We start from the raw sequence: 72,089 nt of genomic DNA, 5'->3' as shown, positions 1-72,089 counted from the left end.
GATGATGTAACCAGCGATAAAATACAGTGAGCGGCATGTTATCTAGAGCTCTGCCAGAAATCAGACAGCAGTTTTAAGACTTAAAAGACATAAAGGAAAGCTGGCAGTTGATAGTTGAGAAGAGAGAGTGAGAGAATGAAAGTGAGAGAATGAGAGAGAGAGAGAGAGAGAGAGAGAGAGAGAGAGAGAGAGAGAGAGAGAGAGATAATGGGAGGGGGGGGGGGGGCTTCGGTTCTAGTCCATTCACCCATGTTATTCACTTTGCATACAGAATGTTTCACACGTCGTGCTACACACTTATCGCGTCTGTAGAGGGGACCTACCAGATGAAGTTTTACATAGGAATCGATGTCTGGAAACGTCATCCAGCGACGCTACAGGGTATCGAAGTTACAGGCGCTGGAGTCTGTAAAATATGTGTACACAGAAAGATTCAATGAAGATGTTACCAATTTTCTATGATGATGGAGATGGATAAATCTATAAATTTGAGGTTATGTCCCTATAACGGAAAATTGGAAGAGAAGACATTCCTGTTACTTGTGACAGGATCTACCGGTAGTGTTGTAGCTGAGATGTAGGGCAGGAAACTTTCAGAGGTGGTAGTATGGACCGAATGTCCAGTACACATGGGCTGTAAAATGCATACCTTAAGAGCTGTGAGGACTTGTTCATCTTCGCTAGCATAAAACATATCTCCACTGCGGAACAAGTGCTCATAGCTCCTCAGGTATGCATTTTGTAGCCCATGTTTACCGGACATTTTTTCTTACTTTGATCCATACTACCAGCTTTGAAAGTTAGCAACAACAGTACCAGTACTTGTATTCCGCCGTCAGAGGTATGTAACTTTCGACTCATTCGTTTCTGGATCATGATACATGATCAAATTGATACATGATCACGGCATCACACTCTACTTACATACATTTGCCGGAGCTGGCGCTTGTATTTTGATGCTCTGTAGCCTCGTTAAATGACGTTTGCATGCATGAGTTACTAGGAAAAATTGCAAGCTCTAGAAATGTGAAACACCTTGTATAATGAAAGCAACATACGAAACGAACGAGATATTTGGGAAATTAATCGAAGATAAGAAAGAAGAAATAGAAACTGTTTCCAAATCGACCTTTCATTTCGCTGCTGCTGATTTGAAATTTCGTGGCATTTATTCGCTCTGAAGAGGATCGTTCAAACGATGGTCGGAATGTAGTTATTTTAGTTGTTTCACTGTTTTATAATGACATGGCTTAGAACCCAAAATGATTTTCTCCAAGTTGTTTGTAGGAATTCTATCGCTTCTCACCGATATTTTCAGTATGGTACTGGTATTTTTTTCCTACACCTACCAACTTTAATAGTGCTTGAAATGATGAAAATTGTCTCCATATCAAAAAGTATTAGGTACTGAGACGGTGCTTGGTTTTAATGATAACAATATACAGGAAAATTCAGCCATGTTTCTGCGAAGTTGCATTACGCCGAAATTCTGAAATACATCCGTATATTTCGAATGTCGTACAACAGCTGTAGGTAGGAGACGGGGTACTGCAGAAGTAAAGCTGTTTAGACGGGGCGTGAGTCGTGTTTGGGTAGCTCAGATGGTAGAGCACTCGCCCACGAAAGGCAAAGGTCCCGAGTTCGAGTCTCGGTCCCGCACAGAGTTTTAATCTGCCGGGAAGTTTCATATCGGCGCACACTCCACTGCAGAGGGATCTAATTCTGGAAAGAACTGTATAGTTAGTGGAGAGATACAGGATGTTGCAAAATTCCCGTTAAAAACTTCTAGGGAACTGAGTGACGATATTTTGAAGAGGAGCCCATGTATGGAAAGGTATATCCGTGGTACAGCCGTATAAATACACCTTCGCTAATGTGGTATGCAACAGGGTTATAATCACTGGAGGGGGGGGGGGGGGTTACTTACGTCTGATCCTATGATGTCATTTGACGGCTGTCTCCTCTCTGACCTGGATCGAGTCTCGTTCATGTGTCTGTGAGTGTTAGAGCAACATTTCTGAGCAAACTTTTGCCGAATACACCGACACAAGTATTCTGTGTGGCCAAAGCGCTCAGTACTGGAAGAGCTGCTGGTCGCCTTTATCAAGATCGTTGTCCACAACGTCTGACTCCTCCCCACACGCTTTTCGTTACCATTGCACAACGTCTTCGAGTAAGGGTGCCTTCACCGTCAGCAGGTGCGTCTGTGGTGCTCCGTGGAGACGCAGCGCATGCGAATTGGAAAATATATTTATATGGATATTGTGTCTGTTCTTCCGGACATGTGCGAAAGGACGCTACGAATGTAGTGTGTGGACATACAAAGGTGAGAATGTGGGTCTTGCGGGAGGCGTGCGAGAGACAGTCCCTGTAGTCTCACTATCCTCTGTGCCGTCGGTGGCTCAGATGGATAGAGCGACTGCCATGTAATCAGGAGATCCCTGGTTCAAGTTCCGGTCGGGGCACACATTTTCACCTGTCTTCGTTGATATCTATCAACGCCTCTCAGCAGCTGAAGGAAATAATATCATTGTAATTTCAAATTGGAAAACGCCCTCCTGTAAAACCAGTGTCTCTGAAGACCGATTTTTTTGATTCTTTGGTTATTAAAGAGTGAAACTGTAGAACAATAGATGTACTCGGCCACATCTACACTGAAATGCCAAAGAAATTATTATAATAATGCGTATTCAAACAGAGAGATATGTAAACAGGCTTAATATGGTGCTGCCGCCGGCAACGCCTATGTAAGACGTGAGTCTACCGTAGTTGTTAGATCGGTTACTGCTGCTACAATGGCAGGTTATCAAGATTTAAATGACTTTGAACGTGGTTTTATACTGGGCGCAAGGCCAATGGGACACAGCATCTACGAGGTAGCGATGAAGTGGGGATTTTCCTGTACGACCATTCCACGAGGGCACCGTGAATATTAGCAATCCAGTAAAACAACAAATCTCCGACATCTCTGCGGCCGGAAAAATATCCTGCAAGAATGGAATCTGAAGAGAACCGTTCAGCGTGGCGAAAGTGCAACCCTTCCGAAAATAACTGAAAATTTCAATGCTTGACCATCAACAAGTATCAGCATGCGAACCATTCATGGAAACATCATCTACATGGGCTTTCAGAGCCGAAGGCCCACTCGTGTACCCTTGCTGACTGCACAGCACAAAGCTTTACGCCTCATTTGGGCCCATCGGTACGAACATTGGACTGTTGATGACTCGAAACATAATCCCTGGTTGGACGTGTCTCATTTCAAAATGTATATACAGTATGGACGTGTATGGGTATGAAGACAACATCATGACTCCATGGACCCCGCATGTCAACTGCGGACTGTTCAATCTGGTGAAGGCTCTGTGACGTTGTAGAGCGTGCGCATTCGGAGTGATGTGGGATCCCTGATACGTCTAGATACATCCTGTCTGATCACCTGCATCCATTCGTGTCCATTGTGGATTCCGACGGAAGTGGGTAATTCCAGCAGGACAAAGGAGCGGCCCACACAACCACAATTGCTACATGGTCGCTGCAGAAACACTCTTCCGAGCCTAAACACTTTCGCTGGCCACCAAACTCCCCAAACATACTGTACGTTTCTAGTAAATTTTATAGCATTAACTAGCATATCTGGAATGCCTTGCAACGTGTTGATCAGAAGAGATCTCTGCTCCCTCTTACTGTTACGGATTTATGGGCAGCTCTGCAGGTTTCATGGTGTCAGTTCCCTGCAGCGCGACTTCAGCCATCAGCAGAGTCCATGCCACGGCGTGTTGAGGCACTTCTGCGTGCTCGCGGGGACCATAAACGATATTTCTTTGGCTCCTCAATGTAACAAATTACTTGTCAAAGTGACATCGTTACCAACATGTTTTCAAGTGGTTCTAGTATACGGTACGTCTCGGGAGACAGGTTACAATTTAAAATATGAGTATTATGTACTCAGTCCCCTCTACAAGTTGTAGCAGGTAGTGATGGGAATTTCAGAACATCCTGTACGTTTCCTGCAAACTGTATAGCCGTTGTCGTATTACAATTGGTATCTGCGAATACATTCCATAATTCGTGACAGATCGCGAGGCGCGACTGCAGAAGTCCGTAGCGTTTACCCAGGGGGCGTCTCGGCTACGGCAGCTCTGACGGCTAGTTTGAAGGCCACTTTCAACTAGTGTTGCCAGAGGTGTCTCTTTATAGAGATTCTACGACTCTCCCCACTTAAGCTTTAAGAGGAAGACCAAATGCTCCAACTTCTGGCCTCTGCTAACATTTCGAAATACACTATCCTATCAGTGAGTGTACAGACACCTGTTAGTGGACATTAATATGCAGTGCGTCCACCCTTTGTCTTAATGGCGGCTTGAACTCTGCTCGGGACACTAAGTGAGGTGCCTACCGACAATTTACGCACCACACACGGATATCGTATCTACGTGTTTGTACACGCAAGGCAATACATTGCACAGCAAGATCGCCATATCTCTCACCAATTTTAAACATCTGGAGCACAATGGGCAGGTTCTTTAAAGCAGGTCGCGATTTTGAGGATGTAACGAACCAACTGAACTGAATTTGGTACGATATCCGTCAGAAGGGTATCCACTAACTTTATCAGTGAATGCCAAGCCTAGTAACTGCCCGCGGAAAGACCAGAGGTGGCCCAACACGTTATCGACTTATCAATTTGTGAAGCTCTTTGTCTTGAATTAATCATCCAGTTTTTCTTCAACTCTAATCATTCATTTGCCCCTACACGTACAGTCATGCTCAAAACTATCCTAACGCCCGAATTGAATTTCGCCTGATTCACATGCAACCCACATAACGCAACTGTCTAGCAGGTCCCCTTATCGCTCCTTGGTACAGTCGTTTGACTATTGAAAATGGTTCCAACAAATCACCACAAGAAAACACTGTTCTGTATCGCAATAACTCAAGATGTAAAGTAATACCACGATACTACAAATATCACGGAACACCTTATCACAGATAAGACTGCCCTTAAGGCTTGTAGCTCACATTTATTACAATAAATGACATACCTGACATTTTACCACTCTCATTATTACGTCAGATAGGTAATACACGTAGTAAATTCGTCGTATTCATGATTTCCTCTTCAATGTAACATACCGTACTTATCATTGAACACAAAATGAGATTAAAAATTAAAGTTATTCACGGGCAACCAGTTGAGAATATGTATGAACTTCAAATGACACGACGAACCGTCTCGTTTTGCATATGGATTCAAACCCAGGTCATGCAGACTAAGCAAAGATTTCGTGCCTGACGGAAACTAACAGTCACTCCTGATTAGGCATACAGAGAGTGATATACCTCGATTTTAGAGAGAGCCAGTTTGCAAATACCAACTTTAAATTACATAGCGCAAGCATTTTTGCCGGACGCGAATTCCTACCAAGCACCTATTGCTCCTGTTAACGAACGACGAGAGATGTTGAATCTTGGTTCTTGACAAGTAACTTACTTGAATTGCCGTGAGGTAAGGCTTTGTACTGGGCAGGGATTCGAACTCAGAACTTAATCGGATAGATATCGACGCACAATCGACTGTGACATTTCGGATTTTCTCGGCAGTAGCTAGATGTTTTAACTGAAATGACGAGACGAAACATAATTTTTTTTCCTTCGAAAGACTCCAACCCGGCATCTATCGCTGTTATATTCTGCAGAAAACGAACGTTAAATATGGGTTGGTTGCACCAGCAGCGACATGTGAGCGTGTTTGAACTAGAAATAATATGACGAAGAGTTCAGTGCTCACTGGGAATACAGCTCCACACATCATATCGCTTTTGACTACACACAAAAATACGTCAGCTTCCGAATTTTTGTCCAGCTCGGACTAACATCTTGAACTTACAGTGATCTCGCAAATAGTCCTGTGTCTCACTGGGTGTCAAAAACGTCACATATCGTTAGTGTTGACAACGAATGAAAATACATTAAACATTAAAATAATTATCCACCAGCAGATAGGTGTTCTCATGCTAGAGCTTGATAATACATAATGAAATCTATAGTGCCGGGCCAGGATTCGAACCCATTCACGCGCAGTATGTGGAGATGTTGAGGAATCTGCAGTTCTGAACAAACAACAAATTGTAGCCGTGCTGTATTCTCACGAAGGGATCAAATTGAGCGTTAAGTACGGTCTAAGTTGCATTCCCAGATCAGAACCGATTTTATCGACATACAGAAGCTCAGATAAAATATGGACTAAATGTCCTTTGAGCGTTATTTAAGCATCACAAGACTGCACATACATGCAATCGATTTCGAGGTGCAAAGTGTTTATCTTACTTTGGTGACAGGTGGGCATAAGAGATTTCCAAAAACTTTTTATCGTACTGAAATAATCTTTTGTCGGAAAGAAACAAGGTAAGTGTTTTATTTGTATATATTTTGTAGGAAACTGTAATCGTGAGGGAAGATTATACACCTTAATGTTTGACACAACTGCTAGGAGAAAACGCTGCATCCTAACCAAACCCTGCAGTTCCTCTCCATATCCCCGTAAGACACGAGCAGGGGATTCTCCACGCATACCGCTACACAGCTGTTCCTAGCACACCTGAGATTTGGCAACATCGTCACAAACATTAGGCAACACTGTGACAGTGCAATCACTTCCGCCTATGGTACTGAATTGGCTCACTAAATTTACTTGATATTACCTTTCCATTTGAATGGCTCATGCTGTATAATCCTTACGTAAACTAAGATACTGAGGCAGAAAATTCAATTTTTTGGCTAAAGAAATGCTATTCTTCACATAAGTGGCAACTTTTATTATCTTTCACGATGCGTTATGAGGCTGAGCGACCAATACCATGATGAGAGTGGTGCAAAGGTAGCAGTGTGTCTGTAACCCGGTGGTACCGCCCATGTCTCGTGTCAGAACGGCTCAATCAGTCGTCAGTTCCAACTGAGGTAGGGACCATCGTGTGCGAGCTTTTTTTTTAAGGAGCTGCGAATTTCCAGAAAAAATTCTGTATCGAAATCGGAAGAAAACCTTTACACATCAAATCTTCTTGGTAGCTCGACTCAGTAAGTTGTGTTAATCGTCATAGATCATGGCGTTCTGACTTCCAAGCTGCTTCGCAATACCAGCGTCTCTGAAGAAATTCGAATCGACCATCAACGATACGAATTTCAATATTGTTCTTCACTTAAGACTCACATGCCAGGGTGATAAGTATGAAGGAAATGAGCCTCTTGATTACTCTATGCTAAACTTCCCTGCAGACATGTGCTGACAGTGTCTCTAGCAACTTACTTTTTCTCTGGGTAGCTTCAAATATGGGCAATTTTTTCGCCTTAAATCCAATTGAATATTCTAAATATCATTTGTGAACAGCGTTCACTTCTCCATTAATTAATTTATGGACCTCAAAACAAGCAGTTTGCCTTAGTAGCTATAGAGCAGGTTCTCATAGGTATTGACGCAATCTTTTGCATCCATTTACCATAGAAAATCTAAGAAAGAAACCAAACACATTACATTGCATTTACTCCCTGTGCCTTGAGTAACACATATGAATCCATGACAATAATAAATTATTTGAAGAATCTCCTGTGCAAGGAAAGGAACAGAATGTGACGCTTTAATTATAGCGCACTGGATCAGAAACAATGAAATTAATTCTGCGTCACATTGATGTACTGCATTCTAATGTAATAAAGTAATCATCAAATAAAAACGGTTTTGTGCCTCCTTTGCTATGAAGAGTGAAACACAAATCGTAGGCAGATTTTATGGGTCACTACTCAACAACATTAAAGCATTTTACATGGTTGAGAGTGTGGTGTGGAGCAGATGTTGTCGGCAGAAGGCAGCGCAGTGCCTCAGCCCCCGCCGGTAGGCAGCAAACGGGTCCCAGAGAACTCAGACGCATGCGGTGTTCAGAGGCAGATGCTCGGTAAAGAAATCTTTCGCTAAGACATTGTTGAACCAAACTATTATTACCAGTGTGACACAAAGCGAAATATATTGTAGATTCGCTTGAATTACAAGCATAGCTTCAGCACCGAGAGCAAAGGGGCGATAAAAATTTTGTCGTTGTCTGCTTCCGGTCGCCAGACGTCATATTAGCTAGTCTCGCGTTTTACCTCAAGACTACGGCCTTAGTCAAGAATAATGTACTAAGACTGAACTCAAGACTTCCTCTGGGAAGTGCCGCAGTCTACAATGTTGCTGATCGAGCATACTGCCGGACACAGGATCCTGAGAGGAGCACGACTGTGTTGTCCACCTTATGTGGACGGCTCGGCGGTCAATGTTTTGCTCTAAGGCTGTATCTACAACACATATTGCACCCTGAACACCTAGAAGAATTAAGAAAACAAAAGTAGTTTATGAGAGCAACGTTAACTATGGCGTTCGAAGTATTCATAGTGTTGTGTTCGTGTGTGCAAACGCCTTCCAATGCCCACTCAAGGAGGACAAGGATGCAAAGTCTAGCTTCAGTATTATAAATTCGCTACAGTCTGCGGATGAACTCAGACTTAGGTTGATAATTAATTTGAATATTTAGCAATACTATACCCACTGGTGTTAAACTCGTTATTAACCAATGATTCCCAAAGCTACAGGGACACTACTTGTGATACTTAGGCTGAGCTATCAGACGAAAAGATCAACCTGACACAAACTGTGGTAAGTTTGTTTTACAAACTTCGTACCAGGATAATGAGCTTTTACGTATTTGGGATGTCTGTGAACGTTGCTGCTTGAGGCGATTTAAGACGAAAGTAAATTCCTTTAGCAACGACAATGTTTGAAGAAATCGTCTTAACGGGACTAAATCGTGATTTGTAAATCGTTTACCGGCCGTACTCTACCGCATTTCGCTGATTGGAAGGCAAATAGATTACGGAAAAATGTCACAGAAGGAAAAGGGAGAACGAAATGTCTCCCACTGGAAGGTCATGTTGTCTTATTTAAATGATTACAAAATCAGGTAAAACGACCAGTCAGATTGTCAGTATAAGAACATTACTGTTGTCAGTATGATGTAGCACTGCTCAGGGCCTGTAACGATAAAGGGCCCGTTTAGGTCAGTCATATTGTATACAGAAGTGGGAGAGAGAGCACCGCTAAATTCTACAATCCGAATGCATTGCCGACACACAGAAATTACTGTTACAGTGTACTAATGGAGCCCAATTAGTGAGTGAACTGCGTATTTTCTGGTGAGAGAGAGCACTGGCAAATAATCTTCGCTATATTAGGTTACTTAATCTGGTGTCACTCTGAGACAGAATTTATGGCCGGCGGCTGAGTGTAAGGTCAATGGGCCGGATCCGAGTTTTGCAAGTGCGAAATACTTTCCTACATTATAGAAGCGAATATTAAACTGGAACTAATATTCCAAAAATTTTGAACTTGGATAGCTTAGAATGAAAATCTTTTTCTTTATTGCAAAGGAAAACAATTGATTTTCTAAAACATTCTCTGTCATACACAACTTGAAACAGGTCACGTCAACCAAATCATATGGAAAAATTGACAGCGACGTATATCGGCAGGCAGTAAGATCTCTTGGCTTTTGGTTTGGCAGTACTCGACAGCCATTTCTAGGCGCAAGTAATAGAAGAAAGGCAGAGCGTTTTTGTTATCAAGTAACGTCTTCATCGATTACTTTAGTTTTAATGAAATCTATGAGTAATTGCTGATGTTTGATATTAACATGAAAAGAATTCTGTAGACAGAGAAAGAACCTCTTCTTGTGAAACTACTTGTATAGTGACCAAAAGGCACGAACTGATATTCAAGTACAGTGTTCCAGCAGCGGCATGAAGAAAATGATAGTAATAATGACGGTAATAATCCAATTATCCGGTAACTTCACACTTCCCAGTGGATCTTCACGAAATAAGAAAATATCTGAATTTGTGAACATTTCAAAATGGCTTCACATCGAGCCTATGATGCCTACAAGGGTCTTTACATCCTGCTGACATGAGAATAGCATAATCTCCGCGTCAGAAGCTTGTTTCTACTTAAACATTTAATAGACTCGCGTTTTATCCACCGTGACTACTTTTGTAAGCTCAGCACATCATCCGTTGCAGCTCACTCCTGGGGCTGGGAAATGTGGGCACAATGGCCTGGTGGAACTATCACAGGAGCAATGCGTGGGTTCAGACATTTACTTTTAAGAAGCACAAACAGATTTACTTTGCGTCTGGTAACCTCAAAAGAAAGACGTTATAATCCAGAATTCGCAATACAAATCACGTTCCATCATTACCAACTGGGCAGAGCCAGGTTACGTTGGGAAATGACATAGCGGAAGTCATCGTAAACAGAAATACAGTCGCCAGTAAACTTACTTACATTAGAAAATTTTATTTTATTTTATGAACCGATAGCCATTTAAAGGATGGGGCTCTTATTTTACTTGTAATTGATTGAACTAGAGACGTTGTAAAATTTGGTGCTGGACTGTGATTCGAATTCGTTTCTCCTCTTTCGAGGATCTGAATCTCTCGGAACATTATAGTTCAACCATTTCGTTCCTTTTCGCAAGACTGCAACCTTCTCTAGGTCTCCTCCAAAGGTAAGTATGTGGGTCCGAATCCTGATCCAATACAAAAATATTCATAGTTTCAGTTCAAGCCCTATAACGTGCACACCGTCCCGCTAGTGAAAACCAACGTGCGCTTTTAATGTCTATTCATGTGTTGCCAACAATCGCAATAGGTGTCATTATTTCTTGTCAAACACGCACACACCTTACCGTTGGTGAGTAAGCAACTGATATTTAAGCTATATTTGTGGATGCACGGTAGGCGTGCAGTTAGATTGTCGCTTAGGTACTAAAGTTTGTATCTTTAGTTTAGATCCAAACACCTAGCAGCTGGTAAGAAAAACCGATACGTAACATTTGATTTTACTTAACTAACAATACGATTACGTGTTGGGTTCGTATCTCCGTCATATAACTTCACATCATGCACTTAATCTTTAAATGCATGCGCACTTTGTTACTTGAGCATGGAGGTATATCAGACATCTTTCGTGGTTAGTTAAGAGGGACGAAAGGGTCTTGTTAGGAGTCCCGGTTTATTACAAAAATTGTCGTCTTTTATTTTCAAGTTTAGATTTCATTACTGGTATTGGCAAAAATTTCGGTAATTTATGACTCTTCATGGATAGCCATCAATATGATATGATTAGATTACATTAGATCAATTCTTGTTTCATAGATCATGAATACGATATTTCGTAATGATGTGTAACATGTCATTTTAATGAAAGGTTTCTTTACATACCATGATTCAATTTCTTTACAACAATTTCTTACTCTCTCTCATTCTTTTTGATCTCTCTCTCTCTCTCTCTCTCTCTCTCTCTCTCTCTCTCTCTCTCTCTCTCTCTCTCTCTCTCTCTATCATACACACACACACATTCTTTTTTTATTTGTTTGTTTTGCTCGACTATCGGCGAGGCATCAAAACGTCTCTGAATGAGCTTCTTAGTTTTTAGTACACTTACGAAATAAATATAAAAGCAACTGTGAGAGTTACTGATATATGATGCTTAGTTTTCAGTCAGTTCGGAGTATTATTAGTAACCACGCTCCAGTCCCTAAACCTAGTTACAGAAATGCGAATCAGACGCATTACGTATTCCAGGCCGTAGCAACCGCGACTTGGAGACACCAGCTATGGTCACTTCCCAGCCCGCTGTACGATCACATCGGTTCGTCTTCTTTCTGCTGGTACTGTAACTGAGATTTTACAACAAGGCAACGTATGTTTGGCAACTATGTGATCGACGAGTTCCTTCCTGGTGCGCACGGAATTTATCCTCAAAGTTCACTTGATTTTACCTGTCATTTCCATTGAATAATCTGATTTATTATCACGTTAGGTGTAACAAAAGTTTGTAAATTTACGGTTTTCAGCCCAGGAAAGTCGTTGCACGTGGAAATCGCAACTAATCTCGTCCTTTAAATAGCGGTTTACGAGTGCTAGACATTATCGAACTCGTAAGAGTAAGCTAAGACACGTACTTCTACGCCAGCTCTATGGTAATGCGCTGACCTGAGAAATAGCATCTGTTATGGTTCGCACTTCCAGTCTCACTGACTGTAACGTTTTTATCCCTTCTGTGAAAGAGCTACAAGCAGTCAGATAAAACATCGATAAGGAAATCGCAAAAAAAATACTTTCGGCTCATAGTGCAATGGTGAAAACTTACAATGCTGCACAACAGGTAACTCCTCTTCCCGCCGCTCACAAGCAAATTTTGGGTTTCTAGGAATACAAAACTTTACTTATGAAATGCGACATTTGCACTGCACGACGTTTTCAACAAAGAGATGGCGCAATACAGTAGCTCAAGTGGAAAGAAACACTTCCTTTTCAAATTTGTGCATCCTACACTGTTGGCTGTTCTGTGTAGGTGGCAGGTACGTGATTTTATTTCGGTGATTACAAAATAAAGTCGAATGTATGCACTGGGTAGTCGAGGCAGCTAGTTCATTGTGATTCGGTCAACCAAGTACATGAATTTACTGAACCTGCTGCAAATTACTACAGGAAGCCTGTGTGTCAATTCTCATCCGGAGAGGTGCAACGGCGTTACGATAGAAAAATGAGCCACATACTTATAATATGCTTATATATCTATGGACTGGGTTCGATTCCAACTTCTGTCAATGATTTTAGATAGGGAGAGACAGATTCCATTCTCTTCTGGCTACACCAAGTGAAGAAGATATAATGACATTGTGGTCTGAAATTAACATGAAAAATGATATTCCTTTTCTACAAAGTAGACGTTAGGATGAATCACAATAAAGACTGGAGCGGCGACACGTAGAAACCTTTCTTATACTTGTTATTTATTTCTAGTGACGAAACAAACGCTATGTAGGCTCACAGGACATTTAGTCCATATTTTATCTGAGCTTCTGTATGTCGATAAAATCGGTTCTGAACTGGGAATGCAACTTAGACCGTACTTAAGGCTGAATTTGATCCCTTCGTGAGAATACAGCACGGCTACAATTTGTTGTTTGTTCAGAACTGCAGATTCCTCAACATCTCCACATACTGCGCGTGAATGGGTTCGAATCCTGGCCCGGCACTATAGATTTCATTATGTATTATCAAGCTCTAGCATGAGAACACCTATCTGCTGGTGGATAATTATTTTAATGTTTAATGTATTTTCATTCGTTGTCAACACTAACGATATGTGACGTTTTTGACACCCAGTGAGACACAGGACTATTTGCGAGATCACTGTAAGTTCAAGATGTTAGTCCGAGCTGGACAAAAATTCGGAAGCTGACGTATCTTTGTGTGTAGTCAAAAGCGATATGATGTGTGGAGCTGTATTCCCAGTGAGCACTGAACTCTTCGTCATATTATATCTAGTTCAAACACGCTCACATGTCGCTGCTGGTGCAACCAACCCATATTTAACGTTCGTTTTCTGCAGAATATAACAGCGATAGATGCCGGGTTGGAGTCTTTCGAAGGAAAAAAAATTATGTTTCGTCTCGTCATTTCAGTTAAAACATCTAGCTACTGCCGAGAAAATCCGAAATGTCACAGTTGATTGTGCGTCGATATCTATCCGATTAAGTTCAGAGTTCGAATCCCTGCCCAGTACAAAGCCTTACCTCACGGCAATTCAAGTAAATTACTTGTTAAGAACCAAGATTCAACATCTCTCGTCGTTCGTTAACAGGGACAATAGGTGCTGGGTAGGAATTCGCGTCCGGCAAAAATACTTGCGATATGTAATTTAAAGTTGGAATTTGCAAACTGGCTCTCTCTAAAATCGAGGTATATCACTCTCTGTATGCCTAATCAGGAGTGACTGTTAGTTTCCGTCAGGCACGAAATCTTTGCTTAGTCTGCATGACCTGGGTTTGAATCCATATGCAAAACGAGACGGTTCGTCGTGTCATTTGAAGTTCATACGTATTCTCAACTGGTTGCCCGTGAATAACTTCAATTTTTAATCTCATTTTGTGTTCAATGATAAGTACGGTATGTTACTTTGAAGAGGAAATCATGAATACGACGAATTTACTACGTGTATTACCTATCTGACGTAATAATGAGAGTGGTAAAATGTCAGGTATGTCATTTATTGTAATAAATGTGAGCTACAAGCCTTAAGGGCAGTCTTATCTGTGAGAAGGTGTTCCGTGATATTTCTAGTATCGTGGTATTACTTTGCATCTTGAGTTATTGCGATACAGAACAGTTTTTTCTCGTGGTGACTTGTTGGAACCACTTTCAATAGTCAAACGACTGTACCAAGGAGCGATAAGGAGGCCTGCTAGACAGTTGCGCTATGTGGGTTGCATGTGAATCAGGTGAAATTCAATTCAGGTCGTTCGGATACTATTGGGCATGAATGAACATCACGTGTATCGATTTCCATCGCGCTGGGGTAAGTCCTCATGGATACGTTTATTCTCCTTAGAGTGTAAATATATTTGGAGCATGTCATTCAAAAACGTTTGAAACGACATAGACGGGAGCGGGTTGTTGTTAGGAGAGCAGAATGTATTAGACTCGCGGATCATGTGGTGTTATTGGCAGAGAGCGAAAGAAGTATGACTGAAATGTTAAAAGAATTGAACAAGAGGCGTGAGTAAATTGGAATGAGAAATAATAAGAAAATCGCAAAATGTCCGGTGATATGTGCAAGAACAACTATAACGTTAGGCAGGAAGATACACAACAATTTAGTGTTTTTAGATAACTGCGACGTGCTATTATGGACGACATTGGAAGTAATAAGGAAGTGAAAATACGTATAGCAATTGCCAACGAGACGTTTCATAACAGGAGGCTTTTATGTGGGTGCATTGATAGGGGATAAAATAGGCAGGCACAGTGAGAAATGAGGTGGTGTTGAGTGGGAGAACAGAGAGAAATTTTAAAGGTAGCAAGATGAGCAAACACAATTGGCATGGACACTGAATGAGAAGAGATTGTTTATTGATGGTATGAAGGAAATGGTGAATGCAAGAAGAAGAAGAAGAAGAAGAAGAAGAAGACGCAGAACACACCAGGTGGTGGACAGCGTAAGAACAGAAAATAGTTGTGAGAAAACAAGAGGGTAACAAATGATGGGACTGCATGGAGAGCTACATGTGAAGACCTGCCCTAGGGCAGAACACTCATGGTGGTGGTGTTGATGAAGAGGAGACTTATGTAGGACATTTTGCAAAACGCCCATTTTCTTGTAATCCAAATTTAAACAAAACATAGGCAGCTTATAATTTGTAGTCTATAAACGACCGTGAATTGCGTGACAGATGGAACTTGCCAGTATACCAGTTATTAGGACTTATTCCCACTCCACTGACGTATGGAGCGTGCGAACTGTGGCTGCTTAAAAGCCTCTGTGCGTGCTGTGCTTAGTCTCTTCTGGTCTTCACGCTTCCTACAGTTACAATACGTAGGTGGTTTCAGTATATTCCATTCCTACTTTCATCATGTAACGTCAGTTCTATAAACTTTCTAATTAGGTCTCCTCGAGATACTTTACTCTTCCACGGGATAGTCTGTGTCTACCATGAACTGTCCGTTAGTCAGTAAGTAGAATAACTGGTTTTCCGACACATGTCGCCATGTAACTGTCGCTCTGTCTCCACGTCAGAGAGACGGAAATTCTGTGTGCCACATTTGAAGATGAGTCTGTAAAGGTTACAAAACTAGTTAATGGAATTACAAATAGTTCAAAAAGTGAGTTTTTGCGGTTTTCCGTATTTACATTCAATGCACTAGTCACAGGCTCTAGGCGATCCTTAGGGGATATGCTTAGTCGGTTGAGAGCGTGATGTGTCCCTCCGAGATTAATTTCACCTGGGCTTTAAGCGACTCACCGGTCAGCATTTACAGAGCTGCCAACTACATCTCACACCGGGAATATTATCAGGATTGGTTTGCATCGCAGCCTACGGAAGAGAACGAAAATCGAACGAGCATTCGCAGTCATTCCCTCCATTGACTACCATTCGCCTATATTCAACAGTTAAGGATTCCTCCGAAAATATTCCAAGTAGACTTTCTCTGGATATTTTACGTTTCTTTCCAAGCGCCTGCCTGTTCAATTTGATCAGAAACTGTGTGACATTCTCCAACGGGTCAAAAAACCTGTGACCATTCGTGCCGCCCTTCTCTGTATACATTCAGTATCGCCTGGCAGTTGTATCTGATTAGGATCCAAGAATCTCGAGCAATATTGGGGGATGGGTCGCAAGCGTGATTTGTAAGCAATTTCTTTTGTACACTGATTGTATTTTCCTAGAATTCTACCAACGAATTGCAGCCAGCCACCGTATTTCCCTAAGACTGCGACTATGTGACGGTTCCATTTCAAATCTCTAGAAATTTTTACACCCAGGTATTCATGTGGGTTGAGCGATTGCGAATTTGACTCGCTGCACTATACTCGTAGGATAAGGTTATATCGTTTTGTGAACCGAACAATTTTACATTTCGGGAACATTTAAACTAAGTTGTCATGCTTTGCACTATGAGGGCGTGACTTCTTTCAAACAGAACTTTATTACAGGCAACAGCATCATTTGCGAAAACACTGAAGTTCCAAATAGACCGCGTAACCACCGCCCCCTTCTCCCCTCCAAATTGCTGTCTGAAAACTGGAAGTCCCATTTGTAAAACACCTTCAGAAGTTCGTTCACATTCCGTATCAGTTAATGTGTTAAAAACTTGACCTGAAGAAACATAACCCTTTGCAGTTGAAGACGCTCTGTTGTAAGAGAAGCTAGTTTTTCGAAAACGTCTCAATATTTATTTACTGAACTAGGTGTTGTACAATTCTATAATTTTCAGGTACATTCGGCGACGTATGTGGATACTGTGACAAATGTGTTGCGAATAAAGTGAGTAGTAAAGAAGTAATAAAGTGAAACATCAAGCCTGACGCTGACACCTTACTACACGAACAGCGAAAATGTAGAAGTGATCAAAGTCTTTTTCCTTTCATCATTATGTCAGGGATGTCAGAGGGGAAAAAAAGTTTCGCCAAGTTTCGAAATTATGTGTGAAGTTTGTTGGAAGTCGCCACGTGCTGCCTTTCACAAATGCTCGGTGAATATAGTCTCGATAATTTGCGCGCCATGAAATTGTGCTGCCTTAGACGAGTACGCAGTTTTTAACTTTTAACGCCCGACTTATTGCGTAAACCTATGCCTTTAAATGAAGGACGGAAGGAGGATTGCATTTAATGTGCCATCGATGTTGAGGTCATTAGAAACGGAGCAGGAGTTGGCACTGCGTCAGGGAAGGGTAAAAGAAGTCCGCCGTTCCCTTTCAAAGGAACCATCCCAGCATTTGCTTGGAGCGATTCAGGAAAGTTACGGAAAACGTATCAGGATGGCCGGATGCGGATTTAAACGTCATCCTCCCGAATGCGAGTCTAGTGTACTAGTTGACAGCTCGTCGTGTAGAAGCTAGCGTTGCTGGTGGTGGGATTCCGGGTTCGATTCACGGCTGGGTTGCTTTCTCCGCCCGGGAAGTAGGTGTCTGTGGTGTCATCATTTCATCATCATCCGTGAAGGTGGCGAAACTGGACTGTGTAAAGGTTGGGGCTTTGTACAGGCGCTGATAACCGTGCAGTTAAGCGCCCCAAAAACCAAACATCATCATCATCATACCATGGAATAACCACTGCGGCAGCTCGTTCGGAATACATTTAAATGAGCAGATTAAGTCAGCATTTTTAGTATTTACATTGACTTCGTTCTTCATAAATGAAAGCAGGAACTACGACAAGACAAAGGAATTGGGATAACGAATGAGAAATACCTGATTGTGCTTCTGTTAGTAGATGACATGATTCAAGTTCACGAAATGACCTCCAAAGATCTATATACCACCTGAACGAAATATGCAATGAATACAACTTTAAAATTTCTAGTAATAAAACGAAAATAAGTGCACTCCGAGGAAAATAGTCAGTCAGTTTAAAACTAGTTTTGGATAATCCTGCTTTAGAACTGGTCTCTTAATCTTTCATTTAGGCTACGCTGTAAGATCTGATTTTTACTCTGATACTTAAAATAAATTACACAAATTCTAAGCTGTCTGTGACACTATTATCTGAATATTGGGCAATAAAGTACAAAAAGGTTGTCCCGAAATTCTATAACGTGGTCGCGGTTCCTGTATTATGCTATGAAAGCGAAAACATGGTTAAAAAAAAAGCAAAAAAAATCACACGGCAGAGATGAGGTTCCTACGAAATTCGAAGAGCTGCACAACAAGAAATGATTAGGAATGAAGTTACTAGAGAAAAATTAAGTATTTTCAAAAGAAACTAAAAAATTCAAAAATATCGTGAAGACTGGTGAGAATGCTACGTCCCAGACTTCCCCAAAATATTCTGAACTACAAGCGGAATGGAAGACGTGATATTCAAAGGCCTCGGACGTGGGAGCAATTTCGTTTGAGAGACTATCCCGCGCGGCGACTACTGAAGTACTTATACATTATAGAATTCTTAAGTTATACAACCAAAATAAGTAAGTTTTAATGTAGTTTACGTTCACTGATGCAAAAAAAATTTCTTGCTTTTTAAAGTGGGCTATGTTCTTTCTAAGGGTTCAAACTGTCTCCATGACAGATTTGAACAATATCTGTTAAGCGGTTTGGACTCTAAAACGAAACAGACTGTGTTACAAAGTAGAAAAGCAACTGAGAGAAAGAAGCGGCGTCGGTTTCTGCAGGAGGCGGCCATCATTTTGTAGGACAATGTTCGGGCACGCTCGGTTCAAGTCGTGACTGATTTGATCGGTATATAGGGATGGGGAGCGCCGCTACACGCACCACACTCATCTACATCTATATTTATACTCCGCAAGCCACCCAAAGGTGTGTGGCGGAAGGCACTTTACGTGCCACTGTCATTACCTCCCTTTCCTGTTCCAGTCGCGTATGGTTCGCGGGAGGAAAGACTGTCTGAAAGCCTCCGTGCGCTCTCTAATCTCTCTAATTTTACATTCGTGAACTCCTCGGGAGGTATAAGTAGGGGGAAGCAATATATTCGATACCTCATCCAGAAACGCACCCTCTCGAAATCTGGCGAGCAAGCTACACCGCGATGAAGAGCGGCTCTCTTGCAGAGTCTGGCACTTGAGTTTGTCAAACATCTCCGTAACGCTATCACGGTTACCAAATAACCCTGTGACGAAACGCGCCGCTCTTCTTTGAATCTTCTCTATCTCCTCCGCAAACCCGATATGGTACGGATCCCACACTGATGAGCAATACTCAAGTATAGGTCGAACGAGTGTTTTTTAAGCCACCTCCTTTGTTGATGAACTACAGTTTCTAAGGACTCTCCTAATGGATCTCAACCTGGTACGCGCCTTACCAACAGTTAATTTTATATGATCATTCCACTTCAAATCGTTCCGCACGCATACTCCGAGATATTTTACAGAAGTAACTGCTACCAGTGTTTGATCCGCTATCATATAATCATACAATAAAGGATCCTTCTTTCTATGTATTCGCAATACATTACATTTGTATATGTTAAGGGTCAGTTTCCACTCCCTGCACCAATGGCCTATCCGCTGCAGATCTTCCGGCATTTCGCTACAATTTTCTAATGCTGCAACTTCTGTGTATGCTACAGAATCATCCGCGAAAAACCGCATGGAACTTCCGACACTATCTACTACCTCATTTATATATATTGTGAAAAGTAATGGTCCCATAACACTCCCCTGTGGCACGCCAGAGATTATTTTAACGTCTGTAGACGTCTCTCCAGTGATAACAACATGCTGTGTTCTGTTTGTTAAAACTCTTCAATCCAACCAGAGAGCTGATCTGATATTCCGTGGGCTCTTACTTTATTTATCAGGCGACAGTGCGGAACTGTATCGAACGCCTTCCGGAAGTCGAGAAAAATAGCATCTACCTGGGAGCCTGTATCTAATATTTTCTGGGTCTCATGAACAAATAAAGTGAGTTGGGTCTCACACGATGGATGTTTCCGGAATCCATGTTGATTCCTACAGAGTAGATTCTGGGTTTCCAAAAACTACATGATACTCGAGCAAAAAACATGTTCTAAAATTCTACAACAGATCGACGTCAGAGATATAGGTCTATAGTTTTGCGCATCTGCTCTACGACCCTTCTTGAAGACTCGGACTACCTGTGCTCTTTTCCAATCATTTGGAGCCTTCCGTTCCCCTAGAGACTTGCGGTACACGGCTGTTAAAAGGGAGGGCAAGTTCTTTCGCGTACTGTGTAGAATCGAATTGGTACCCCGTCAGGTTCAGTGGACTTTCCTCTGTTGAGTGATTCCAGTTGCTTTTCTACTCCTTGGACACTTATTTCGATGTCAGCCATTTTCTCGTTTGTGTTAGGATTTAGAGAAGGAACTACAGTGCGGTCTTCCTCTATGAAACATCTTTGGAAAAATGTGTTTAGTATTTCAGCTTTACGCCTGTCATCCTCTGTTTCAATGCCATCATCACCCCGGAGTGTCTGGACATGCTGTTTCCAACCACTTACTGATTTAACGTGAGACCAGAACTTTCTAGGATATTCTGTCAAGTCGGTACATAGAATTTTACTTTCGAATTCACTGAACGCTTCACGCATAGCCCTCCTTACGCTAAGTTTGACATCGTTTAGCTTCTGTTTGTCTGAGAGGTTTTGGCTGCGTTTATACTTGGAGTGAAGCTGTCTTTGCTTTCGCAGTAGTTTCCTAACTTTGTTGTTGAACCACGGTGGGTTTATCCCGTCCCTCACAGTTTTACCTGTCTAAAACGCATTTTACGATTGCCTTGAACTTTTTCCATAAATACTCAACATTGTCAGTGTCAGAACAGAAATTTTCGTTTTGATCTGTTAGGTAGACTGAAATCTGCCTTCTATTACCCTTGCTAAACACGTAAGCCTTCCTCCCTCTTTTTATATTCCTATTAACTTCCATATTCAGGGATGTTGCAACAGCCTTATGATCACTAATCCCTGTTCTGCACATACAGAGTCGAAAAGTTCGGGTCTGTTTGTTATCAGTAGGTCCAAGATGTTATCTCCACGAGTCGGTTCTCTGTTTAATTGCCTGAGGTAATTTTCGGATAGCGCACTCAGTATATTGTCACTCGACGCTCTGTCCCTACGACCCATCCTAAACATCTGAGTGTCCCAGTCTATATCTGGTAAATTGAAATCTCTACCTAAGACTATAACATGCTGAGAAAATTGATTTGAAATGTATTCCAAATTTTCTCTCAGTTGTTCTGCCACTAATGCTGCTGGGTCGGGAGGTCAGTAAAAGGAGCCAATTATTAACCTAGCTCGGCTGTTGCGTGTAACCTCCACCCATAATAATTCACAGGAACTATCCACTTCTACTTAACTACAGGATAAACTTCTACTAACAGCGACTAACTCTCCACCACCGGTTGCATGCAATCTATCATTTCTATCTGTCTGTACCTTTGTAAAAATTTCGGCAGAATTTCTCTCTGGTTTCAGCCAGCTTTCTGTACCTATAACGATTTCAGCTTCGGTACTTTCTATCAGCGCTTGAAGTTCCGGTACTTTACCAACGCAGCTTCGACAGTTTACCATTACAATACCGATTGCTGCTTGGTCCCCGCATGTCCTGCTTTGCCCCGAACTCGTTGAAGCTGCCGCCCTTTCTGTACTTGCCCAATGCCATCTAACCTAAAAAACCGCCCAGCTCACGCCACACAACCCCTGCTACCCGTGTAGCCGCTTGTTGCGTGTAGTGGACTCCTGACCTATCCAGCGGAACCCGAAACCCCACCACCCTATGGCTCAAGTCGAGGAATCTGCAGCCCACACGGTCGCAGAACAATCTCAGCCTCTGATTCAGACCCTTTACTCAGCTCTTTACCAAAGGCCCGCAGTCAGTCCTGTCGACGATGCTACAGATGGTGAGCGGTGAGCTCTGCTTTCATCCGGCTAGCGAGACTGGCAGTCTTCACCAAATCAGATAGCCAGGGAGGGTTTCCTCCGATCCATAGCGACACACATCATTGGTGCCGACATGAGCGACCACCTGCAAATGGGTGCAACCTGTACCCTTCATGGCATCCGGAAGGACCCTTTTTCACATCTGGAATGACTCACCCCGGTATGCACATGGATTGCACATTGGTTTTCTTCCCCTCTCTTCCCCTCTCTGCCCCATTACGCGCCTGATGTTGGAGCTCCCAACTACCAGTAAGACCACCCTCTGCGACTGCTCGGATCTTGCAGACTGAGGGGCAACACCTGGAACAGGACAAGCAGCCACGTCAGGCCGAAGATCAGTATCGGCCTGAGACAGACCCGGACTTGCGCCCTTCTGAGCTCAGCTTGATTCCTGACGTGAAGGTAGCGTTCTCACTTTCCGCGTCTGGGTTCCCGGGTTCGATTCACGGCGGGGTCAGGGATTTTGTCTGCCTCGTGATGGCTGGGTGTTGTGTGATGTCCTTAGGTTAGTTAGGTTTACGTAGTTCTAAGTTCTAGGAGACTGATGACCATAGATGTTAAGACCCATAGTGCTCAGAGCCATTTGAACCATTTGTCGAACTTTGGGGTATTCGGTTCGGAGCTGTTATGGAGATACGTCAGACAATAGACCGCTCCATTCGAACTACCTAATCAACTGGCGTAGTTAGGGGTATCTTGCTCTTTCGACATCACTGGCGATGGCTTATATACATGAGCTGTTCAAAAAATATCCGACCTTTTTTAATTGTTGAAATCAACAATGGTATCAGGGCGCGCATGGGCTCATGTTTTCATGCATATTTAGCACACATACCTGATTTTCTCCACTACTTCGGAACACTTGCAAGTCGTACACGTTGGATTTAGTATTCTGAGCAAAATGACGTCTTTACATCACATTTGGCTCCAAGCTTGGCGATTCTCAAGTTGAAACCATCGTGTGTTTGTGGACAAAGTAATGGGTACTGCAGGGCTAAAGGAGTGGTACAACCATTTCAAAGGTAGCCGCTAATCAATGAAGACAGAAGCCAGTTAAGGTACGCCCGCAATATCAACAAATCAGGTCGTTACTGATCCCGCAATATTGCTGGTGAAGCAGAATGGACGAATCACTATGAGAGAAGTTGCAGTCTAATCTAAAAGCCGTAAAGTCAACTAAATAACAAGGTATTACAATAACTAACGTCCGCCCCCGGTAGCTGAGTGGTCAGCACGACAGACTGTCAATCCTAAGATTCCTTCGATTCCCGGCTGGGTCGGAGATTTTCTCCGCCCAGGGACTGGGTGTTGTGTTGTACTAATCATCATTTCATCCCCATCGACGCGCAAGTCGCCGAAGTGGCGTCAAATCGAAAGACTTGCACCAGGCGAACGGTCTACCCGATGGGAGGCCCTCGTCACACGCCATTATTATTATACAATAACGAACAACTTAAATTGGAAAGAACACATAGAAAATGTTGCGGTTAAGGCTAACCAAAGACTGCGTTTTATTGGCACAACACTTAGAAAACGTAACAGACCTAGAAAGGACACTGCCTACACTACGCTTGTCCGTCCTCTTTTAGAATACTGCTGGGAAATGTGGGATCCTTACAAGATAGGACTGACGGAGTAGATCTAAAAAGTCCAATGAAAGGCAGCACGTCCTCCTATTATCGCGAAATATGAGAGAGTGTGTCACACAAATGATACAGGATTTTGGCTGGACATCATTAAAAGAAAAGCGTTTTTCTTTGCGACGGAATCTTCTCACGAAATTCCAATCACCAACTTTTTCCTCCGAATGCGAAAATATTTTGTTGACACCGACCTACGTAGGGAGAAACGACCACAACGATAAAATAAGGGAAGTCAGAGCTCGTATGGAAAGACACAGGTGATCATTCTTTCCGGGTGCTATGCGAGATTGGAATAATAGAGACTTGTGAAGGTGGTTCGATGAACAATCTGCCAGGCACTTAAATGTGATTTGCAGAGTATCCATGTAGATGCAAGTATAGGTGGTCACATTTTTATTATCCCCTGTATGTGCATATCGCTTCACACGGACTTTGTTACCTCTATGTCGATATCTGCATCATTTTCGAAATATGTGAGCTTACTTATATTATCTGTAATGTTAATATACAACATGAACAGTAAGGCTACCAACACACTCCCTCTGGCACAAGTGGTTACATTTACACGTATAGATGAACTCTTCATTCAGGATGAGATGATGTGTCCTCCCTACAAAAATATTTTATTGGCCGTACTCTATACGGTGCAGGCAAACGGTCAACTACAATTGCTGTTTACTGTGCGGTAACCTCTAGCGTATCAGAAGCAGTTTAGGAACATTTTTTCAAATGAGTATACGCACTCGTATTTCGGCAGGTGCACAGTTTTGCCATTTCAATTTTTGCACGTTCCCCAGATACCTTTTCGAAAATTTCGAGCAAAACAAATAGAAATCTTTATTACATCATGAAACAATGAAGAAGCAAATTCGGATTTGTTCGCAAGCCCGAAGCAAAATCTAGTACAAGAATCATTGATTTTAAGAAAGTAGCTGTCGATAGGTTTTTTTCGTTGCTAACAAATGTAACTGACAATCACAAACTAATGACTTCTCAAATAACTAATTGTGATGGAACAGGCGTCTCGGTTAATGCTAAAAACCAATCGAACATCGCAGCTTGCAAAGGCAACCGTCCAGTGCGATCGTTAACCTCTGCAAAAAGGGGCGAAACTGCAACCAGCCTCATTAGTACTTCAGCAAGCGGAGCTGACATTCCTCCTACGATTATTTTTCCACGAAAGAAGAAGCAGAAAGAATTTGAGTTAGGACTGGCAGCAGGAGGTTGCGCTGAGGTCCACAGCACCGCATGGATGGCCACAGAGTCATTCTTTGTATGGTTTCCACAATTTGTGGTATTTTCTAAGGCATCAAAGCACGTCCCAGTTCTCCTTATATCAGATGGCCACTCAGCTCATACCACGAACAATGACGTTATGGACAACGCGAGGGAGAGTGGCGTTTCTTCACCACCACATTGCTCTCACAGACTTCAGCCGCTTGATGTTTGTTTTATAAATCCTCGTTATAGTGATCAGCTTCGAAAATGGCTGCGAAGGCACGCAGGGAAAGTCGTAACTGTCTTTCAAATTTCAACGCTTTTTGGTTCAGCTTTCGTCTAAAGCGCAACAATGAAAACCGCTATTAAAGGTTTCGAAGCTACTGCAACATGGCCCACGGACCCATCCATATTCACGACGCACACTTCCTCCCGGCACACACAACTGACAGCGGACGTGATAGGCCGTCAGATAAAGGGGTTATTATATCTGAACAATTGTAATTGCCTCCACCTAGCACACTAGCTGAAAAAGACGACTCAAACGGGCTGGATAATCAAGCGGACGAGGTTTCAGCTATTTGTTACAATGAACTGCCGCCTAAGAATAACAAAGTTATTGGGGCTAATTGTTCTAATCTTGGGTGCTCTTGGATGACAACTGACAACACAACCTCCTCATTTCATATTTCACCTGAGATTCTGATTTTCTTGTCAAAAGTTAACGAAAGCAAGAAAAGAGCGAGACTGGAAAGGGGGAAGAACGTTGTTTTAACTGATTCGCAGTACAAAAAAAGAGTTAAAAGTCATTAATGGGAGAAATAGAAAAAAGAACTTTGACAAAGAAGAAAGAGCAAACAGAAAACTTTTTGCGAAAGAGAATAAAGTTAAGAACTCAAAAAAGAGAGAAAGAGTCTGAAGGTAAATGGAAAAAAGGAGAGAGAATACAATACTAACGAGAGTGATTACGAGGAAACTTCTGACTGTCAATGTGTATATTGTGGTGGGTTATATTCAAAATCAGTTGGAGGTTGGGTAGCTTGTTCCACGTGCAAAAAATGGACACACGATTCTTGTGCAGGAATAGATAGCGAAGATGATGAGTGTCTCCCCGTGTGTGAATTTTGTAAACAGCCTCAAGAAAAGGATACGATACATGAAAACTGTAGTTTGACATTAATACTCACTTTGAACTAAAAAAAATTCCGAGCAAGCCAATATTTTCTGCATTTCCGATAATTTTATACGTTTTTGTAATCACTTGTATTTACCACCCCATACTACCGCGTGCAAATGATATAAATTTCTGTTTTTGAGTCAGAAAATATTGTTGTTTTATTTTATGGCAATGTTCTTGTATTTTTCTGATTAATACATCATAATGTGTTCATATAAAAATTTGTAGCTCTCTTATTTATCAATTTTGTACATTTAATCAAAGTTTTCAACTGTGTACCCCATTATACCTTGGATACCCCAACGTGTCGGATAAGAAAGATAAAAATACAATCACTACTCGTTTCTTCAACGACAATTTAAGCTGTGTTCAGTGGTTCCTCCCAGAGTTCATCACGATATATTCCGAAAAAAATCATAGTTAACGAACATTATAAATTGTTCTAGAAACGAAGGCAATCACAGTTAACATTTAATAAGGCCACTGGTATCCTTCGAAATGCAACTAATCAACGTCATGCAGAACGTCATGGGTCACAGTGGATGGGTGGAATCGAAATATGACATTTACCCACGATCGCTTCTTTTTGTCAATTTGTGCCATTAATTTCTCTGCTCCCTAATCTGATTTCGTATCTCCCCTTCAGCTATTCGATCAAAGCTTTTTTAGCATTCTTCTACACCACCACATTTCGGAAGTTTCTAGTCGTCTCCTGTTTGGGGAACCAGGCATGTTAACTACTGATTCGCAATATATTTATTCCGAAAGGCAAAAGGAACCCCGAAAACAATGAAAATAATTTTGTTTATTGGTGATTGTACCAGTTTTATTTACACTTAGTGCGAATATGAAAGTATTTTAGTCCAAATCCTTATTTGAAGGTCCTAAATGTCGGTTTAAATGGCTGCTTGCTATGTAAGACATGCCCACTTGTTTCTCTGTGCCATCTCTTCTTTGAGACGATAAGCCTAGGGACATTTTACCCGTAGCTTTGAGCTTTCACCTATGAATACATTTTTTCTTGTCTCGTAGTCAGTTTACTATTAGACATTAATATTGTTATTCCCTGTTGCATTTTGCCTACTCCTGCCTTGCCGCGTCTCAGGAGGCGTCTTGTCGGGTCTAGGGAGGGAATTCTCTAACCTAAAAAATACCCCATGTGCACTCCACACGTACTCCGCTACCCTCGTAGCCGCTTCCGGCGTGTAGTGCATGCCTGACCTATTCAGGGGGACCCTACATTTCTGCACCCTATTGCGGAGGTCGAGAAATTTGCACCCCAGCTCTCCGAAGAATCTTCTGAGCCTCTGGTTTAAGCCTTCCACTCGGCTCCAAACCAGAGGACCGCGATCGGTTCTGGGAACGATACTACAAATAGTTAGCTCTGATTCCACCCCGCGAGCGAGGCTTTCCGCCTTCATACAATCCGCCAACCGCCTGTACGAAATGAGGATGACCTCTGAACCCAGACGGCAGGAGTCATTGGTGCCGACATCAGCAACAATTTGCAGTCGGGTGCACCCAGTGCTCTCTATCGCCGCCAGTAGGGCCCCCTCCACATCTCGAATGAGACCCCCCGGCAAGCAGACAGAGTGAACACTGGCCTTCTTCCCCGACCTTTCCGCTATTTCCCTAAGGGGCTCCATCACCAGCCTAACGTTGGAGCTCCCAATAACTAATAAACTCCTCCCCCCGTGTGCCTGCTCGGACCTTGCTGAAGGAGCAGCCACATGTCCATTCACAGGCAGAGCGGGCGATGCCACACGGCCAGCCTCCACATTGGCCCAACTGCGCCCGGTACCCGCGAAGATGTCTCGACAGCAGGGACAGTGGGTGAAGCATCTAACACCTGAGGTGCACCATGCGACGCACCAGACTCCCCACTGCCGCTACACTCCGAGGCAGCAGCCTGAAGATGGCTGACCGCGGCCATCAACACGCTCAGCTGTTCGCGAAGAGTGGCCAGCGTCCGTACACAGCAGTCACACATCCTATCCATCCTAAGGAATCAATTTACCGAAGAGACTTAATCAACTTTTAAGTAGACTGCTAATTCACTAAAGGCGGCTGATTACTGACTAAACTGTGATTGCTAACGACTTCTTGTAGAAAACAATGAAAATAGTACTACCAGTCTCTGGACTGTATTCAAAACAAACACTAGCATTACTGGCACTATGGCTGACTACAAGGACTCTATCTGACTGTATTCAAAACAAACACGAAATCTATTTAACTCTATTACTAGCACTCGACAATTAAAGCTTCCTAAAAGCAAAAACACACGGAAGAAGAAGTGACAAGTAAGAAAAATACAGTTAATACTTAAATTAAGGTAGCTCGCTGAACAGCAGACGTGAAGCAGACGGCGGTTAGGGCGACACATGAACTTACAACTTAAAAGTAATAACAGATAAAAATACATGTTCATGAACCTGAGAGAAAATCAGTCCATAAGTTTAAGCAAACGCTATCAGCAGTACAATGAGAATCAGCTTAATTTTTCAATTAACTCCTTGACAGGATAAAAGGAGTGACCCATGAGGAAACACTCCAGTTTCGATTTGAAAGCGCGTGGATTACTGCAAAGATTTTTGAATTCGAGTGGCAGCTTATTGAAAATGGATGCAGCAGTATACTGCACACATTTTTGCACAAGAGTTAAGGAAGTCCGAACCAAATGGGAGTTTGATTTCTGCCGAGTATTAACCGAGTGAAAGCTGCTTATTGTTGGAAATAAACTAATATTGGTAACAAGAAACGACAATAAGGAATATACATATTGAGAGGCCAAGGTCAAAATACCCAGACTCCCTGAACAGAGGTCGACAAGTGGTTCGTGAACTCACACCACTTTTTGCCCGAACCTCCAGTTTCTGAGCCAAAAATATCCTTCTAGAATGGGAAGCGTTACCCTAAAACATAATACCATATGACATAAGTGAATGGAAATAGGCAAAGTAGACTAATTTACTTGTCGAAGTATCACTCACTTTCGGTACCGTTCGAATAGTGAAAATGGCAGTATTAAGTCTTTGAGCAAGATCCTGAACGTGGGCTTTCCACAACACCTTACTATTTATTTGAACACCTAGGAATTTGAACCGTTTAGTATCACTAATCATATGCCCATGCTGTGAGATTAAAACGTCAGGTTTTGTTGAATTGTGTGTTAGAAACTGTAAAAACTGAATCTTACTGTGATTTAACGTTAGTTTATTTTCTATAAGCCATTGACTGAGGTCATGTACTGCACTACTTGAAACGGAGTCAATGTTGCACACAACATCCTTTACTACCAAGCTAGTGTCATCAGCAAACAGAAATATTTTTGAGTTACCCGTAATACTTGAGGGCATATCATTTATATAAATAAGGAACTAGAGCGGCCACAACACTGATCCCTGAGGAACCCCCTCCCCCTTGACAGTACACCACTCAGATCCCCCATCACACTGTATTACTTTCCCCCATTCCTGTAGATCGTTCCCTAATGCTCTTCCTGAAACACTGTACAACTTCCGATTCTGTCAGTTCTTTCGGGTCCCATCTCCTTAAATTCCCACCTTTTTCCAGTTTCTTCAGTTTTTATCTACAGTTCATAATCAATATACTGTGATCAGAGACCACATTTGCCCCTGGAAATGTCATACAATTTAAAATCTGGTTCCTAAATCTCTGTCTTACCATTATATAATCTATATGAAATATTGCAGTATCTCCAGGTCTTTCATGATTTTTGAACCAAGTGTTAGCTATGATTAAGTTATGCTCTGGGAAAAAACCTACCAGGCGGCTTCCTCTTTCATTTTTTACCCCCATTCCATATTCACCTACTACGTTTCCTTTTCTTCCATTTCCTACTGTCGAATTCCAGTCACCCATTAATATTAAATTTTCATCTCCCATCAATATCTGAATGATTTCTTTTATCTCATCACACATTCCATCAGTTTCATAATCATCTGCGGACTACTTTTACGACTTTGGTAGGCGTGGGATTCGTGGCTATCTTGGCCACAACAATGCGTTCACTATGCTGTTTGTAGTATCTTACCCACATTTCTATTTTTATTAATTGTTAGACCTACTCATGCATTAGCTTCATATTAGCCTTCCTAATACTTAAATCTATATTCGATGTTAACAATGACGCCGGTGGATGGACTATCACGAAATTACTGACCGTCGAGAAAGTCACAAATATAACCGACAAGCTAATGGGCCCTTCACAGGAAAAGGTTTTTTGCCGGAAAAGGGGAAAACTGAAACCCAGCAAATGAGTAAAAAAATGTATATTCACTGGCAAAAAAAAAATACTGTACGCACACAACTTACACAACAATAGTCTGGGATTACTCTATTACGTAACACAGTTTTTGTGATTGTATCTTGCAGCTTTAGTTATTTTTAATTAAAAGAGGCTTTAAAAGGACAGAAAGAACGTGTTGGACTACGCTACAGATCGTTCTGTTAGCACAGTCTTTACTTTGTAATCACTTTCGTTGACTTCGGCAACTCTCAACAGAAATCTCCAACCTAACCGAGACAATGTGCTACGATACGGCCGAGATCATGACAAGAGAATGGGCTACATCACACTCGAAGTAAATTTATATAGGTAAGGATCCCCATGACCTGTGTACGTCTATTATAGAAAATCTCCAAGCCACTCTCCTCAAATATATCGCAATCTTCTCTTGACCTTCATCTGTTACTATTTCAGAATTAAAAACCAGATTCAAGGAACATTTGGCTACCAGTCACAAAACTAGAAAAATAAAAATAATAAAAGTGAGAACGTGAAACACGTTAGCAATAACCATAAACAGGAGATTTTACAGAAAATAAAATTGAGAAAGGAAATTATTAATATTATCGACCGTTTAGGAACTCTAGGCTACGAAAGGTATGAAACCACATATCGAATAACTGGTGGAAGAGTTAGTGTGTTTTAAGATTAAATCCAAACAAGAATTAGAGAAAAATATATCGAAGCAAGGCAACTATTACGAAAAATTGCTAAATCTCGAGACAAATTGTGTCCTTCTGTATTAGATGAAATGTTTTGGCCCCTAGTACGGATGAAACAGTATCTGCAGAATCAACAAGAACTTCGGACACGTGTTTCATATTTCATCCAAGCCTGCAGTCTATAAATATTTAAACAAAATACTAAAACAAAATACCACTACAGGGGAATTACTTACGAAGTAATTCTTGGTAAAGAAAAACAGGACACAATTACGTATGTAGGCTTAATACGAACTACAGCTGTGTTTATAAATCGCTATAGTTGCCTTGGACTAACGACGAGAGAATATCAATATAACCTATACGCTTTTCAAAGCTGTTATCCATGAAAAAGCTAAACTACGTATCGTGAACAAAATACAATTTAACACCGAAACAATGACATTAGCTGACAATGGGCACAGACTTTAGTCAATGGGCACTTGAAAATTTGTGCCAGACCAGGATTAGCACCCGAGTCCCCTGGTTACTAGGGAGAGGCCATAATCACTGTGTCCGAATTACACAGTGGTCAACAGAATAGCACGAACTGCCCGAGCATGCCGTTCGTTAGATCCAAATTCTCAATTTATCCATAGACTGCTAATGCAGTGATCCTTGAACATAATACTCCTCCCCTTAATTATACAGTACATGGCCAAAAAAACAGACACAGAATATATGCAAACTTGGCCTTACGAACATTGCAGACGTCGTCTATGTAACACACGTCTAACTTTAAAGAATTTACCAGTTCGTTGCATTGTTTACTATAGACCACAAATCAAGTAACGTAAAAAAAGCACTGCGTCTATTGAAATCATGATTCATAGTTTAAAAAAAAACTAATAAGTCGCCTACATATTACAGTTGCTGCCGAAAGAGAACCATTATTTTCCCACAAAAGGAAATATAGTTAAAATTACGCTTCTATTTCGGTTAGTTTCGGCGGTTACTAAAATTTGCAGTGAAAGTTACATAGTGGACTCTACCCTCCCCCCACAAGAAACGTAGTTATCGTTGCTGTTGTGAGACTTTTGTACACAGTTAGAGAAAGTGTGTTAAATGTGGCGCGGACGGAAACACTAGGCTACGCTACAGGGCAATCTGCTCGCACAACGTTTAGTCGGCATTCATAATCGTTGGCGTAAACAACTCTCAATCGAATTACCACCTTCCAACCTAACTTAGATCTCGGGCTACACTACCAATCGGCCTGTCATCACAACGAAAAATTCATTGAGGGGGGTGGGGGGATTTCCTGTATCTCTCTCTGTAATGTATCTGTAGGCAAAACTGCCAGTTTTGTCAGACTCAACTGCAAGATTTACCAATGGTAAACACTTTTGAGACGGCTCGTAATTTTAGAATAGTCCTCTTCGTCTTACTTGGCATAAATTGTTCGCTGGCGTCCCAGCAGCTAGCTCCCTCAGTGTCTGCTTCTGCCATCGCACCACGCTAGTCTGCTGTTGTCCTAGCAGACCGAACGCACCGCACATCCGATACCTTCGGAACCACTCACTGGCCAGTTAGCAACTGAGCGGAACACTGTTTACATCGTGAAAGGAAAACTATGCAAAGATGTACACTTAAATGGCACGACTGAGTAGCACACACACAGTAATATCTGAGGAATGTCCTTCGACACGCGCAGAACGAAAGTCTTCTCGCGAACGTACAGCATCTCTGAAAAAAAATCTCGTGACTATATTCCGGCGTTACGGCCAGGTTCTCATACAAATGAGCAAAAAAGGGTACATTTGAAATTTTTTTTGAGACAACGAAAATACATTCGAAGGATCTGTTCGTTAATTAAGAGTGATAATACTATGAGCTTAATTTTAGATTTTCAATAAAAAATGGCGCCTGTAATTATGATTTGATCAAGGGCCTGCGAGACTGGAGTACGTAGAATGCGTGCAGTGTGGCACCTGAGATGTTACCTGAATTCAAAAATGGGTAACATCAGTTGATACTACATTATTTCTTTGAAATTGAAAATGGATAACATCAGTCGATAATACATAAAATTTATGGGAGCGCATACCTAACCGCAATGAAACAACCTTAAATTTAACGATACAGTGCTAATTCGAACTTTGAGTTCGATTTTGGGGGGTTTGTTTCACTCCTTATGCCTACACAAAAATTAGTTAATATTAACAAATGTCATATTATAGCTATAAGTTCCTAAGAAAAGTGTTTACTTTTAGGGGTCAGAGGTAGAAGTTAAGAGATCGAACCACTTTTAATTTATACTGCATGCCGTTCTGAGAAAATCGTTACTCGAAAAAAAAGTGTTGAAAGTTTAGGGAAAACATTTAGTTATATTATTACTTCGATTTGCATGAACTGAGTGTTACATATATATTCTTAATGTCGCTGAAAACGAATCTGAAGTCAGATTTTCAATATTCAAAACAGCTAATCCAATACGAAGGGCAAACGATTATTTTTGACAAATTTTTACCAAAAATGTATTTTCGTTATTTACATTTAGTCTGCAATTCAAGGAGTATTTATCAACCCTTCCTCTACCTCTGATTGTTCCTAGACAGCAACTTCCTGTTCTTCTTGGCAGGAAGGTCGCAGTTCGCAGTAATAGATGGCAAATCATCGAGTAAAACTGGAGTGATATCAGGTGTTCCCCAGGGAAGCGTCCTGGGACATCTACTGTTCCTGATCTATATAAATGACCTGGGTGACAATCTGAGCAGTTCTCTTAGGTTGTTCGCAGATGATGCTGTAATTTACCGTCTAGTAAGGTCATCCGAAGACCAGTATCAGCTGCAAAGCGATTTAGAAAAGATTGCTGTGTGGTGTGTCAGGTGGCAGTTGACGCTAAATAACGAAAAGTGTGAGATGATCCACATGAGTTCCAAAAGAAATCCGTTGGAATTCGATTACTCGATAAATAGTACAATTCTCAAGGCAGTCAATTCAACTAAGTACCTGGGTGTTAAAATTACAAACAACTTCAGTTGGAAGGACCACATAGATAATATTGTCGGGAAGGCGAGCCAAAGGTTGCGTTTCATTGGCAGGACACTTAGAAGATGCAACAAGTCCACTAAAGAGACAGCTTACACTACACTCGTTCGTCCTCTGTTAGAATATTGCTGCGCGGTGTGGGATCCTTACCAGGTGGGATTGACGGAGGACATCGAGAGGGTGCAAAGAAGGGCAGCTCGTTTTGTATTATCGCGTTATAGGGGAGAGAGTGTGGCAGATATGATACACGAGTTGGGATGGAAGTCATTACAGCATAGACGTTTTTCGTCGCGGCGAGACCTTTTTACGAAATTTCAGTCACCAACTTTCTCTTCCGAATGCGAAAATATTTTGTTGAGCCCAACCTACATAGGTAGGAATGATCATCAAAATAAAATAAGAGAAATCAGAGCTCGAACAGAAAGGTTTAGGTGTTCGTTTTTCCCGCTCGCTGTTCGGGAGTGGAATAGTAGAGGGATAGTATGATTGTGGTTCGATGAACCCTCTGCCAAGCACTTAAATGTGAATTGCAGAGTAGTCATGTAGATGTAGTCATGTAGATGTAGATGAAAAGCCGATCTGTCTAAGCTGGATATGCAGCACTCGGCAGCCTGCACTTGATATTCGTCCGTATTTTCGGTGAGTATGTTTGCATGCATTCTGCAGTATGAATCATTTTGAGCACGTGCGACACGGGACGAGTTATCATCTACATCTATATGGATACCCTGCAAAACACATTAAAGTTCCTGGCAAAGGGTTCATCGAATCACCTTCACAACTGATAATTAATTGAAACCCTCAGCTGCCAACAGGTGTTGTTGATATACTTCGATGGGGACAGCTGAAAAGTGTGCCCCTACTGGGACTCGAACCCAAGAACTCCTGCTTACATGGCAGACGCCCAATCCATCTGAGCCATCGAGGGCACAAATGAACATCAGGACTGCAGGAATTTATCCCTCGCACGCTTCCCGTGAGACACACATCCTCAAACGTCCACAATCCGATTACGTAATGTACTTAATAGGTATTTGTCCATCCACTCATTACTGGCTCACACTAAGGTGAGTTCCGGCAACCTGTGCGCATTCGCACAGACGAAGGTCAATGGCTGGGTAACGTTTAACCATAGATATGAAGATAGTAACTCTTCTCGAAAGAACAGGCGCCACTGACGACCGTGCAGCTCTTCTAGAATAGATGACAGACCGGCCGATGTGGCCGAGCGGTTGTAGAAGCTTCAGTCGGGAGCCACGCGCCCGCTACGGTCGCAGGTTCAAACCCTGCCTCGAGCATGGATGTGTGTGATGTCCTTAATTTAGTTAGGTTTAAGTCGTTCTAAGTTCTAGGAAACTGATGACCTCAGATGTTAAGTCCCAAAGTGCTCAGAACCATTTGAACCATCAGTCCCTATGTTTACACACTACTTACAGTAACTTATGCTAAGGACAACACACACACACAACCATGCCCGAGGGAGGACTCGAACCTCCAACGGGGGGAGCCGCGCGAACCGTGACAAGGCGTTGGAGACATGGCGGGTACCCCGCGCGGCTCATGGCAGCCGTGACACTGCTTCAAACAATGGACTGTAGAAACTTGTGTAAAGCACGGATTAAAAAAAAAACCTTTCCGTTCCAAGAGTCTAGACAAGTACACCTTTAAAAAATGCAACTACAAAGAAATTGAATTTTCGAACGTTTTGAATGAGAACCTGTCCTTATGGAACACCGTTGATCAAATGTCACAGGGATTATATACTCAGGTTTCACCTGTGGATTAACACTTTCTAATCAATATCCGGAATGAGCAGGGCTTAAAACTTTGAAGAGTTAAATTTCAAGGGCCGTTCTCTTGTATGCAAATAGTTTCACAGTAGAAATTTCTCTAGTTTTATTTATTAATTAATTTATTTATTTTTTGCTGTAGGTAAAGAAGGATAGCATTGTGAGGAGGGGGAAGGGGGGGGGGAGGAATCTTGCATCTCCCACCTTGGAATTCTCAGTACAGAATTTTTATTCATTACGAGATTCTTAGCCACTTGCAGAAGTGATTTCGAGTGATTCTGCAAAACTTTTCCTTTAGCCAATCGTAGCAACTATAGGATTCCGTTCCTGCTGCATGACATGTCTCGGAACGTACACTGACCAACTCATTTGCATAAAGAGCTAGCTTATCATCCGCTTCTTTACTTGCGTAGACCGTTCATGGTCTGCAAAGAATTTTTTCTTTAATCGTTTTTTTATGTCTTTTATAAACTGCAACACTTTCTAAACTTTCTAAACTTAGCGCCGTTGAAGCATGGTCTTTTTCTGAATGATCAAAAAGCAATGCTGACAGCTGGAGTCCAAGGTTTTTGTTAATCAAGCCGTTTGTATTCTTGTGGTGATATCTCCGTAGAGTCTTTCATTCCCTAACGCATATTTCTTTATATCTAATTGAGAAGTGAAATACCGGTTTTCATAGATGCAGATTTAAAATATTTTAATATAACGCAATAAATATTTCATTAAAATTTTCATCCCCTTATGCTCGAAGTTCCAAAACCAGAAAAACACGTAGTTTTTAAAAATTGTAACACATTAGCCGAATACGAATTGTCAGATATATTTAGCAATCCTTTCATAATGAACCATTTTCTGAAACATCTCACACCCTTTAGGGGTTGGGTTTTCAAAAACAATTAAACACATATTCTTTTATTTAGAGCCGAGGAGCCAAATTCAAATCTTCATCCATTTAATTCTAAAAATTCTTTCGTAGTGAAATATTTCATAAAACATTTCATCCCCTATTTCACTCTATTAGTGAGTTAAATTTCCAAAAGCAACGAAACACATTTGTTTTACATCCAACCGAGATGTCAAATACCTATTTTCATAGATGTAGCTATAGAAATGCTTCAGTAGTTCTTTAATAATTATTTATTTTCAAAAAACCTTCACTAATTATTTTATCCCCCAATGGAAGAATTTCGGAAAATGCTAAAAACTTGTTTCTTTTTTGTTTCTGACTGAGACACCAAGTATCAATTTTCGTAGTTTTGTAGTTATAGCTTCAATAGGGACATAGGGACATATATTAAAAAAAACTTTCAACCCATATTTCACCCCCTTAGGAGTGAAATTTCGAACAATCTCTTCTTAAATGATGCTTTCAGCGTAAGATTTACACCTTCATCAAATTTCAAGTCCATATACTTTGCAGGTTGGGCTGGAAGGCTATGGGTCAGTGAAACCTGTGCTCCTATTGCACCTTCTTGGAGGTTGTAGTTCCAAAAACAGTGAAACACGTATTTTTCAATAACACAATTTTCATAGATTTCGCTTTAAAAATTCTTTCGCACTGAAATACTTTCATAAAACATTACATCCTATATTCCACCCCTCTTAATGGTTGAATGTATCAAAAACAGGTTTTCATATATTTCATGAAACATTTCATCCTCTATGAAATGGGGTATGGTAGTGACACACCAAAATCACAATAGTAATCCGTTGTAGTTGCTACATATTTTATTACAATCAAAAGCATTATAAAATCACAATCACAATAATAGAGGAGACTGCCTTACAAGGCCAGATCAGTTGGACAAATAATAAATAAGTGGAACGAGACCCGTAAAACTTGAAATTTGAATATGACTAGGTAAATATACTTAGGTAAAGCTTTACTAAAATAGCACAAATGTCCATAAAATTCATAGCAGAACTCTCACTACTTGCAATCAGGGGAGAAACAGATTAAGCGTAAGAATACAGATATTTAACGTTCGGCTAGCCAACTTTCCTAAACAAAACTGTATAAAAATGACTAAAACAATTAAGGGGGTCCTTTAATTTTGACCAAACGGACCTTCAAATTTACTTACTCAGTTGATTAATCAACAATATTCTTAGAATGATTACAACTAGAACATGACTATATGACAATACCCTTAAAATAAGGTTGCTTCAATATTTCGCGTGAATTGGCGATAGACGCGAGCAGACTAAGGATTCAAATCAATACAAGAGATCCACGAGGCAGAGAATGACATAGAAATATACTCAACTTGGCAATGCAATTGAACTTTGGATGCTATAGTTCAGCACCGGAAAGATGGAATCACGCAAAAGTGACAACATAACCCAGGATGTAAAGGAGAGGACATGGCCTTAAATATCTCTCTGCCGCCGTGGTGCTCTGCTCGCAGTATGTTAGCGTCGACCGCTGCCAATTATCTCTAACAAAACACACATCAAGGGCAGACACTTTTCTGAGACATAAACTACACAACCTTATCTGGAGAACAGGTGAGCAATACAACTGGACTGAAACCAATGAGCCTCCGTGAGTTACTTGGCCAGTGCCAGCCCTTAAACTTTGATTAATAAGATCGCTAAAAATCATACCGAAGTTAAGATGACAAGACTTATCTCCAGGTTCGGCATATTAGTGGAAGAGACAATGAATTGGCGACGCTCTCAGCCGTATGTTCGCGGTAGAGTCTAGGGAAGGCAAGGGCCACGTGGAGCCGGATCTTGGGGAGAATTTCCTTCTCTCCGAGACACCCGGCTTCTTCTGCGACTTAGCCGGCAAACAGGTTGAGGACCCCGGGTGGGGACTGATTCGGCAGCAGTTGGCGGATGGCGAGGTCTTCGGGGGGTGGGGGGGGGGGGGTCTTGTGTAAAGGGGAAGACAACCGTGGTGAAGGGAAGGTCTGTATTCCACAGGAACGAGTTAGCATGGCACTCAGATATTTCCACTATTCGGCGGTAGGGGATCATTTGGGGTTCTACAAGTCCTTGAACCGAGTTCGGGAACACATGTGATGGCAGGCGATTTGTTGGCAACTGTGTCCAGTGTAAGCGCGGTAAGCCCGATGTTGGGCCGCACAGGGAACTACTACAGTCGCTTAGGGAGCAGTGTCCTCTGGACCGCGACTCAAAGATCGAAACAACGATCGACGGAAACTGGCGCCAGAAACGCACCAGCTCACTCTATTTCATCCCCTTAGAGGTTGAACTTCCAAAAACACGAAAATACGTATTTTCTTATTTGTAACCTTGAAGTCAAATACCAATTTTCGTAGATGTAGCCTTAAAAATACTTCCATAGTTCTTCCATAATTTTTTATCTCAAAATAAAATGTTCATCCACTATTTCACCTCATAGAGGTTAAATTCCCAATAATACTGGAACACATATTTCTTTATTTCTGACCTAGAAACCAGATACAAGTTTTCGTCTGCCAAGCTTCAAAATTACCTTAATAGCTACATGTTTCAAAAATCCTTTCATTTCCTGTGTATCCCCCTTAGAGGTGGAATTTCGAAATATGCAGCATAAGCGGTATAAGATCAACACCCTTTCCAAATCTCAAGGTTTATTTTCCTTGGCGGTCTGGACTGCGTGAATTTCATAGTAATGGCCTCCACACACACACGCACACACACACACACACACACACACACACACACACACACACACCACTAACAATGCCACCACCACCTCCTGGGGAAATTTCTGCAGACGCCCTTGTTCCACTGCAGTCATATTTTACCGACGACCTACATTTAGCAGCGTGGGAGGGATAGTGTCGTGCAACAGACAGTATACTCAGTAGACAACGAACTGTTAGTTGTGAAATCAGCGACATAGGAACCGAGACTGACACAGAAGGTGCTGTAGGTGAAGCACACTAGACTCGTGTCTACCACGGCTTCAAATAGTATCGATTTACTATGAACGGAAGTTCCGAAAAGTGAGCAAGTAATTTTACAGTGAATTCAGTACCGATTGTGAGGATATACAACGAAAAACATTTCTATAATATTTCAGAAATAATGAAACATTCCACTCAAGTCGCGCGGCAGAAAACGCAATGGATATGCTTGCACTTAAGACGGAAGGCCCCACGTGCTTACGCAGGCTTACGACAGATCGCAAAATTCGGCAGTAGGCGTAAGGCAACCTCTTGTGCTGCCATCTGTTATTGATGCCAGGAATCAAGGTCTCAGTAGTACGACCATCCACTGGAGAGTAGTTTGCTTTGTAAGCACTCCGTCTTCAGGCCACGAGTGGCCTGCTGGGACGGGACCATCCGACCGCCGTGTCATCATCCGTGGAGGATGCGAACAGGAGGGGCGGGGGTCAGCACACTGTTCTCCCAGTCGTTATGATGGTTTTCTTTGACCGGAGCCGCTACTATTGGGTCGAGTAACTCCTCGATTGGCATCATGAGGCTTAGTGCACCCCGAAAAATGGCAAGAGCGCATGGCGGACTGGATGATCACCCATCCAATTGCCTTCAACGCCCGACAACGCACTTAACTTCGGTGATCTCACGTGAACCGATGTAACCTCCGCGGCAAGTCCGTTGCTGCAGATATTTTAGAGTAGTTGTTACGTTTCATAATTATCTAGTTTACGGGGAAAATGTAAAAAAGGCGATTGTCACCGAAGCTACAACTAATCTGAATTTCTGGTTAGTTATCAAGTGGTCTTATGTGCAAGCCTGAATATTTCATCCTTTGCGGTGGGAATGATTCAAACCCGTCATGTTCTTCTTATGAGGTGTTCTATTTATTTTGCACACAATGATCGTTTGTAGTTGTGTTGAGTTACCACCTTGATAAATTTTTGGATGGCGCACGTATCATAACTGAGATCTGCGCTTGCGCTTAATGGCTGAAGGTCAATTAGCGTAATGAGTAGTAGCGAATGTTATAGTTACATGTTTGTAAATTACTTCAGGTAAATTACCTTAGTAGTGTAATATTATCAGTATACCAGTACAGTATGTGGGCCAATTACGTTAGTCATGGAATACTATCCGTATAAGACTATGTCACCTTGATGTCCCGGACTTGGCTTCAATTTTGGAATCCACGAAAGAACTGGAAATTTTCCTTTACACAGCTTTCCATATAATTTCTATTACAGTGATTCAGTCTTGTCTCTCACTCGACTTTTCTGACTGTGAAATAAATTCTATCGCTCAGGTGCTTATTACCACTTCGTGTTTCCATTTGCCGATATTGCGCATAAACACTTACATATCTCAAAGTTGCTATGGACATTGATGGAACGACACACTTTTCTGTGGCGACATTGCAGTTTAGAGATAGAAAAACCGATCAGTTATAACGACATGGGTATTTTAGTTCTGAATAACCGATGTCTTTCGGTATTTGTTTGCTCTCGGTTATAACAAGTATCTTTTTATTTTTTCCTGATAACCACGTAAAAACAGATATACCAATTAGCCACAGCTGTCGTAGTAAAATTTTTAGTTTTCAAATAAACCTTTTTTTTAAAAAAGACGAGTAATTTTTATTCGTAAGATTTCCATAGTTCTAAAATACTGCGTTATTACAGAAAAAATGGGTAAAGTGATGTATGCCGCTTTAATAACACTGCTGATAGAAACGAGCAACAAATGAATTGGTCCAACATTGCCGAGACAATACTGTGCGTGCCTGTTATACAAGCAGTTCGCGAGAATGGACGCAGTTTCTCGCTGTTGTCGAACGTCAGTTGTAACACAGAATGGCACCATCTGAAAGCCTGGAAGTATTTTACGATATGCAGTACGAGTGAAGCACAATGGTCGATTTGGTCACTTGCGACATCATACAAGGAAAAAAGTTAAAATTTTACAAATCATTCATAGTTCGGGATAAAAATAGAAAGTGCGTGATCTGCTGCCTGTGTCTACGTAGTATGCCGTTATCTGCTTTTAGCCTTTAACAGAGAAATTAAAACGAAAAAGAGAGTTCTCCTGCCGCAGTTTTCACTCTTTATCGCTGGACTATACGTAATGCCCGCATAGTGCTGTGATAACCGATTTCAATATAATTTTTGATCAGAGTTCTAAAAACTAAAATCAGTAGGATAATACTGGCAGTTTTCTGTAGTATAGAAGCACTCGCTATATTTTGAGAGAAGCAGCGAACATCGGACAAAGTTTTATTGGACTATTTAATTGAAAGAAATTAGAATTATATTAATACCGTCAGTTGCTCAAGGGCGTTGATAAATATCAACGTGGACAAGTGAAAATGTGTGCCGCGACCGGGACTCGAACCCGGGATCTCTTGCTAAAATGACAGACGCTCTATCCATCTAGGCCACCGAGGGCACAGTGTATGGTTCGACTGCAGGGACTATCTCGCGCACGCCTCCTGCGAGACTCACATTCTCACCTTGAATGTCCATACACTACAGTCGTAGAGTCCCACTCCAACACACTCATTCCTCGTGGAAGACATGTCCATATCCATATAAGTATATGGTTCTGGCAATACCAGCCATGACCTTCTTCTGTGAAGATGCACAAGTATTCCCCGAACTGCTACGGGACTTGGTAAGAATGTGTTCCACGAGTAATGAGTGTGTTGGTGTGGGACACTACGAATGTAGTGTGTGCATATGCAAGGTGAGAATGTGAGTCTCGCGGGAGGCGTGCGCGAGATAGTACCTGCAGTCACACTATCGTCTGTGCCCTCGGTGGCTCAGATGGGCAGAGCGCCTGCCACGTAAGCAGGATATCCCGGTTCGAGTCCCAGACGTGCACACATTGTCACCTGTCCCCGTTGATATTTATCGACACCCGTGAGCAGCTGACGGTATTAATATAATTCTAATTTCGTTCTGGACGGCTGCAGGTCGTCATAAATGTATTTGACGTTTTGATTCTATTTATCAATAAACTGAGAAAGTAAAATTTTTTTAATCTTTGTTTGATTTCTACGTTTACTAGAGGAAATAATGTAAATAAAAGACTGAAAATCGGTTATTACAAGAACTGGTATTGTGACGGGCTTTAACAATTAGGTTAAAGTGAGGCTGGGAAACTGATAAGAGCCGAAAACCAGTTGTTTCAGCGATAACCGACATTCCCACTGCTGTTCTGAGTGGTAAGATTGACGCGCAAGGACATCTAGAACAGTTTCTCAGAAAGGTTACTGCAACTCTGATGTTCTCAAAATGAACGGGCCAGCCATTGGCGTCCGCGAGGGGGAAGGGGAGGGGGAGGGGAGGAGGTGGGGAGGGGAGGATTGGCAAAAGGGCACTTTCACCCGTCGCCCCTAACCATCCTTGGAATCTGGAGTAAAGAGTTTTTATTCGTTACAGTATACTCATACTCTTCCAGATAAGAATTCTCCACAATACTGCTAAACCTTAGCTTTGACCAGTTGTAGCGCTTATACAGTTAGGGTCTTGTAGCTTGATGCACCTCGTAACTGACCAGCTGATTTGTACACAGAGTGCCAGTTTCAGAATCATGCATTCCAGCCCCGACGCGCCTTCCCCCCTCCCCACCACTGGAAATATTTCTGCAGACTCCAGTCTGCCACTGTGCATATATTTTGATAACATCCTGGTTTTAATAGCATCGAGGGAACAGCATTGTGGAGTAAGGGTAGACCTAGCACAGAACACACCATTCCCAATGAAACGCATCACTTAGTAGATGGTGAAGTACTCTGAAGCTAGCCAGATAGAAACAAAACCTCCTGGCACTGTATCTAACCCAAATTCTAATCTTACACTAATCTCTTGTATGTACCTACCACGCCCTCAAAGGGCCAACGATTTACTATTATCAGAAGTTCCGAAAAATGAGGAAGAAATTGACCCACACTTTTTTCCGTTGTTCATTATTTCGATTACCCCATAAAGGGAATGGACTTGTAGCCACAGGTTACACAAGCGATAGATGGTTTAAAATACATAAAAAGAGATGACAATAGGAAACGATTTTTAAAAACACAATGATGCTCGGCTTTTACGATTTTTACAGGAAAAAAATGGATGACAAAATAAAGGTTTTTCAAAAATACGCTGGTGGGCAATACTGGGGATTTTTTTTATCTGTATAGATGACTAGCGGAAAAGCTTGGTGTTGACCAGGCATTTATTTACAGCTGTGCGTCCACGTCCGTACTATGCAGCGTCTGGCCTTGTCCTGAGTTTTTATGACGTATCTCCTGAAACATGTGTCGTACAATGATATAATTTTGTAGGTACATTCAGCGTCATATGCGGATACTGTCTGCAAAATTTATTGCGAATATAGTACCAAAGAAGTAACAAATTTAAATGTCACGAATGCTGTGATCCCCACACACATGGGTGCAACTAATGTACACAGGATGCTTGGCTGCATCATTATGGCTACCATCACCTGTGGTCGAAATTGGACCAGCTGTGTCGACGTAGTGAAAATATAAATGTGCATAACATGGTAAACGTCCATTCTTTCCAGCCATCAGACCTGATCTACGATCAAAAATATCATGTAAAAGTTGGAGGGGCAACGGCCTTGCCGCAGTGGATACACCGGTTCCCGTCAGATCACTGAAGTTTAGCACTTTCGGGCGTGGTCGGCACTTGGATGGGTGACCATCCGATCCGCTATGCGCTGTTTCCATTTTTCGGGTTGCACTCAGCTTTGCGATGCCAATTGAGGAACTACTCGACCGAATAGTAGCGGCTCAAGTCAAAGGAAACTACCACAACGAGTGGGAGAGCCAGCTCCTCCTCCACCCTCAGTGCGAATGACGTGGCGGTCGGATGGTCCTGATTGGCCACTTGTGGCCTGAACACGGAGTGCTTTCTTAAAGTAGTGCTCCCTACATAAAATTGACAGTCTTGGCTCAGGGACTGTCCACGGTAAATGCTGCATTGGACCTACGAATACTATTAAAATAACGGTTTGAGTTCTCTTTAATTGTCCAATCATCTGAAGTGAGTCCTTATTGAAGTGCGCTGAAAAATAGATTTTATGTTAATGGCGGATAAATTTTTTGTTAATGGCGGCAAATTAACTTTACCCTAATGACACACAAGGTCAATGCCGTTCTATCACGTAAAGTATTCTCAGATCGAAATGTTTTGCATTACCAAATCTCCAGTGTAGATTCATCATACCGCAATTTTAATTCTCAAAATAATTTGGAGCTACGTTCAATGCATATTTAAATGCATCTTTCAAAACAATACCAGAATTCTCATTAGATCATCATTATCAGTGGCTAGAGTATTCCTATTATTTCGTCTACCAAAAACCGCGTTTCACTATGGCTTTTTCAGTACGCTGTTTTGTTTTCCACTGCTGACAATAGAAACGATCTGGCAGATGTGACATTGTAGATGTCCAGTATGCGTGTCTTAATGCAAATAAACCGTCTGGAACATTTACCCTTGAACCTCCCTAGAATGGGATTTCATGGAACGTTATTACTTTCCTGTGTCCATTTCTATCACACCAGCTGATCGCCACGACTGGGGAGAGTGAGGAGGGGTTGGGGTGAAAGTTGGCAGCACTTTGAGTGGCAGAAACCTCACGTTTCCGTCATTTGTTTTCATAATGACGTAGTGCCAATTCGTCACATTGGACGCTTTTCTCTCGGAAACGTTTACATTCATCGTCTGGATATCAATGTCGCCTTCTGAGGTATGCAGTCGCACCACTCTGTACGAAATAGGTTCTAAGCTGATGCAGTCGACAAGTAACGTCGAAATATATCGTCACATCGAAATATATCGACACCTCGAAATAAATCAACACCTAGAAATAAAAGGCCACCCCGAAATAAATCGCAACCTCGAAATAAATCGACACAATGAGAAAAATCGAAACTTCGAAATAAATCGACACCTCCAAAAGACTGCTACATCGAAATGATTCGATATCCCGAAATATATCGACATCTAGATGCATTCAGCTTACCATATAGAACGATATCTCGAAACTCAAGGAGCTCTCGAGATAAATCGAGGTATAGAAACATATCGATATCTTGAAATATAATGGTACCTCGTAATATAAAGATATCTCTAAAAATACGATATCTAGAAATTTATGGATTACTTGAGATATAGAGGTTCCTTGAAATATATCGATGTCTCGATATTAATTGATATCTGAAGTACACCGATACATTGAAATATATCGATACCTCGAAATATATAGACAAACCGATTGCGTCGGTATATCAAAATAAATCGATAACTCGACGTAAACGTGTACTTCGAAACCAATCGATACCTCGAAATAAATGGACTCCTCAGTATAGATAGATATCTCGAAATAAATCGACATCTCGATATAATGTGTGCCTCGAAATAAGTCAATATACCGAAATAAATCGATAATGGGAAAAAACTGGACGTCTCGAAATAAATCTGTACCCCTAAGAAAACGATTCTCGAAATAAATAGATATATCGAAATATATCGCTATCTCGATAAATACCGATATCTAGTGGTCGGATATATGTTTCAAGATGACATGACATATCAGTATAGTTCAATATACATGAAAATACTTTGGATTTTCAATATATTCGTAGATTTCTGGACCTCGGGGAAAAAATCGCCGATCCGACCTCGGTGCAAAAACGCAGACCTAGGGAAAAAACGCCGACCTCGGGGAAAAACGCAGACGTCGAGGGAAAAACGCCGACGTCGGGGTAAAACGCCGACCTCGGGGGAAAAACGCCGACCTCGGGGTAAACCGCCAGCCTCGGGGAAAAACGACGATATCGTGGGAAAACGCCGACCTTCGGAAAACTGCCGACCTCAGAAAAAATCCAGTTCCATTAATTTACACAGACACTAATGTATGTCACCATTAGGTTCTCAAAATGCAACAAAATTCCTGGTATTTATCACCTCACACAAAAAGTGGTCGCGACAGAAAAGTCTCGTTCTTTAGAAAGTTTAGAATGAGATGTTCTAAATATTGCAGTTTATCCATTTACAATAATCTACAAGCACTGCACAATGAGAAGAGACTGTCAACCACAGCACTTTGAAATAGTGGACAGCCAGGAAGACAGAGGTTGCATTGCTGTTTCTAATCCACTGGTGCTTGAGATTCAGAATCCAGGATTGCCTCGAATAAGAACAGCAGGAATGAATGTCCTGCACCAGTGTAGAACTTATTCTGGAACTCCACAGAAAATCACAAGGCACATTTATATCACATCATTCTCAGAAAACTACAGAAGCCTCTAATGGACGTAACAACGTCGTCAACTCCTTCACCAGTGAAAGATCTTAGTAGCTATTGAGTCAAGAGTAGGTGGCCAATTAATAATTTGTTGTTCAAAGCTAACTTCAGTGTATATGGGAATACTCAGTGGACATCTTTAACCATCATATTTTACTGTCTAAGATATGTCAACTTCCCAGACTATAAGTATAAGCTGAGCTTGGTCTTTCCCAATCCGAGATTGTTTAGAATGGGTATCACGGGAATCAGATCCACTGGGCATTTAGAGCAACCTGCTTTAAACTATATGAGCAGGCAATAGACACAGACACAGAATTTGAAATTTCTCTGTGAAGCGGTTACCTTCATCGTCTGCAAACTTATGTTGTGTGCTGCGGTATGCGGAGGCACTAATAGCAACACAGTAGAACATAGAAGAAGCTTCTAGGTTTATGTAAGTAGCCCGTAGGAAACAGTACAATTCAGGTTTTAGTTATCGATTATTGATTTATTAGCCGGCTTTGCCAGTAAAATGACCTACTACCTTAAGATTTGGCATTAAACAAGGTCTGGCAGCCACGTTACACGAGAGAATGTGAAAAGTGTTCATATGAACTAAAAACCTAACAAATCCGCCCGTTTTCACATCTGCTTTTGAATCCACGTAATGCGAGATCGTCACATTGGCCGTTTTCTCTCTGAAACGGTTACATTTATCGTTTGCAATGCTATGTAGCGTGCAGCGATTGCGGAGACACTAAAACCACCATAGTAGAACACAGAAGAAGCTTTTAATTTGGTGTAATAGCCAGTAAGAAGCAGTACAAATCAAGTTTTAGTTATCGATTATTGAATTTTTAGCCAGCTTTGGTGCCTTGGACATGGGCTAGGACCTCAAGATTTGGCATGAGGGGACGTCTAGCAACCACGTTGCACGGGAGAATGTGAAAAGTTTTCATGTGCAGTAAAAACCTAAGAAACCCGCCCGTTTTCGTCATCTGCTTTCGAATCGACGTAATGCCAGATCATCACATTGGCCGTTTTCAACCTGAAACGGTTACATATATCATGTGCAAAGCTTTGTCGCGTGCTGCGGTATGCGGAGACACTGGAAGCACCATAGTAGAACACAGAAGAAGCTTTTAATATGATGTAACAGCCACTAAGGAGCAGTACAACTCAAGTTTTGGTTATCGATTATTGATTTTTAGCCGGCTTTGGTGCCTTGGACATGGGCTACGACCTTAGGATTTTGCATGAAGGGAAGTCTAGAAGCCGCATTGCACGAGAGAATGTGAAAAGTGTTCATATGTAGTAAAAACCTGAGAAATCCGTCCGTTTTCGTCATTTGTTATCGAACCGACATATAGCCAGATAGTCACATTGGCCGCTCTTCTCTTTGAAACGGTTACATTTATCGTCTGGAAAGCTATGTCGCGTGCTGCGGTATGCGCGAGACACTAAAAGCACCATGGTAGAACACAGAAGAAGCTTCTAAGTTGATGTAATAGCCAGTAACAAACGGTGCAATTCAAGTTTTAGTTATCGATTATTGACCTTTTACCCTTCTTAGGTGCCTTGGACATGAGCTAGGACCTGAAGATTTTACATGAAGCTAAGTCTAGCAGCCGCCTTGCACGGGAGAATGTGAAAAGTGTTCATATGTAGTAAAAACCTGAGAGATCCGTCCGTTTTCGCCATTTGTTATTGAATCGACTTAAAGCCATATCGATACATTGGGCGCTCTTCTCTCTGAAACGGTTACATTTATCGTCTGCAAAGCTATGTCGCGTGCTGCGGTATACGGAGACACTAAAAGCACCATAGTAGAACACAGAAGATGCTTCTAAGTTCATGTAATAGCCAGTAAGAAGTAGTACAAATCAAGTTTTTGGTTATCGATTATTCACTTTTTAGCCGGCATTGGTGCCTTGTACATGAGCTAGGACCTTACGATTTTGCATGAAAGGAGCACTAGCAGCCGCGTTGCACGGGAGAATGTGTTAAGTGTTCATTTGTAGTAAAAACCTTAGAAATCCGTTTGTTATCGTCATTTGTTATCAAATCGGCTTAAAGCCAGATCGTCACATTGGTCTCTCTTCTCTTAAAACGGTTACATTTATTGTCTGGAAAGCTATGTCGCGTGATGCGGTATGCAGAGACACTAAAAGCACCATAGCAGAACACAGAAGAAGCTTCTAAGTTGAAGTAATAGCCAGTAAGAAGTAGTACAATCCAAGTTTTAGTTATCGATTATTGACTTTTTAGCCCGCTTTGGTACCTTGGACATGAGCTAGGACCTTACGATATTGCAAGAATGGACGACTAGCAGCTGCGTGCATGGGAGAATGTGAAAATTGTTCTTATGTAGTAAACACCTGAGATATCCGTCCCTTTTCGTCATTTGTTACCAAATCGACTTAAAGCCAGATCGTTACATTGGCAGCACTTGTCTCTGAAACGGTTACATTTATCGTCTGCATGGCTATGTCGCGTGCTAAAGTATGCGGAGACACTAAAAACACCATAGTAGAACACAGAAGAACCTTCTAAGTTGATGTAACAGCCAGTAAGCAGTAGTACAATCAAGTTTTAGTTATTGGTTTTTGACTTTTTATTCTGCTATGTAATAGCCAGTAAGATGTTGTACAATTCAAGTTTTAATTATCGATTATTGAATTTTTAGCTTTATGGTGCCTTGGACATGAGGTAGGACCTTACGATTTTGTATGAAAGGAGGATTAGCAGCCGCGATGCTCGGGACAATGTGAAAAGTGTTCATTTGTAGTAAAAACCTGAGAAATCCGTCCGTTTTCGTCATTTGTTATCAAATCGACTTTACGCCAGTTCGTCACATTGGCCGCTCTTGTCTCTGAAACGGTTACATTTATCGTCTGGAAAGCTATGTCGCGTGCTGCGGTATGCGGAGACACTAAAAGCACCATAGTAGAGCACAGAAGATGCTTCTAAGTTCATGTAATAGCCAGTAAGAAGTAGTACAAATCAAGTTTTCGTTATCGATTATTCACTTTTCAGCCGGCTTTGGTGCCTTGTACATGAGCTAGGACCTTACGATTCTGCATGAAAGGAGGACTAGCAGCCGCGTTGCACGGGAGGAAAGTGTTCATATCTAGATAAAACCTGAGAAATCCTGCCGTTTTCGTCATTTGTTATGGAGTCGACTTAAAGTTAGATCGTCACATTATCTGCTCTTCCCTCTGAAACGGTTACATTTATAGTCTGAAAGGCTATGTCGCGTGCTGCGGTATGCGCAAGACACTAAAAGTACCATAGTTGAACACAAAAGAAGCTTCTGAGTTCATGTAATAGCCAGTAAGAAACATTACAATTCAAGTTTTAGTTATCGATTATTGACCTTTTACCCTTCCTGGGTGCCTTGGACATAAGCTAAGACCATAAGACTTTGCATGAAAGGAGCACTAGCAGCCGCGTTGCACGGGAGAATATGTTAAGTCTTCATTTGTAGTAAAAGCCTTAGAAATCCGTTGGGTTTCGTCATTTGTTATCAAATCGACTTAAAGCCAGATCGTCACATTGGTCGCTCTTCTCACTGAAACGGTTACATTTATAGTCTGGAAAGCTATGTCGCGTGATGCGGTATGCAGAGACACTAAAAGCACCATAGCAGAACACAGAAGAAGCTTCTAAGTTGAAGTAATAGCCAGTAATAAGTAGTACAATGCAAGTTTTAGTTATCGATTATTGACTTTTTAGCCCGCTTTGGTACCTTGGACAGGAGCTAGGACCTTACGATATTGCAAAAATGGACGACTAGCAGCTGCGTTGCATGGGAGAATTTGAATATTTTTCTTATGTAGTAAACACCTGAGATATCCGTCCCTTTTCCTCATTTGTTATCAAACCGACTTAAAGCCAGATCGTTACATTGGCAGCTCTTGTCTCTGAAACGGTTACATTTATCGTCTGTATAGCTATGTCGCGTGCTAAGGTATGCGGAGACACTAAAAGCACCATAGTAGAACACAGAAGAACCTTCTAAGTTGATGTAACAGCCAGTAAGCAGTAGTACAATCAAGTTTTAGTTATTGGTTTTTGACTTGTTATTTTGCTATGTAATAGCCAGTAAGATGTATTACAATTCAAGTTTTAATTATCGATTATTGAATTTGTAGACTGTTTTGGTGCCTTGGACATGAGCTAGGACCTTACGATTTTGTATGAAAGGAGGATTAGCAGCCGCGTTGCTCGGGACAATGTGAAAAGTGTTCATATGTAGTAACAAACTGAGAAGTCCGTCCGTTTTCGTCATTTGTTATCGAATCGACTTAAGGCAAGGACGTTACATTGGCCGCTCTTCTCTCTGAAACGGTTACACTTATCATCTGCAAAGCAATGTCGCGTGCTCCAGTATGCGGAGACACTAAAAGCACCATAGTAGAACACAGAAGAAACTTCCAAGTTGATGTAATTGCCAGTAAGAAACAGTACAATTCAAGTTTTCGTTATCGATTATTGATCTTTTACCCTTTTTTGGTGCCTTGGACATGAGCTATTACCTTAAGATATTGCATGAATCGAAGTGTACCAGCCGCTTTGCGCGGGAGAATGTGAAAAGTGTTCATATATAGTAAAAACCTTGAGAAATCCGTCCGTTATCGTCATTTTTTATCGAATAGACTTAAACCAAGATCGTCACGTAGGCCGCTCTTCTCTCTGAAACGGTTACATTTATCGTCTGCAAAGCTATGTCTCATGCTGCGGTATGCGGAGACACAAAAAGCACCATAGCAGAACACAGAGGAAGCTTCTAAGTTGAAGTAATAGCCAGTAAGTAGTACAATGCAAGTTTTAGTTATCGATTACTGACTTTTTAGCCGGCTTTGGTACCTTGGACATGAGCTAGGACGTTACGATTTTGCATGAAGGGAACTGTAGCAGCCGCTTTGCACGGGAGAATGTGAAATATGTTCATATATAGTAAAAACCTGAGAATTCCCTCCGTTTCCGTCATTTGTTATCGAATCGACTTAAACCCAGATCGTCACGTTGGCCGCTCTTCTCTCTGAAACGGTTACATTTATCGTCTGCAAAGCTGTGTCGCGTGATGCCGTATGCGGAGACAGTAAAAGCACCATAGTAGAACACTGATAAAGCTTCTACGTTTATGTAATAGGCATTAAGAAGTAGTACAATTCACGTTTTAGTTATCTATTATTGACTATTTAGCCGGCTTTGGTGCATTGGACATGAGCTAGGACCTTAAGATCTTGCATGAAAGGAGGACTATTAGCCGCGTTGCACGGGAGAATGTGAAAAGTGTTCATATGTATTAAAAACCTGAGAAATCCGGCCGTTTTCGTCATTTGTTATCGAATCGACTTAAAGCCAGATCGTCTTATTGGACGCACTTCCCTCTGAAACGGTTACATTTATAGGCTGCTAAGCTATGTCGCTGGGTGCGGTATTCGGAGACACTAAAAGCACCATAGTAGAACACAGATGAAGCTTCTAAGTTGATGTAATACCCAGTAAGAAGTAGTACAACTAAAGTTCTAGTTGTCGATTATTGACTTTTTAGCCGGCTTTGGTGCTTTGGTCATGAGCTAGGACCTTAAGATTTTGCATGAAAGGAGGACTAGCAGCCGAATTGCACGGGAGAATATGAAAACTGTTCATACGTGGTAAAAACCTGAGAAATCCTTCCGTTTTCGTCATTTGTTATCGAATCGACTTACAGCCAGATCGCCTTATTGACCGGTCCTCCCTCTGAAACGGTTACATTTATCGGCTACTAAGCTATGTCGCAGGGTGCGGTATGCGGAGACACTAAAAGCACCATAGTAGAACACAGAAGAAGCTTCTAAGTTGATGTAATAGCCAGTAAGAAGTAGTACAATTCAAGTTTTCGTTAACGATTATTCACTTTTCAGCCGGCTTTGGTGCCTTGTACATGCTCTAGGACCTTAAGATTTTGCATGAAAGGAGGACTAGCAGCCGCATTGCATGGGAGAATGTGAAAATTGTTCTTATGTAGGAAACACCTGAGATATCCGTCCCTTTTCGTCATTTGTTATCAAATCGACTTAAAGCCAGATCGTTACATTGGCAGCACTTGTCTCTGAAACGGTTACATTTATCGTCTGGAAAGCTATGTCGCGTGATGCGGTATGCAGAGACACTAAAAGCACCATAGCAGAACACAGAAGAAGATTCTAAGTTGAAGTAATAGCCAGTAATAAGTAGTACAATGCAAGTTTTAGTTATCGATTATTGACTTTTTAGCCTGCTTTGGTACCTTGGACAGGAGCTAGGACCTTAGATATTTCAAAAATGGACGACTAGCAGCTGCGTTGCATGGGAGAATTTGAATATTTTTCTTATGTAGTAAACACCTGAGATATCCGTCCCTTTTCCTCATTTGTTATCAAATCGACTTAAAGCCAGATCGTTACATTGGCAGCTCTTGTCTCTGAAACGGTTACATTTATCGTCTGTATAGCTATGTCGCGTGCTAAGGTATGCGGAGACACTAAAAGCACCATAGTAGAACACAGAAGAACCTTCTAAGTTGATGTAACAGCCAGTAAGCAGTAGTACAATCAAGTTTTAGTAGTTGGTTTTTGACTTGTTATTTTGCTATGTAATAGCCAGTAAGATGTATTACAATTCAAGTTTTAATTATCGATTATTGAATTTTTAGCCTTTTTTGGTGCCTTGGACATGAGCTAGGACCTTACGATTTTGTATGAAAGGAGGATTAGCAGCCGTGTTGCTCGGGACAATGTGAAAAGAATTCATATGCAGTAACAAACTGAGAAGTCCGTCCGTTTTCGTCATTCGTTATCGAATCGACTTAAGGCAAGGACATTACATTGGCCGCTCTTCTCTCTGAAACGGTTACACTTATCATCTGCAAAGCAATGTCGCGTGCTCCAGTATGAGGAGACACTAAAAGCACCATAGTAGAACACAGAAGAAGCTTCTAAGTTGTTGTAATAGACAGTAAGAAGTAGTACAATTCAAGTTTTAGTTATCGATTGTTGACTTTTTATTCGGCTTTCGTGCCTTGGGCATAAGCTAGGACCTTAAGATTTTGCATGAAAGGAGGACTAGCAGCCGCGTTGCACGGGAGACTGTGAAAAGTGCTCATTTGTAGTAAAAACCTAAAAAATCCGCCCGTTTTCGTCATTTGTTGTCAAATCGACTTAAAGCCAGTTCGTCACATTGTCCGCTCTTCTCTCTGAAACGGTTACATTTATCGTCTGCAAAGCTATGTCGAGTGTTGCGGTATGCGGAGTCACTAAAAGCACCATAGTACAACACAGCAGAAGTTTCTAAGTTCATGTATTAGCCAGTAAGAAACAGTGCAATTCAAGTTTTAGTTATCGATTATTGACTTTTTAGCCGGCTTTCATACCTTAGACATGAGCTAGGTCTTTATGATTTTGCATGAAAGGAGGACTAGAATCCGCGGGCACGGGAGAATGGGAAAAGTGTTCATATATAGTAAAAACCTGAGAAATCCGTCAGTTTTCGTCATTTGTTATCGAATGGACTTAAACCCAGATCGTCACGTTGGCCGCTCTTCTCTCAGAAACGGTTACATTTATCGTCTGCAAAGCTGTGTCGCGTGATGCCGTATGCGGAGACAGTAAAAGCACCATAGTAGAACACTGATAAAGCTTCTACGTTTATGTAATAGGCATTAAGAAGTAGTACAATTCACGTTTTAGTTATCGATTATTGACTATTTAGCCGGCTTTGGTGCATTGGACATGAGCTAGGACCTTAAGATCTTGCATGAAAGGAGGACTATTAGCCGCGTCGCACGGGAGAATGTGAAAAGTGTTCATATGTATTAAAAACCTGAGAAATTCGTCCGTTTTCGTCATTTGTTATCGAATCGACTTAAAGCCAGATCGTCCTATTGGACGCACTTCCCTCTGAAACGGTTACATTTATCGGCTGCTAAGCTATGTCGCTGGGTGCGGTATGCGGAGACACTAAAAGCACCATAGTAGAACACAGAAGAAGCTTCTAAGTTGATGTAATACCCAGTAAGAGGTAGTACAACTAAAGTTCTAGTTGTCGTTTATTGACTTTTTAGCCGGCTTTGGTGCTTTGGTCATGAGCTAGGACCTTAAGATTTTGCATGAAAGGAGGACTAGCAGCCGAATTGCACGGGAGAATGTGAAAAGTGTTCATACGTGGTAAAAACCTGAGAAATCCTTCCGTTTTCGTCATTTGTTATCGAATCGACTTAAAGCCAGATCGTTACATTGGCAGCACTTGTCTCTGAAACGGTTACATTTATCGTCTGCATAGCTATGTCGCGTGTTAAAGTATGCGGAGACACTAAAAGCACCATAGTAGAACACAGAAGAACCTTCTAAGTTGATGTAACAGCCAGTAAGCAGTAGTACAATCAAGTTTTAGTTATTGGTTTTTGACTTTTTATTCTGTTACGTAATAGCCAGTAAGATGTAGTAAAATTCAAGTTTTAATTATCGATTATTGAATTTTTAACCTTTTTTGGTGCCTTGGACATGAGCTAGGACCTTACGATTTTGTATGAAAGGAGGAGTAGCATACGCGTTGCTCGGGACAATGTGAAAAGTGTTCATATGTAGTAACAAACTGAGAAGTCCGTCCGTTTTCGTCAATTGTTATCGAATCGACTTAAGGCAAGGACGTTACATTGGCCGCTCTTCTCTCTGAACTGGTTAGATTTATCGTCTGCAAAGCTATGTCGCTGGGTGCGGTATGCGGAGGCACTAAAAGCACCATAGTGGAACACAGAGGAAGCTTCTAAGTTTATGTTATAGCCAGTAAGAAGTAGTACAATTCAAGTTTTCGTTATCGATTATTCACTTTTCAGCCGGCTTAGGTGCCTTGTACATGATCTAGGACCTTAAGATTTTGCATGAAAGGAGGACTAGCAGCCGCGTTGCACGAGGGAACGTGAAAAGTGTTAATATGTAGTAAAAACCTGAGAATTCCGGCCGTTTTCGTCATTTGTTATCGAGTCGACTTAAACCCAGATCGTCACATTGGCCGCACTTCCCTCTGAAACGGTTACATTTTTCGCCTGCAAAGCTATGTCGCTGGGTGCGGTATGCGGAGACACTAAAGGCACCACAGTAGAAGCTTCTAAGTTGATGTAATAGCCAGTAAGAAGTGGTACAATTCAAGTTTTAGTTATCGGTTTTTGACTTTTTATTCGGTTTTGTAATAGCCAGTAAGATTTAGTACAATTCAAGTTTTAACTATCGATTATTGAATTTCTAGCCTTCTTTGGTGCCTTGGACATGAGCTAGGACCTTACGATTTTGTATGAAAGAAGGATTAGCAGCCGCGTTGCTCGAGACAATGTGAAAAGTGTTCATATGTACTAACAACCTTAGAAATCCGTCAGTTTTCTTCATTTGTTATCGAATCGACTTAAAGCAAGGACGTTACATTGGCCGCTCTTCTCTCTGAAACGGTTACATTTATCGTCTGCAAAGCTATGTCGCGTGCTGCGGTATGGGCCAGACATTAAAAGCACCATGGGAGAACACAGAAAAAGCTTCTATGTTGACGTAATAGCCAGTAAGAGACAGTAAAATTCAAGTTTTAGTTATTGATTATTTACGTTTTACCTTCCTTTGGTGCCTTGGAAATAAGCTAGAACCCTACGATTTTGCTTGATGGGAAGTCTAGCAGCCGCGTTGCACAGGAGAATCTGAAAAGTGTTTATATGTAGAAAAAACCTGAAAAATCCGGCCGTTTTCGTTATTTGTTATCTGTTCGACTTAATACCAGATCGTCACACTGGCCGCTCTTCTCTCTGAAACGGTTACATTTATCGTCTGCAAAGCTATGTCGCGTGCTGCCGTATGCGCTAGACACTAAAAGCACCGCAGTTGAACACAGAAGAAGCTTCTAAATTCATGTAATAGTCAGTAAGAAACATTACAATTAAAGTTTTAGTTAACGATTATTGACCTTTTACCCTTCCTGGGTGCGTTGGACGTGATCTAGGACCTTAAGACTTTGCATGAAAGGACCACTAGCAGCCGCGTTGCACGGGAGAATGTGTTAAGTGTTCATTTGTAGTAAAAACCTTAGAAATCCGTTCGGTTTCGTCATTTGTTATCAAATCGACTTAAAGCCAGATCGTCACATTGGTCGCTCTTCTCACTGAAACGGTTACATTTATAGTCTGGAAAGCTATGTCGCGTGATGCGGTATGCGTAGACACTAAAAGCACCATAGCAGAACACAGAAGAAGCTTCTAAATTTAAGTAATAGCCAGTAATAAGTAGTACAATGCAAGTTTTAGTTATCGATTATTGACTTTTTAGCCCAGCTTGGTACCTTGGACAGGAGCTAGTACCTTACGATATTGCAAAAATGGACGACTAGCAGCTGCGTTGCATGGGAGAATTTGAATATTTTTCTTATGTAGTAAACACCTGAGACATCCGTCCCTTTATCTCATTTGTTATCAAATCGACTGAAAGCCAGATCGTTACATTGGCAGCTCTTGTCTCTGAAACGGTTACATTTATCGTCTGTATAGCTATGTCGCGTGATGCGGTATGCGGAGACACAAAAAGCACCATAGTAGAACACAGAGGTAGCTTCTAAGTTGAAGTAATAGCCAGTAAGTAGTACAATGCAAGTTTTAGTTATCGATTACTGACTTTTTAGCCCGCTTTGGTACCTTGGACATGAGCTAGGACGTTACGATTTTGCATGAAGGGAACTGTAGCAGCCGCTTTGCACGGGAGAATGTGAAAAATGTTCATATATAGTAAAAACCTGAGAATTCCCTCCGTTTCCGTCATTTGTTATCGAATCGACTTAAAGCCAGATCGACTCATTGGTGGCTCTTCTCTCTGAAACAGTTACATTTATCGTCTGCAACGCTATGTCGCGTGCTGCGGTATGCGGAGACACTAAAGGCAGCATAGTAGAACACAGAAGAAGCTTCTAAGTTGTTGTAATAGACAGTAAGAAGTAGTACAATTCCAGTTTTAGTTATCGATCATTGACTTTTTATTCGGCTCTCGTGCCTTGGGCATAAGCTAGGACGTTAAGATTTTGCATGAAAGCAGGACTAGCAGCCGCGTTGCACGGGAGACTGTGAAAAGTGCTCATTTGTAGTAAAAACCTAAGAAATCCGCCCGTTTCCGTCATTTGTTGTCAAATCGACTTAAAGCCAGTTCGTCACATTGCCCGCTCTTCTCTCTGAAACGGTTACATTTATCGTCTGCAAAGCTATGTCGCGTGCTGCTGTATGTGGAGTCACTAGAAGCACCATAGTAGAACACAGATGAAGCTTCTAAGTTGATGTAATACCCAGTAAGAAGTAGTACAATTCACGTTAATTTATCGATTATTGACTTTTTAGCCTTTTTTGGTGCTTTGGGCATGAGCTAGGATCTTAAGATTTTGCATGAAAGGAGAACTAGCAGCAGCGTGGCACGGGAGAATGTGAAAAGTATTTATATGTAGTAAAAACTCTTAGAAATCCGTCCGTTTTCGTCATTTGTTATCGAATCGACTTAAAGCCAGATCGCACATTGGCCGCTCTTCTCTCTGAAACGGTTACATTTATCGTCTGCAAATCTATGTCGCTGGGTGCGGTATGCCGAGACACTAAAAGCACCATAGTAGAACACAGAAGAAGCTTCTAAGTTGAAGCAATAGCCAGTAAGAAGTAGTACAATTCAAGTTTTAGTTGTCGATTATTCACATTTTAGCCGGCTTTGGTGGCTTGGATATGACTTAGGACCTTAAGATTTTGCATGAAAGGAGGACTAGCAGCCGCGTTGCACGGGAAAATGGGAAAAGTGTTTCATATGTAGTAAAAACCTGAAAAATCCGTCCGTTTTCGTCATTTGTTATCGAATCGACTTAAAGCCACATGGTCACATTGGCCGCTCTTCTCTCTGAAACGATTACATTTATCGTCAGCGAAGCTATGACGCGTGCTGCAGTATTCGGAGTCACTAAAAGCACCATAGTAGAACACAGAAGAACTTCTAAGTTGATGTAATAGCCAGTAAGAAGTATTACAATTCAAGTTTTAGTTATCGATTATAGACTTTTTAGCCGGCTTTGGTACCTTGGACATGAGCTATGACCTTACGATTTTGCATGAAAGGATAACTAGGAGCTGCGTTGCACGGGAGAATGTGAAAAGTGTTGATATGTAGTAAAAACCTAAGATATTCGCCCGTTTTCCTCATTTGTTATCAAACCGACTTTAAGCCAGATCGTCACTTTTGCCGCTCTTCTCTCTGAAACGGTAACATTTATCGTCTGCAGAACTATGTCGCGTGTTGCGGTATGCGGAGACACTAAAAGCACCATAGTAGAACACAAAAGCAGGTTATAAGTTGATGTAATACCCAGTAAGATGCAGTACAATTCATGTTTTAGTTATCGATTATTGACTTTTTATAATTTTTTGGGGCCTAGGGCATAAGCTAGGACCTTAAGATTTCGCATGAATGGCGGAATATTAGCCGCGTTGCACGGGAGAATGTAAAATGTGTTCATATGTAGTAAAAACCTGAGATATCCGGCCGTTTTCGTCATTTGTTATCGAATCGACTTAAAGCCAGATCGCCACATTGGCCGCTCCTCTCTCTGAGACGGTTACATTTATCGTCTGCAAAGCTATGTCGCGTGCTGCGGTACGCGGAGACACTAAAAGCACCATAGTAGAACACAGAAGAAGCTTCTAAGTTGAAGCAATAACCAGTACGAAGTAGTACAATTCAAGTTTTAGTTGTCGATTATTCACTTTTTAGCCGGCTTTATTGGCTTGGACATGACCTAGTACCTTAAGATTTTGCTTGAAAGGAGGACTTGCAGCCGCGTTGCACGGGAGAATGTGAAAAGTGTTCATATGTACTAAAAACCTGAGAAATCCGTCCGTTTTCGTCATTTGTTATCGAATCGACTTAAAGCCAGATCGTCACATTGGCCGCCCTTCCCTCTGAATCGGTGTTATTTATCGTCTGCAAAGCTATGTCGCTGGGTGCAGTATGCGGAGACACTTAAAGCACCATAGCACAACACAGAAGAAGCTTCTAAGTTGATGTAATAGCCAGTAATAAGTAGTACAATTCACATTCTAGTTATCGATTATTCACTTTTTAGCCGGCTTTGGTGCCCTTTACATGAGCTAGGACCTTAAGATTTTGCATGAAAGGAGGACTATTAGCCGCGTTGCACGGGAGAATGTGAAAAGTGTTCCTATGTACTAAAAACCTGAGAAATCCGTCCGTTTTCGTCATTTGTTATCGAATCGACGTAAAGCCAGATCGTCACATTGGCCGCTTTTCTCTCTGAGACGGTTACATTTATCGTCTGCAAAGCTATGTCGCGTGCTGCGGTATGCGGAGACACTAAAAGCAGCAGAGTAGAACACAGAAGAAGCTTCTAAGTTGAAGTAATAGCCAGTAAGAAGTAGTACAATTCAAGTTTTAGGCGTCGATTATTCACTTTTTAGCCAGTTTTGGTGGCTTGGACATGACCTAGGACCTTAAGATTTTGCATGAAAGGAGAACTGGTAGCCGCGTTGCACGGGAGAATGTGAAAGGTGTTCATATGTAGTAAAAACCTGAGAAATCCGTCCGTTTTCGTCATTTGTTATCGAATCGACTTAAAGCCAGATGGTCACATTGGCCGCTTTTCTCTCTGAGACGGTTACATTTATCGTCTGCAAAGCTATGTCGCGTGCTGTGGTATGCGGAGACACTAAAAGCACCATAGTAGAACACAGAAGAAGCTTCTAAAATGAAGTAATAGCCAGTAAGAAGTAGTACAATTCAAGTTTTAGGCGTCGATTATTCACTTTTTAGCCGGCTTTGGTGGCTTGGACATGACCTAGGACCTTAAGATTTTGCATGAAAGGAGGACTAGCAGCCGCGTTGCACGGGAGAATGTGAAAAGTGTTCATATGTAGTAAAAACCTGAGAAATCCTTCCGTTTTCGTCATTTGTTATAGAATCCACTTAAAGCCAGATCGTCACATTCGCCGCTTTTCTCTCTGAGACGGTTACATTTATCGTCTGCAAAGCTATGTCGCGTGCTGCGGTATGCGGAGACCTTAAATACACCATAGTAGAACTCAGAATAACCTTCTAAGTTGAAGCAATGGTCAGTGGGAAGTAGTACAATTCAAGTTTTGGTTATCCATTATTGATTTTTAGCCCGCTTTGGTGCCTTGGACATGAGGTCGAACCTTAAGATTTTGCATGAAATTAGGACTAGGAGCTGCGTTGCACGGGAGAATGTGACAAGTGTTCATATGTAGTAAAAACCTTAGAAATCCGTCCGTTTTCGTCATTTGTTATCGAATCGACTTAAAGCCAGATCGTCACATTGGCCGCTTTTCTCTCTGAAACGGTTACGTTTATCGTCTGCAAAGCTATGTCACGTGCTGCGGTATGCGGAGACACTAAAAGCACCATAGTAGAACACAGAAGAAGCTTCTAAGTTGAAGCAATAAAAAGTAACAAGTAGTACAATTCAAGTATTAGTTGTCGATTATTCACTTTTTAGTCGGCTTTATTGGCTTGGACATGACCTAGTACCTTCAGATTTTGCATGAAAGGAGGACTTGCAGCCGCGTTGCACGGGAGAATGTGAAGAGTGTTCATATGTACTAAAAACCTGAGAAATCCGTCCGTTTTCGTCATTTGTTATCGAATCGACTTAAAGCCAGATCGTCACATTGGCCGCTTTTCTCTCTGAGTCGGTTACATTTATCGTCTGCAAAGCTATGTCACGTGCTGCGGTATGCGAAGGCACTAAAAGCACCATAGTAGAACACAGAAGAAGCTTCTAAGTTGAAGTAATAGCCAGTAAGAGGTAGTACAATTCAAGTTTTAGGCGTCGATTATTCACTTTTTAGCCAGTTTTGGTGGCTTGGACATGACCTAGGACCTTAAGATTTTGCATGAAAGGAGGACTGGTAGCCGCGTTGCACGGGAGAATGTGAAAGGTGTTCATATGTAGTAAAATCCTGAGAAATCCGTCCGTTTTCGTCATTTGTTATCGAATCGACTTAAAGCCAGATCGTCACATTGGCCGCTTTTCTCTCTGAGACGGTTACATTTATCGTCTGCAAAGCTATGTCGCGTGCTGCGGTATGCGGAGGCACTAAAAGCACCATAGTAGAACACAGAAGAAGCTTCTTAGTTGAAGCAATAGCCATAAGAAGCAGTACAATTCAAGTTTTGGTTATCGATTAGTGATTTTTAGCAGCTTTGGTACCTTGGACAAGAAGTGGAACCTTAAGATTTTGCATGAAAGGAGGACTAGCAGCAGCGTTGCACGGGAGAATGTGAAAAGGGTTCATATGTACTAAAAACCTGAGAAATCCGTCCGTTTTCGTCATTTGTTATCGAATCGACTTAAAGCCAGATCGTCACTTTGGCCGCTTTTCTCTCTGAAATGGTTACGTTTATCGTCTGCAAGGCTATGTCACGTGCTGCGGTATGCGGAGACACTAAAAGCACAATAGTAGAACACAGAAGAAGCTTCTATGTTGAAGTAATAGCCAGTAAGAAGTAGTACAATTCAAGTTTTAGGCGTCGATTATTCACTTTTTAGCCGTCTTTGGTGGCTTGGACATGACCTAGGACCTTAAGATTTTGCATGAAAGGAAGACTAGCAGCCGCGTTGCACGGGAGAATGTGAAAAGTGTTCATATGTAGTAAAAACCTGAGAAATCCGTCCGTTTCCGTCATTTGTTATCGAATCGATTTAAAGCCAGATCTTCACATTGGCCGCTCTTCTCTCTGAAACGGTTACATTTATCGTCTGCAAAGCTATGTCGCGTGCTGCGGTATGCGGAGACACTAAAAGCACCTTAGTAGAACACAGAATAAGCTTCTAAGTTGAAGCAATGGTCAGTAAGAAGTAGTGCAATTCAAGTTTTGACTATCGATTATTGATTTTTGGCAGGCTTTGGTGCCTTGGACATGAGGTGGAACCTTAAGATTTTGCATGAAAGGAGGACTAGCAGCCGAGTTGCACGGGAGAATGTGAAAAGGGTTCATATGTACTAAAAACCTGAGAAATCCGTCCGTTTTCGTCATTTGTTATCGAATCGACTTAAAGCCAGATCGTCACATTGGCCGCTTTTCTCTCTGAGACGGTTACATTTATCGTCTGCAAAGCTATGTCGCGTGCTGCGGTATGCGGAGGCACTAAAAGCACCATAGTGGAACACAGAAGAAGATTCTAAGTTGAAGCAATAGCCATAAGAAGCAGTACAATTCAAGTTTTGGTTATCGATTATTGATTTTTAGCAGCTTTGGTACCTTGGACAAGAAGTGGAACCTTAAGATTTTGCATGAAAGGAGGACTAGCAGCCGCGTTGCACGGGAGAATGTGAAAAGGGTTCATATGTACTAAAAACCTGAGAAATCCGTCCGTTTTCGTCATTTGTTATCGAATCGACTTAAAGCCAGATCGTCACATTGGCCGCTTTTCTCTCTGAGACGGTTACATTTATCGTCTGCTAAGCTATGTCGCGTGCTGTGGTATGCGGAGACACTAAAAGCACCATAGTAGAACACAGAAGAAGCTTCTAAAATGAAGTAATAGCCAGTTAGAAGTAGTACAATTCAAGTTTTAGGCGTCGATTATTCACTTTTTAGCCGGCTTTGGTGGCTTGGACATGACCTAGTACCTTAAGATTTTGCTTGAAATTAGGACTAGCAGCCGCGTTGCACGAGAGAATGTGAAAAGTGTTCATATGTACTAAAAACCTGAGAAATCCGTCCGTTTTCGTCATTTGTTATCGAATCGACTTAAAGCCAGATCGTCACTTTGGCCGCTTTTCTCTCTGAAATGGTTACGTTTATCGTCTGCAAGGCTATGTCACGTGCTGCGGTATGCGGAGACACTAAAAGCACCATAATAGAACACAGAAGAGGCTTCTAAGTTGAAGCGATAAAAAGTAACGAGTAGTACAATTCAAGTATTAGTTGTCGATTATTCACTTTTTAGCCGGCTTTATTGGCTTGGACATGACCTAGTACCTTAAGATTTTGCATGAAAGGAGGATTAGCAGCCGCGTTGAACGGGAGAATGTGAAACGTGTTCATATGTACTAAAAACCTGAGAAATCCGTCCGTTTTCGTCATTTGTTATCGAATCGACTTAAAGCCAGATCGCCACATTGGCCGCTTTTCTCTCTGAGACGGTTACATTTATCGTCTGCAAAGCTACGTCGCGTGCTGCGGTATGCGGAGACACTAAAAGAACCATAGTGGAACACAGAAGAAACTTCTAAGTTGAAGCAATGGCCAGTAAGAAGTAGTACAATTCAAGTCTTGGCTATCGATTATTGATCTTTAGCCGGCTTTGGTGCCTTGGACATGAGGTCGAACCTTAAGATTATGCTTGAAAGGAGGACTTGCAGCAGCGTTGCACGGGAGAATGTGAAAAGGGTTCATATGTACTAAAAACCTGAGAAATCCGTCCGTTTTCGTCATTTGTTATCGAATCGACTTAAAGCCAGATCGTCACTTTGGCCGCTTTTCTCTCTGAAATGGTTACGTTTATCGTCTGCAAGGCTATGTCACGTGCTGCGGTATGCGGAGACACTAAAAGCACAATAGTAGAACACAGAAGAAGCTTCTATGTTGAAGTAATAGCCAGTAAGAAGTAGTACAATTCAAGTTTTAGGCGTCGATTATTCACTTTTTAGCCGTCTTTGGTGGCTTGGACATGACCTAGGACCTTAAGATTTTGCATGAAAGGAAGACTAGCAGCCGCGTTGCACGGGAGAATGTGAAAAGTGTTCATATGTAGTAAAAACCTGAGAAATCCGTCCGTTTCCGTCATTTGTTATCGAATCGATTTAAAGCCAGATCTTCACATTGGCCGCTCTTCTCTCTGAAACGGTTACATTTATCGTCTGCAAAGCTATGTCGCGTGCTGCGGTATGCGGAGACACTAAAAGCACCTTAGTAGAACACAGAATAAGCTTCTAAGTTGAAGCAATGGTCAGTAAGAAGTAGTGCAATTCAAGTTTTGACTATCGATTATTGATTTTTGGCCGGCTTTGGTGCCTTGGACATGAGGTGGAACCTTAAGATTTTGCATGAAAGGAGGACTAGCAGTCGAGTTGCACGGGAGAATGTGAAAAGGGTTCATATGTACTAAAAACCTGAGAAATCCGTCCGTTTTCGTCATTTGTTATCGAATCGACTTAAAGCCAGATCGTCACATTGGCCGCTTTTCTCTCTGAGACGGTTACATTTATCGTCTGCAAAGCTATGTCGCGTGCTGCGGTATGCGGAGGCACTAAAAGCACCATAGTGGAACACAGAAGAAGATTCTAAGTTGAAGCAATAGCCATAAGAAGCAGTACAATTCAAGTTTTGGTTATCGATTATTGATTTTTAGCAGCTTTGGTACCTTGGACAAGAAGTGGAACCTTAAGATTTTGCATGAAAGGAGGACTAGCAGCCGCGTTGCACGGGAGAATGTGAAAAGTGTTCATATGTACTAAAAACCTGAGAAATCCGTCCGTTTTCGTCATTTGTTATCGAATCGACTTAAAGCCAGATCGTCACATTGGCCGCTTTTCTCTCTGAGACGGTTACATTTATCGTCTGCTAAGCTATGTCGCGTGCTGTGGTATGCGGAGACACTAAAAGCACCATAGTAGAACACAGAAGAAGCTTCTAAAATGAAGTAATAGCCAGTTAGAAGTAGTACAATTCAAGTTTTAGGCGTCGATTATTCACTTTTTAGCCAGTTTTGGTGGCTTGGACATGACCTAGGACCTTAAGATTTTGCATGAAAGGAGGACTGGTAGCCGCGTTGCACGGGAGAATGTGAAAGGTGTTCATATGTAGTAAAAACCTGAGAAATCCGTCCGTTTTCGTCATTTGTTATCGAATCGACTTAAAGCCAGATCGTCACATTGGCCGCTTTTCTCTCTGAGACGGTTACATTTATCGTCTGCAAAGCTATGTCGCGTGCTGTGGTATGCGGAGACACTAAAAGCACCATAGTAGAACACAGAAGAAGCTTCTAAAATGAAGTAATAGCCAGTAAGAAGTAGTACAATTCAAGTTTTAGGCGTCGATTATTCACTTTTTAGCCGGCTTTGGTGGCTTGGACATGACCTAGGACTTTAAGATTTTGCATGAAAGTAGGACTAGCAGCCGCGTTGCATGGGAGAATGTGAAAAGTGTTCATATGTAGTAAAAAGCTGAGAAATCCGTCCGTTTTCGTCATTTGTTATCGAATCGACTTAAAGCCAGATCGTCACATTGGCCGCTTTTCTCTCTGAGACGGTTACATTTATCGTCTGCAAAGCTATGTCGCGTGCTGCGGTATGCGGAGGCACTAAAAGCACCATAGTAGAACACAGAAGAAGCTTCTAAGTTGAAGCAATAGCCATAAGAAGCAGTACAATTCAAGTTTTGGTTATCGATTATTGATTTTTAGCAGCTTTGGTACCTTGGACAAGAAGTGGAACCTTAAGATTTTGCATGAAAGGAGGACTAGCAGCCGTGTTGCACGGGAGAATGTGAAAAGGGTTCATATGTACTAAAAACCTGAGAAATCCGTCCGTTTTCGTCATTTGTTATCGAATCGACTTAAAGCCAGATCGTCACTTTGGCCGCTTTTCTGTCTGAAATGGTTACGTTTATCGTCTGCAAGGCTATGTCACGTGCTGCGGTATGCGGAGAGACTAAAAGCACCATAGTAGAACACAGAAGAGGCTTCTAAGTTGAAGCAATAAAAAGTAACGAGTAGTACAATTCAAGTATTAGTTGTCGATTATTCACTTTTTAGCCGTCTTTGGTGGCTTGGACATGACCTAGGACCTTAAGATTTTGCATGAAAGGAGGACTAGCAGCCGCGTTGCACGGGAGAATGTGAAAAGTGTTCATATGTACTAAAAACCTGAGAAATCCGTCCGTTTTCGTCATTTGTTATAGAATCAACTTAAAGCCAGATCGTCACATTGGCCGCTTTTCTCTCTGAGACGGTTACATTTATCGTCTGCAAAGCTATGTCGCGTGCTGCGGTATGCGGAGACACTAAAAGCAGCATAGTAGAACACAGAAGAAGCTTCTAAGTTGAAGTAATAGCCAGTAAGAAGTAGTACAATTCAAGTTTTAGGCGTCGATTATTCACATTTTAGCCAGTTTTGGTGGCTTGGACATGACCTAGGACCTTAAGATTTTGCATGAAAGGAGGATTAGCAGCCGAGTTGCACGGGAGAATGTGAAAAGTGTTCATATGTACTAAAAACCTGAGAAATCCGTCCGTTTTCGTCATTTGTTATCGAATGGACTTAAAGCCAGATCGTCACTTTGGCCGCTTTTCTCTCTGAAATGGTTACGTTTATCGTCTGCAAGGCTATGTCACGTGCTGCGGTATGCGGAGAGACTAAAAGCACCATAGTAGAACACAGAAGAGGCTTCTAAGTTGAAGCAATAAAAAGTAACGAGTAGTACAATTCAAGTATTAGTTGTCGATTATTCACTTTTTAGCCGGCTTTATTGGCTTGGACATGACCTAGTACCTTAAGATTTTGCATGAAAGGAGGATTAGCAGCCGCGTTGCACGGGAGAATGTGAAACGTGTTCATATGTACTAAAAACCTGAGAAATCCGTCCGTTTTCGTCATTTGTTATCGAATCGACTTAAAGCCAGATCGCCACATTGGCCGCTTTTCTCTCTGAGACGGTTACATTTATCGTCTGCAAAGCTACGTCGCGTGCTGCGGTATGCGGAGACACTAAAAGAACCATAGTGGAACACAGAAGAAGCTTCTAAGTTGAAGCAATGGCCAGTAAGAAGTAGTACAATTCAAGTCTTGGCTATCGATTATTGATCTTTAGCCGGCTTTGGTGCCTTGGACATGAGGTCGAACCTTAAGATTATGCTTAAAAGGAGGACTAGCAGCTGCGTTGCACGGGAGAATGTGAAAAGGGTTCATATGTAGTAAAAACCTGAGAAATCCGTCCGTTTTCGTCATTTGTTATCGAATCGACCTAAAGCCAGATCGTCACTATGGCCGCTTTTCTCTCTGAAATGGTTACGTTTATCTTCTGCAAGGCTATGTCACGTGCTGCGGTATGCGGAGACACTAAAAGCAGCATAGTAGAACACAGAAGAAGCTTCTAAGTTGAAGTAATAGCCAGTAAGAAGTAGTACAATTCAAGTTTTAGGCGTCGATAATTCACTTTTTAGCCAGTTTTGGTGGCTTGGACATGACCTAGGACCTTAAGATTTTGCATGAAAGGAGGACTGGTAGCCGCGTTGCACGGGAGAATGTGAAAGGTGTTCGTATGTAGTAAAAACCTGAGAAATCCGTCCGTTTTCGTCATTTGTTATCGAATCGACTTAAAGCCAGATCGTCACATTGGCCGCTTTTCTCTCTGAGACGGTTACATTTATCGTCTGCAAAGCTATGTCGCGTGCTGTGGTATGCGGAGACACTAAAAGCACCATAGTAGAACACAGAAGAAGCTTCTAAAATGAAGTAATAGCCAGTAAGAAGTAGTACAATTCAAGTTTTAGGCGTCGATTATTCACTTTTTAGCCGGCTTTGGTGGCTTGGACATGACCTATGACTTTAAGATTTTTCATGAAAGTAGGACTAGCAGCCGCGTTGCATGGGAGAATGTGAAAAGTGTTCATATGTAGTAAAAAGCTGAGAAATCCGTCCGTTTTCGTCATTTGCTATCGAATCGACTTAAAGCCAGATCGTCACATTGGCCGCTTTTCTCTCTGAGACGGTTACATTTATCGTCTGCAAAGCTATGTCGCGTGCTGCGGTATGCGGAGGCACTAAAAGCACCATAGTAGAACACAGAAGAAGCTTCTAAGTTGAAGCAATAGCCATAAGAAGCAGTACAATTCAAGTTTTGGTTATCGATTATTGATTTTTAGCAGCTTTGGTACCTTGGACAAGAAGTGGAACCTTAAGATTTTGCATGAAAGGAGGACTAGCAGCAGCGTTGCACGGGAGAATGTGAAAAGGGTTCATATGTACTAAAAACCTGAGAAATCCGTCCGTTTTCGTCATTTGTTATCGAATCGACTTAAAGCCAGATCGTCACTTTGGCCGCTTTTCTGTCTGAAATGGTTACGTTTATCGTCTGCAAGGCTATGTCACGTGCTGCGGTATGCGGAGACACTAAAAGCACCATAGTAGAACACAGAAGAAGCTTCTATGTTGAAGTAATAGCCAGTAAGAAGTAGTACAAATCAAGTTTTAGGCGTCGATTATTCACTTTTTAGCCGTCTTTGGTGGCTTGGACATGACCTAGGACCTTAAGATTTTGCATGAAAGGAGGACTAGCAGCCGCGTTGCACGGGAGAATGTGAAAAGTGTTCATATGTACTAAAAACCTGAGAAATCCGTCCGTTTTCGTCATTTGTTATAGAATCGACTTAAAGCCAGATCGTCACATTGGCCGCTTTTCTCTCTGAGACGGTTACATTTATCGTCTGCAAAGCTATGTCGCGTGCTGCGGTATGCGGAGACACTAAAAGCAGCATAGTAGAACACAGAAGAAGCTTCTAAGTTGAAGTAATAGCCAGTAAGAAGTAGTACAATTCAAGTTTTAGGCGTCGATTATTCACATTTTAGCCAGTTTTGGTGGCTTGGACATGACCTAGGACCTTAAGATTTTGCATGAAAGGAGGATTAGCAGCCGAGTTGCACGGGAGAATGTGAAAAGTGTTCATATGTACTAAAAACCTGAGAAATCCGTCCGTTTTCGTCATTTGTTATCGAATCGACTTAAAGCCAGATCGTCACTTTGGCCGCTTTTCTCTCTGAAATGGTTACGTTTATCGTCTGCAAGGCTATGTCACGTGCTGCGGTATGCGGAGAGACTAAAAGCACCATAGTAGAACACAGAAGAGGCTTCTAAGTTGAAGCAATAAAAAGTAACGAGTAGTACAATTCAAGTATTAGTTGTCGATTATTCACTTTTTAGCCGGCTTTATTGGCTTGGACATGACCTAGTACCTTAAGATTTTGCATGAAAGGAGGATTAGCAGCCGCGTTGCACGGGAGAATGTGAAACGTGTTCATATGTACTAAAAACCTGAGAAATCCGTCCGTTTTCGTCATTTGTTATCGAATCGACTTAAAGCCAGATCGTCACATTGGCCGCTTTTCTCTCTGAGACGGTTACATTTATCGTCTGCAAAGCTATGTCGCGTGCTGTGGTATGCGGAGACACTAAAAGCACCATAGTAGAACACAGAAGAAGCTTCTAAAATGAAGTAATAGCCAGTAAGAAGTAGTACAATTCAAGTTTTAGGCGTCGATTATTCACTTTTTAGCCGGCTTTGGTATCTTGGACATGACCTAGGACTTTAAGATTTTGCATGAAAGTAGGACTAGCAGCCGCGTTGCATGGGAGAATGTGAAAAGTGTTCATATGTAGTAAAAAGCTGAGAAATCCGTCCGTTTTCGTCATTTGTTATCGAATCGACTTAAAGCCAGATCGTCACATTGGCCGCTTTTCTCTCTGAGACGGTTACATTTATCGTCTGCAAAGCTATGTCGCATGCTGCGGTATACGGAGACACTAAAAGCACCATAGTGGAACACAGAATAAGCTTCTAAGTTGAAGCAATGGCCAGTAAGAAGTAGTACAATTCAAGTTTTGGCTATCGATTATTGATCTTTAGCCAACTTTGGTGCCTTGGACATGAGGTCGAACCTTAAGATTTTGCTTGAAAGAAGGACTAGCAGCTGCGTTGCACGGGAGTATGTGAAAAGGGTTCATATGTAGTAAAAACCTGAGAAATCCGTCCGTTTTCGTCATTTGTTATAGAATCTACTTAATGCCAGATCGTCACATTGGCCGCTTTTCTCTCTGAGACGGTTACATTTATCGTCTGCAAAGCTATGTCGCGTGCTGCGGTATGCGGAGACACTAAAAGCACCATAGTAGAACACATAAGAAGTTTCTATGTTGAAGTAACAGCCAGTAAGAAGTAGTACAATTCAAGGTTTAGGCGTCGATTATTCACATTTTAGCCGGCTTTGGTGGCTTGGACATGACCTAGTACCTTAAGATTTTGCTTGAAAGGAGGACTAGCAGCCGCGTTGCACGGGAGAATGTGAAAAGTGTTCATATGTACTAAAAACCTGAGAAATCCGTCCGTTTTCGTCATTTGTTATCGAATCGACTTAAAGCCAGATCGCCACTTTGGCCGCTTTTCTCTCTGAGACGGTTACGTTTATCGTCTGGAAGGCTATGTCACGTGCTGCGGTATGCGGAGACACTAAAAGCACCATAGTAGAACACAGAAGAGGCTTCTAAGTTGAAGCAATAAAAAGTAACGTGTAGTACAATTCAAGTATTAGTTGTCGATTATTCACTTTTTAGGCGGCTTTATTGGCTTGGACATGACCTAGTACCTTAAGATTTTGCATGAAAGGAGGATTAGCAGCCGCGTTGCACGGGAGAATGTGAAACGTGTTCATATGTACTAAAAACCTGAGAAATCCGTCCGTTTTCGTCATTTGTTATCGAATCGACTTAAAGCCAGATCGCCACATTGGCCGCTTTTCTCTCTGAAACGGTTACATTTATCGTCTGCAAAGCTATGTCGCGTGCTGCGGTATGCGGAGACACTAAAAGAACCATAGTGGAACACAGAATAAGCTTCTAAGTTGAAGCAGTGGCCAGTAAGAAGTAGTACAATTCAAGTCTTGGCTATCGATTATTGATCTTTAGCCGGCTTTGGTGCCTTGGACATGAGGTCGAACCTTAAGATTATGCTTGAAAGGAGGACTAGCAGCTGCGTTGCACGGGAGAATGTGAAAAGGGTTCATATGTAGTAAAAACCTGAGAAATCCGTCCGTTTTCGTCATTTGTTATCGAATCTACTTAAAGCCAGATCGTCACATTGGCCGCTTTTCTCTCTGAGACGGTTACATTTATCGTCTGGAAAGCTATGTCGCGTGCTGCGGTATGCGGAGACACTAAAAGCACCATAGTAGAACACATAAGAAGTTTCTATGTTGAAGTAATAGCCAGTAAGAAGTAGTACA

Source organism: Schistocerca gregaria, unplaced genomic scaffold, assembly GCF_023897955.1.
Source record: "Schistocerca gregaria isolate iqSchGreg1 unplaced genomic scaffold, iqSchGreg1.2 ptg000345l, whole genome shotgun sequence".
Classification (NCBI taxonomy): Eukaryota; Metazoa; Arthropoda; class Insecta; order Orthoptera; family Acrididae; genus Schistocerca; species Schistocerca gregaria.
Note: the sequence above shows the minus strand (reverse complement) of the source record.